This window comes from Haemorhous mexicanus, chromosome 2 (assembly GCF_027477595.1).
Source record: "Haemorhous mexicanus isolate bHaeMex1 chromosome 2, bHaeMex1.pri, whole genome shotgun sequence".
Classification (NCBI taxonomy): domain Eukaryota; kingdom Metazoa; phylum Chordata; class Aves; order Passeriformes; family Fringillidae; genus Haemorhous; species Haemorhous mexicanus.
Window position 1 is genome coordinate 46045509 of NC_082342.1, and position 72089 is coordinate 46117597.

The window sequence follows — 72089 nt, forward strand, 5'->3', positions numbered from 1 at the left end:
AAGTGGCTCTTCCACTTCTGAAGGCAGGAAGGTTCCTTCATGTGACACTTCAGGAATTCAAGAAGACACTGTGTAGCAAGGAATTCCAGGTGCAGAAACAAGTTCTTTCAAGACTGTATTTGGCATCTAACCCTAAGGGCTTATTCATAGATTTCCTCCATAATATTTCAGGATTATTTTGATAAAGCTAATGCTGTACAGGTTTATAGGGACATACTGTGGAAATTCCTGAGGTCTGTTCCAGGAATTAATTACTCCAAATTAATTTTTCATTGATTTTCTAGATTAAGTATAGATAGAACATTTCATTCACTGCTTTCTCCTGCTTCTCCATGGCATATCATACATTATTTAGTGTAGAGAAACATGAAGAATCATGATTCTGATTTCTTTTAAGGAGAAATATTCGTCTAAGTGAAGCACTGTAGTCATATGGCATTTAGAAATTGCTTTCATCTGCAATTAGTATTTTACATTTTACAAAGATCTGTGCATGGAGTCTTCAAAACAGAAATACTTGAATTTGCTAATCATAATGATTAGGTGAATCACAGACACAAGCTGAGCTGAGTAGCAAAATAAACTAAAATTAGCAACAGCATGCCCCTGGCCTAGGGCAACATCCAGCTGATGAACAGAGACAGCAGGGACCTCATCCTTGCTCTACATTCTACTACCAAAACAAATTTGTTGTGTCACTCGTATAATAGCAGGGACAACATCCACCTTCTGGAGCACCTGCACAGCAATTTCTGTGTGGTTTTGCTTCTTTGTTGCCACAGTCCACCTGCCTCGATGCATTTCTTGGGAGATAATACAAATATTGCAAGAAAGACTGTGGTGGAATAACTATTATTGCATCTGTCACTGATAATCCACCTAAAGCCCTTGCATTTGCTCTTCCCGGGATCTATAAAGGCATTTCAAAAGATCTATATAGCCATGTTTTGATTCATCAGTTCCCCGTCAGCTTTTCATGCTTTTCTTGCTTGCCACAGATTAACACTCTCCCTCACTTGGCTGTAAATGCTGCAACATAGCTTTTTATAAACTAATCAATATTTAATCATTGTAATACTTTGAAGGTTAAGAGAGGTTCAGACATGAAAATTATATTGCACTTCCCCAATATTGAAAAGATCTCACTTCAACTCTGTGGGATTAATAAATCATATTATTCCCATTATAACAAGGAGTCCAAATTATGCATAGGCTATGTGCATTACCCAAGGTTATACAATGCAACAGTGGCAGAGCAAGGAATCAAACTAGCGAAAACCTCTCCAGCAGTGAATTAGAGCAGTTCTGTCTGTGAGAATGTTTCAAGAGATATCATATCAGTTTGAAACTGTTACTGTGAGCTGGATATTCCTTTGCAGTCCACATGCACACCCACCTGCATTTTTCTCCATTTAATATGACCTAGTTCATCATATCAATTAAGATAAAGGACTGGAAGCACTCAGAAAAGTACGTTAATCTTGCTGTGCATGAACTAATCAAGTAATGCTGAGCAGCTGGTCAAATGACCAGAATTTGACTGACGCTACTGTCACCAAGTGTCTAATGATGAAGAAGCAGCATGGAGTCCTTAGAAGTAAAAATGGACATGTCAGTAGCAGAAAAACCCACCAGCCTGACTGTTGGAAAATTCCTGCATTCCATGAAAATTACTGTCTTAGAGATATATGCAGGTCATCCCTTTAACCTTGGAATGGTAGTTATAAACTAATATCTTTCAAGTATGGCTACAAAGCACACATGGCAATTTTATTTCTGCCTTGACTTTTCCTTGAGTTTTCATGAGGACCTCGATGACAGCTGAAAATTAGAAGCCTATACAGATATCAAGTTCCTTTCTTTGTGGATCTCAGCCAATAACCAGAAGCTGTTTTACTGATTCTTTCTGTGGCTTGGCTACAGCAGCATCAATCACCTGTTGACTTGAATTTCCAGAACAGGAAATGTTCTCACAGGAATGGAGGACATTTTGTTCCTCCACCAAACCAAATGTCATATTAAACCCAAAAACTGCATATTAGAAGCTTATTGAGAGCTCATGTATTGCAGTTCATAGTTTTCAATAAATGAGGCATATATTTAGCATGCATCTGCTATTTGTCTTCTTTTGAGTTGTTCTATGACTAGTTTCATCTAGTGAGCACCTTACAAAAGAGATAGCAAGAAATTCCTTGAGTCTTTTGGAAACATATATTCCTTTTTCAAAGCTTGTCTGAAAACAGAAGTAAATAATTACCAGATAAATGAGCAAATCTGTTTATATTTCTCCTTTTCATCTTGCCAAGAGTTCATGAAGAAATAGAAAAAAAAATTCTAGGAAATGCTTAAAGAATTGATTTTTAAAATTTATATGTAAATGCTGTAGCTTAAGTAGCAACAAAGTGAGAGATATACAGCTGTGGAAGTTAATTCACGAATAAAATCTTCGTGAAAGCTTTCCTGAATAACTATGTAAAATAAAATGCACATTCAGGAGGCAAAAACCCAAAACATTAAGAAACTAATTCTCTTCAAGAATTTACTTCAGTAGGTTTCTCTGCATCCTCCTCATTAAAAAATGTTGTACTATCTGAAATCTGCCGCTTCCCTCAAGCAACAAAATTTCAAAGTGATTATGCTGCAGGATGAAAGTATGTAACATGCTGGTTAGAGCACTCTCTTCCCTGCATTGATTTGAAATAGTGTATGAATGCTACTACAAACAGATTACCTGGGGTTATTTAGGATTAAGGGCACACTGTCTCTGAGGACAATAATTAACTAACTACCCCACCACTTTTTTTGTCTTCTCTGCTAAATCTCATCTTTTTTTATAATGAGACCCCTTCCTCTCTTTCTACTATCTGTGCACACAGTTTGCCATCACTGCATAGGTTTTCTAACACATTCAGCACTTTGCTCACTCAGTTTTCTCTCTAGCTTTTTTACCACTATGGAACTTATGTTGAAGGTGGTGAGGAGCCCTTTATGTCCATTATTTGGACTTTTACCAAAGCACCACCAGCACCTTTATTGATCTTTTATTTCTCACAGAAATGTGTTTAATGGCTTAAAAGAAATCCAAATGTCCTACCAACTGGTATCTCCCTTAGTTTCCAAACAACTCAGAAAGTTTTTTGCATTTTTATTATACCTACACAATGCAGAAACCTTCCCTGATCAGTTTCTTTTAATCTTCCATGGGGGTTTCATTTGAGCATTTTGTAACAGTTTATTCTGTGTGAAAAGTTCACTGAATAAGAATGAGGAGGAATAGGAAATCCAGTGGAAGTAAAGATCATCACTGAAAATTAAATGAGGTGAAGTATTGTTGATTTCTATTTTGCTCATGCCTTTACAGCACAGTTGCAGCCACCCCACCAATTTCCAGAATTATTTTGTCCAGGAAAAGAAAAGTTTTGAACGTACTGCATTTTGTGGATGCACCATCACTGAAAATCCTCAAACTTAATGTCAGTTCTGGACCAACATTAGAAGCTGAACAGGTTGGAAGGGGCTTTGAGAAACCTGACCTAGTGAAAAATGCCCCTGTCCATGGCAGGGGAGTTGGACTATCTGATCTTTAAAGGTGCCTTCCAACCCAAGCCATTCAATGTTTCTATGATTTCATAATCCAAAACAACACCTACAATATTTATACAATGATAATCCTGACCATTCTTTGTTGCCGTGTCTTGTCCCTGCATGGACAAAAACAAGTTGAAAAGTAAAACCCAAAAATATAGCTACTAAAAAAATATTATTTAAATCTGCTAAATACTTTGAATTTCATGGGCACTTATATTCCCTCTCCTTTGTGTCTTATTTTTCCTGAGGAAAGGGGTTGACTTTCCTCTGGTAACAGTGCCAATCTATTTTAAAATTGATAGGGATGTTCTCAAATCACAGATGCTGAAAATATTCTCTATATTGTTCCCATCTAGGAGGAAAAAAAACCCAAACCAGTATTGTTTCTGAAAAGCCCTAGCATCTTACATGTAGTGCTTTCCTATCCACATTGCTTTAGACCATCACAGATAAAAGTTATTTTTAAAAATACTGAATAATATGGTTGCCTAGGCAGCAGGGACTGGATTGATTGATCTGGGAGGTCTTATTCAGTTTAATATCCCCCATTCCTATGAAAAAGGAATACTGGTAATTGAGCATTGAGGTTTCATTGTTTGAGATCTCAGTAAAGTAGGACGGCAAACAACTTACTGAGTTATAAAGAATACTGTAGCAGTTCATGTTGTTCCTTTAAACCTAGATCAGACATTTATTAAGCTGAATGTCCCAGAGGAAAAAAATTAAATGGTCCTTGGGAAAAGGTGGCAAACTGAACTAAACTGCGGACTTTCTCTTTCCAACTGTTTAGGAGGAGTTAATTTGCACATGTTATATTAAGTTCAGCAAGTTCAAAAAGGAGGCTATTCATGCAGAGTAATAAATCCATGAGACTCGTTAAGATATTTACTTTCAAGCAGATATATGTTTTCCTCGAAGGGAAGAATAGGTGAGAAGACAGACAAGATAAACTGAAAACTCATCTACACAAGCCATACAGACGTACAAGCATTTTGTCTATTCAAAAAGTGTAGGCAGAAAACATGAGAAATATTTCTAAAGTGTCTCAAACATGAATATTCATTCCAGAGGAACATCCTTTTTTGTTATAATTGCAACTTCCTTTACAGCTAATTAGTCAAATCCCAGCTTTCCAGACTTTCATGGTATGAATGCAAGTTTTCATCCCTCAGTTACATTCAGAAGAACGGTAAGAAAATTAATACAGCCAAAACCAAAATCATTTGTTTTGAACTAAATAATTTAGACCACATTTACACAGTAAAGTAACCAACCCAAAAATTGTTCTGAAAGAGAGGATCATAGTTGATAATCAAAATATTAGTGAGCCCTTTCACTGATGCACCAGCAAGAAAATCAATGAAATAAATCCTTAAAAAAAAATTAAACAGGGTATCAGTGAAAAGACATGGAGCAATAATTTTTTGTCTCCTCTCATCAATACTGAGACCATGCTAGGATGTTGTCTGAAGTCTTGCTCTTTTCAAAATGAAAAATTGAAGGGAATGTCTATGAAAATTATTTGAGAGCTAGTGGAAATTACTTACAGAACAAGGTATCAAGTCAATTAATTCATCTTATCAATAACAAGATATTACTGTTTTGAATAATTAATATGAGTATATTTGTGGAAATTTCACATTAGTACAGGATTCGTTACACTCTTCTCATATGGTCTGTGTTGTTCATATGATGGTGCAGAACAAGTCAGAATTATACAGATAGACAGGTTTATCATTTCACTGTTCTCTTAATGTCAGCTTAAATTCCATATTTATTCCTCACTACAAGTCATGGATTCATAGCACAAGCCTTTCCTTTTAACATTTAATGACACCAAAGAGAGGTATGAAGGTCTACTGATTTATTTTATATAATTTACAAAGAAATACCTGGAGTTCTGATCTCTGCTCCAGGGACTGTTTCTGTATTTTATATTGCAGAATATCCCTGGAATAAACCAGAATTAAACCTATAACCAGAATAAAAAAAATAAGAAATGTCTCTCACTGCTAAGGGGCCCTTTTACACTCCTTGGTTCAGTCTTTCTTTCTCATCTTACAGCTCATGCTTTTCCAGGTTTACGGCAGTCCAGCTTCAACAAGAATTGTTAAGTGCCCTCATAACACCTTGCAATTCATGGGAGGAAAAGGCTGATGTGTGAGAGCTGTCATAAGAGAGCCCTCCAGGCTAAAGGAGATTTCCCACTTCCTGAGTACTCTTCTAATCACTAAACCATCATATATCCTAAAATAAGAATGTTTCTCGGACACTTTTATTGTTGTTGATGATGTTGAACACAGCCGTGATTTGGCTCATAACAATCTTCAATTTGCTCCACTGTTTCTTGTTGCATTTAAAGATATTCCTTGTGGCACATAAAGGAAGGCAGCAGCAAATAGAAAAGTTTTGAACTCTCTTCAGTGGTATGCAAAAGCCAAAATAATGAAGCCAAACCCAGATAAATGCTTGCTTGAATACAGCTATACTCTGCTGAATTCTATTCCTTAGAATATTACATTGCTTTATAATAGTTTTGCTCAAATAACAAAGTGTTTTTGTCTCACAACAAGAAGAAAAAAACACAATATATGTTTGAAATAAGATTGGCTGAACTAAATCTGTGCACAGACCTCTCACCTGAAAGATGCTCTCCAAGTCTGCAAATTCTTAAGCTTGGTAGCAAAAGATTTCAAAATGCTCCAGATGGTGGAGTGTACTGCAGAGTGTACCAGGAATGTTATTGGCAAAATACGGAGTCTGCGTTACTTCAGTCATATTTGTTTCTGCCATCGTTGATAGCAATCTGGTATCAGATATCACAATTTTTCTTCTTTTTTTAAATTTTGAAGATAGTTCAAACAAAGAACATGTCCTGGAAGAGGAAGGTCAAGATACAGAGACAATTCCCAGACTAGGCCAATTCACAGAACTAATCATAACATCAGGAGGATCCAGCCCTGGCCAAGACTTTAATTACAATAGCAGTGAAGTTGGCTATGTCAGACATTTTAGGATATTTTATTGATTTTTTAAAAAATATTTTCAGCTTTGAAAGAGAAAATAATAACATTAATAATCCATTGTGATTTACATACACAGGTTGTGCATTATGTCCAGAACTCAGCTTTCACTGTAGAACTTGATAAGTTAGAAAGGAAAAATAATACAGCTGATAAAACAATTACAAAAAAAAAAAAAATTCCATCAAGCTGTCCTGGAAAAGGTAACATCATTCCTGCACTGGTGGCACTGTTTTAGGAAAAAGCAGTAGTGTTTTCTTTCAGAACTTTGCATATAATTTTTACTTGTGGTAATATGAGGAAATTTTCCCAAATCCCACCTTTGTAAAGATATTTCATGACTACCATTTGATTTAAATTTCCTTGAACAAAAAATGAACATTTTCATGAGGTTCAAGTCTTACTAAACCAGTCTAAAATTACCATACGAGTTTCAGGGTCTGGGACGATAGATTCTGAATCACTAGTTAGGGAAAAATTCAGATTTACTTAAATTTTGCTCTCCACAGACTGCTCTGTGCTTCACTTCCTTTCTCATAACCTTATGTTGCCAGGGGACTGACAGCACAGAAACTATAAATATTGCCTAGGGGAGTGTTCCAAGGAATAAAGTCTTTTTAATACTTAACGCTCTTACATGTTTGCATTTTTTACAAAGCATTTCCCATTAAACTTGGGTAATGCAATGTGGGTAGACCAGATTTTGGTGAAACGCAAATGCCTACAGCATGCACATATACAACTCAGCTAAACTCTCATCTCTCTGGAGAGAGATGATGGAATTTTGGGGCACAGTTCACACTGTCTCAGACCAGAAATTTGAAATATGCCAGCCATATATCAAGTGATACCTGTTTTCCTCTTTTGAAGAGTCTAAGGATGACCAGTTTTTTGAAGACAGACACAAACATTTTAGAGCTCTAAAATTAGATGAGACAAAGCCCACCTTTGGCACCTAATTTCTACAGGCTATACAAGTCTCTCCATTATATGTGTTATGTTCACATTAGCAGTTGCTATGTAATTACTATGGTTATACTGTTATTAAAACTTCAGCATGAAGCTAGTATAACAAAACGCCCTGTATCAAAACAATTCCGGGTTCCAACCTTCGTGTTTCAGCTAAACAAGAAATGATGCCCCTGGTTACCTATGATTTTTCTGAGCAAGGATGTGCTGATGAATTAGTCATTTTTGCCAAGAAGCAAATATCATAATTAATTAGGCTCTTCGGGGGTTTAAATTTTCCTTTGTGGATTTCTGCCAAAATAAAAAAAATCTCTGTATGAGCCATAGATTGAGCTTCATGAGTGTATCTTAGTACAACCTGAGATAAATACTGGAATTCCTCAGGAGGAACAGAATTTCAGGTGTGCTTCAACTTTTATCACACCTATTCTGACTTAATATTTTGATTTACATCATAGTTTTGAATACCATTTTCAATTCCTAAACCCAGCTCATCTGCTCTATGGAGAGAAGTGTGTCCCTAAATTTTCCCTGACTTAGTTTTTTCTTTCTAGTTTTGTTTTGTTTTGGGGTATTTAATTTTTGAGTTTGCTTTTTTTGTTTTATTTTGTTGTTTAAAATCTAAAGAACAGTGTTTAAATTTAGGTTATGCATTTGCTTATTGTGTGCTTTATGGTACTATGACTTCCACTTTCCTTTTTTTGGTTTTTTTGAGATATTGTGGTGTTAAACATAATGAAGACTGTAAAGTGGTAGGCCCAAACTGATACTTTACAAAATATAAAGCTGACTAGAAATAGATGCAGGCATGGCACAGATGTGTGCTGAGAGTTTACTCAGGGTGGAGAGCCCAAAACCCAGCCAAGAGGGAATGATATCTGTTGTGTTTTGGAGCAATAATGAACAATCCTTTAATTGTGTTGCTCTCAGTGTCAGTTTACCTTTGGCATTACATGCTGCTTTGTGCCCAGGCCATTCTTTTGCCACTCCTGAGGCACAGACAATGGGCTGCAGTCTGCAGCAGAGCAAGTCAGTTTTTTCTCATTTGCGACAGCATCGCTCTGCCAGTAAAGGTGGGATCCAATTCACCCTGACAGTGCATGGCCAAACATGTCAGGCAGTATTTCCAAAACCTATAATGACATTAGGTTTGTTCCTAAACAGGCATTTGCTACATATCAAATTTTATATTCATGAATATACCTATGGTATTTACTCCAATGTTGTCACAACAGAATCCCTTATATCAACACTAATAGCTGAGTTTATGTGTAATTTGCTGCACTTCATGGTTCTGAAACACAAGATTTTGAAGTAAAAATGATAGATAATGCATTCCTCTTTTTCCCATGCTGTCCTTTTGAAACGTGCTTTCCTCTCCGCCCTTTCAATCCTACACACCTTGAACTACACTGCAGCAGTGGTGGTGTCATTTTTTTGTTAAATACCCTCTGAAATACCCAAGCATGAAAGATGCTATATTAAATCAAGCATCATATCCAAAGATACTGAAAGAAATGAAGGTAAGGATATTCCATCAGTCAGCCTAAAAATAAAGAAAAATATATGATTCCATTTCTTTATTTGCTACATTTCTCATTTGGGACAAATAGTAAAAAACCAGGGTAGAATGTTATAAAATAAGTCAACAACAATGGGTAGATCTTTAACATTAACTTAATCTATAGTAAAATAAGGTTACATTTAATTTATTTCTGTTATTTCTACGTGTGTTACAGAACCATCCCAGGAAAAGCCAGATCTGAGTTATCCTGCATTTGGGACAAGCTTTGCATAAGCTTATAGAGAATTGGCACATTTGTGATGAATGGCTTTTTCACAAGCCTGAGCTCACAATGTATTGATGCTCAATGTGTTCCCTATAAAGTTAGTACAGTGACATTTCCCAATTCATCAGGGCATTACAGGGATAAAACCATATAAGACTGCAATTCACAGTTAACAGCATGGATATGAAGTGCTCAAAATGAAAAATACAAATGAAGGTAGAGACATGGAAATGGTGAGCTGAGATGGATACCTTCTATCAATAAATAAAAAGAAGTCTCCATAGAAAAATATTGTCTGCTATTGTCTACTAGAAAGAGCAGAAAGTAGAATTTTCCATTCATGGACACTTTTCTTTCCCCAACAGTAATCAAATTACACTCTGAGAGGTCTTTGGAGGATATATAAAGTATAAACCAGCAGAGTGGAGGGTGATGAGAAAAATAAACACAAAAAAAAAAAAAAAAAAAACCAAACCAAAAAACCAAAAACAAAAACAACAAAAAAAAAGAAGGAAGAGCTGTTCTGGTTATGGGAACAAGTACATGCTTACCAAAGCCTCCTCAGTGACCATCTCCACTGAGAACTCTGTAACCAAGAGCACCAGAGATGAGCTTGCAGTATGGTTTTCTTTACTGATATTGCAGAGCACGGGAGGAGAAGTGAGTGGCCTGGGAAGAGTAATGTCCAAGAGAGCTGGAGTCATCGCAGTTGGGTGAAATGATGGAAACTTAGGCTGGGACTATCAATGTTTCACCATAGGGTCTGAGATAACCCTGTCTTTGTATTCCCATATAAATTCAGGTGTTGCCTATTGTTATGTACTGGGAGTAGAGCGCAGTGTAAAGAAAATAGAAATGTTAAATGATGTTTATTGGGCAGAAACAGAAGAATCCAGGGAACTTAAAGACTGGTACCAAGCAAGGAGCATGAGCTGGAGGGATTTATTAGTTGCTCATTTCTGTAGGCAATAGATGTGTTTTACAGATTTCCAGCAAAATTCTCCTGACTCACAGCATATTCCCTCCTTGTTTGGAGTGCAGCCTTATTACCAGCAATCTAGGAGGTTTTCTATTTAAATTGTGTCTTCAGGACAGACATAGTTTTCACATATGCATGGATAGTGCCTCAGGCTGAAGCTTTGTGTTAATTGGTAATAATTCATTTGATCTAAACAACATGAAAAATGCATATGATTTGTATGGCAGTAACATATCAGTGTTAAGATGGTCTGTACAGTATTTTTTAATTCATATTTACTTCTCTGCTTTATCATAGATTTTTTTTGGGGAATGGGGGAAGGCTTACTCTGTATTTCCCTCTCTCCTTCCTCTTTCTGTTTTTTTCTATCCCTTCTCATACATGATGCAATAAGCCTCCAGCATGCAGAGGATCTCTATATGCTTCCTGGCTTTCACAGATGGTGTTTGTGTGCTAACTGTATTGCTGCCATCTTTCTTTCCTACCAGAAATTTCAAAGCATACACTCATCTCACTGGGAAATATGGTAGAAGTATCCATCTTCCTGTAATCATTGGGTGTGTCTAAGATACCTTTAATTGCCAGATACTACTGATAAGTTCGGTTCTCCTATGTGCATATCTGTCTCCTCTCACTATCCCTTTCCTATCCCAGCATGCCTACCACAGCCAGTGCTGCAGTGATATGGCAGAAGACAGCTGGTGTGGGAAGAGTCTTCCAAAATGCAGACTTTTAGTGTACAGTGTAAAAGACAAAAATTGACTCAACTAAACTTTTTGAGAAATCATGAAATCTGAGATCTGAAAGTTGCGTTACTGAAATAACTGGCCTCATCTCCTTGCTAGCAGAAATGAGATCTGCTTTGAAGTGACAATGGTTTTTGCAGTGTCTGTTAAGCACAACAGATATATTTTGGGTCTGCAACACAGCACAAGCCATGATAAAAGACCTTGTGCAGCACATCTGCAAAGGCTGGCTCACACAAGAACTTAGATCTTGACAGATGTTGGAAGCATGTCATAACCTGAGTTTTACTCAGACAGAAAGGAAGAGAAGTACCTAGTGCTGGTAGCATCCAGGTTTCACTGCAGCTTATGGTCTTTTGAAAACTTTGCATGTATGCCTTTGTCTCTGGTGAGCTAAAAGAGGCTTGACTCTTCTTGGAGTTGCATGGGAAATTCAGCCAACTAGCTCTTTTTGCTTTATCCTTTCTCTTCTTGTAGTATGATGGTGCCACCCTGAAGCTGAAATAGAGGGTAATAAAGAAATCAGAACTCACAAGTAAAGGACAGATAATTGCAGGTGCCCAGAAATCAAGTTCTGGTCATAGACATATGTAACCAGGTAAATTATAACCATAAGATTCAGATTGCATTACGCTATTTACTTCAACTATTCTAAAAAAAGCATTCGAAATCTTTCTCCAGTAAATAAACTAAATGAAAGTGAGAAACATGAATGTTGGATGGGAGTTATACACTCTATTCACTTTATTTCAATGTTAAATGTACCCTTCAGATGCTGTGCATCAGCAATTTGCAGCTTTGGTTTTTTGGACACATAATTATTTGACCCCTCAGGCAAAAATCTCTGTCTGTTTAGACTTTATGAATCTATCTGCACTGTGCCCATAAATTTATTATTTACTTAAATATTTAGCTGCTGTATTTTTTTAAACTTTTTTAAAATATAAAATAAAAAATATAAATCAAAGATTATGGAAATGGGAGATATACTAGCATATAACTCCATCAATGTTGAAAGACAACAGAACAACCACTTAAATAATGAAGAAATTATTAGTGCCACCTATTGGTGGGCAGTGCAAACTTTGCAAGCTGTAAAGCAGAAAAATAATACAAAAATATTATGCTAATTGGTTTCCAAAAGTGAAAATGCCTTTCAAAAAAAAATTGCAGTTTTTTTTTTTTCCTGGCAGTTTTGCATGTTTTATCTTCCTCCATGCAATTTGAAAAATATTTATAGGAGCAGCGACTTTTAAGTAGATAATGAAGATGGAAATTAAAAACAACATTTCAAATTATGAATGCTACTAATTAAAGTGAGGAGCGTTATTCTAAAGATTCTCACTTTATTCTGAAGTTTTTTGCTTCTTCATTCAGGAAGGAAAATTAACAATATTATTCACATATCTAGCCAAATAGTATAGGGTAGAAAAGATTAAAAATAATCTATTCAGTCTTTTTAAGTATAATACTGCTCATTGTCAAAACCCACTGAAATATCAATAATTTTGTTACTTTTCAAAAATGCTCAAATTATTACAGCTTATTATTTTTTTTAAGGGGCTGTGAAAATTTTTAAAGAGAACTTTTAAAACTAGCCAAATTTTTAATGAAAGATATGATTGATATGAAAGAAACAAACATTTTACAGGAAACGCAACAGGGTTTTGTGACCCTGTGCATTTAATACAGCCAAAGTGTTAGTATACTTATTTTTATGCTTAATATATACAAGGAAATAGTGCTCTGAACTAGAGATAAATATGTGAATAGGAATACAAACGTCACAGATCTGGGAAGGTCAACCAATTTGTTGTACCCTTTGATTCTTCCAGCAGGCTTAGTATGTCAATTACTTCTCTCCAGTCTTGAAGGAAAATAAAAGAGCCCAAACCGTTCAGTACTTCACAGAATCATTCCAGTTTGACAGTGAATTATTGGCAAGTGATTTATCAGGAAAGAGATTCAAGTCCTTCTGTGCCCACTTTCTATAGTTTTGTTTGGAACAGACTTACTTGGCCTAATTATGAGACTACTACAAGGCAGTGTTAAAAGCTATGTGTGACATCTGCTGCTTCTTTTCTGCCCTCCACAGTTACTCTCTCACAGAAGGAAATTAGATTATTCTGATACAATTTTGTTTTGACAAATCCATATCAACAGTGACTAATTTCCTTGGGGTGTTTTTAGATGCTTACAAGTGGTTTATTTGTTCTAGGATTCTTCCAGGAACTAAAATATATCTAATTTCCTAAAATTGTTTCACATTCCCTTTAAAGATCACTATTGCATTCATTCTGGATCATTACCTATTCTCTCTGACTTTTTAGAACTTCTTCTATCATCTTTGATATTTCATCAGCTTATTCTTCAAGTATCATGGCATCACAGCTAATTGAAAACATCTAATTTAGTAATAGGTATTTAACCTGTTCCTTCCCACTTGGAGCCTTGGTCTTCAATTTTCTCCATTGTTACTTATTGCTGTAATATTGAAATTTCTCTCACCCTTATAAATAAGAGTGATTCAGAAAAAGTATTAAAAAACATGTCAATCATCTCAAGACTGGTTTTATTTTCTATTTAATTTTTTAACTGCTATTTAATTTGGTTTTGTCCTTTTGGTTTTATGTGATGAAAGAATTATTTTTATCATCATCATCGCCTTTGGGACTGGAATCCTTCATAATTTTTGATTCTGTGGCATCACATTTATGCAATGCTTCCCTACCCTAAGGAAGGGACCCAGCTTCACCTTTTTAGATGCTGCCTGAAAAGGTCAAAATTTAGCAAATCTTATACTATCTGTTCTGGGTTAGTTTGGATTTATAACTTTAATATTGCTCCCTCAGTTAATTCCTAGGTTTCTTGAATTCTTGAATTTTTTACTGGACAATTCTTGTTTACTGAAGCTAGCTTTTTTGAAATCTGACACCTTTACTTTCCTGTTCTTTTCTTTGCCTTTCATGTCTCATGAACAATTATTGCTTGGCTTTCTCACTTACTCTTGCCTTTTACCTTTATGTTCTTGGCCAATTCTTCCCTAGAAGAATTGGTCAAGAACATAAGAAAAATTCCCTAGTCATTACAACAAGGAAAAAAGTCTCTCTCTTCCAGTTGAGCTGTTCACCATTTTCATTTGTGACTATCACTAGGTCATAGAAAGGACTTTGTGGCCAGTTCACATCTTTTCCCAAAGGAAGTACGCAAAGATAAAACACCATCCTATCCTCGAATCCTGACATCTGTATAATTTTGCCATTTGATCACAAATTGTTTGAATATTTATGATGGTAGTCTGTTGTTTGCCTGTCTCTTTTGACAATGCTCTTTTTAAAGTGTTTCCTAAAATTACTTTAAATAGTCATATAAGTGTAGCAAAAAGACAGATAGAATTCATAACACAGACTACATCCCCCAGCAATCAGACCAGGCCCAGCCAGCAGTGGGATAACTTGCTGAGAGCACTGAAAATAGACATCTCTCTCTCTCTAAACTCTGAGTCTGAAGCACTTGCCAAAAGACTCTGCCCAAGCACTGCTCATTGCAACATTCAAGGTAGGATTTTTCAGCTTGCTGCAGTGAAAGTTGAGTTACTTACCTGCTTCTTTGTGAGAAGATTATCTTTTTGTTTTTAAAATCACCTTTTCTAAAATGCAATTAAAAAAAAAACCATAGGTAGAGATTGCCAGAAAAAAAAAAAAAAGGGCTCTCAAAGACTCTTCATATCAGTAAATATAACAAATTAGGTAAAAATCAATAGAATCTCTTCTCTAGTTATGTTTGTGAGATAGATATAGATTTCCATTTAAGAAAAATTAATTCCTTACCTTTTAGCTGTTCTGCAGCTTAATAACTGTCTTGAAAAGGTTTTATTTCTTGCTGTCAGAAGTCGGAGGGAATTTTGCTGCTAACTTCAATGGAGAGAGATTTCACCTGAAGCAAGTCAGTCTAATGATTTCTTAATAAAATACTGGAGATTAGTTTGAGCTTTATTACGTCAGACTTCTGCATTCACATCTCTCTATTCCAAGGATCTTCTATTTATAAATGGATACTACTGAAAGGATGCTGATTATCAAGGTGATGAAATCTATACTAGAGCAGACCCTTTCCTTTTAAAGTATTTATGACTAGAGTTCCACAGGATTTGTGGTTTTGTGAGGGGGGATTTTCAGCTGTACATCTTTCACTGCTGCTGGCAGATGTAATGTAGGGGACTGAAGTTCAGCAATCAGCTAATTGATTACATCCTCTGGCTCAGTGCTTGCCACAATCTCTCCTTTTGCCTCTCTGATTTTCACAGTATCACTGGCTTCTTTATTCTTTCCCCTCAGTACAGCTATCTTGTGTTAGAACTAAACAAATACTATAAACTACAAAATGCAGGTCCTTCACTTCTTTGTTTTCTCTTTCTGCATTTCAATAGAAAAGGAGACCCTTAGGTGCTGTTGAGTAGCAGCATTATTTTGTTAGGGAACTAACAGCCAGCCTAGGGGGACTTTTCAGAAGTCATTGCAATGTCATATGGCTCCCCAGTGACACTGGACTGAATCACTTACCTCACACACAGCGTCTGATGCTACTGAATCTGAGAAACAGCCATAAACATTGCAGTTATGGTGACCATTATCTTCCTCCTGAGGGATTCCACTCTTCCTTGAGAATCTCCAGAGTGATAGCACACCAGCACTGCAGTACACCAGATAATAATCTCAGACACAGAGGTAGACAGGTAGGATGGGGGCAGGATAAAAATAATTCTCAACTGCTTTTTTGTGGCACGGCATCAACCCTTTTATTTGGGTTGATAGAAGCACAATTCCTTGTGCTTATCTGATAAATGCAAACTAAAGAGTCTTCTTTGATAAAAAACAATTAAAAGTCCCCTGGCAAGTGGAACACCTCTGTGTTTCAGGAAAAAACACAACACCTCAGGACTCAACATCTTAAAGAACAAATGTATCCTTCTACTGTCTTTGTCTCTCTTATGATTTTGGTTCTCTTTAAAAGACGATATAAAAAATAACCTTCTTGGTTCCAGAACTGGTAAAGCTCTTGACTACTACAAGCTGGAGAAAATGTCACTAAGCCTGACTTCTTCATATAAACTTTCCTTTCACTTCCTGTGTGGGATGGTTTACCACAGCAGACTGGATTTAAGCTGACCTGGTGTGGAAGATCATACATTTTTATCTTGCTGCCAAGTTATTGACCAAAATATTGAATTTTGTACTGCGTGACATGCAGTGAGGCAGACTTAGTGCAATTTTTTTTAAAGATAACTCCATCGGATAAACATTTTTGCTGAAAACCTTGAGCAGTTTGCTGAAAATACTGTAGATTAAAGTATTATCAGGATTTTCTCAGACTACTGCAGTGAAGTGTCATTTCATTTTTGAGGAATGACGCATTAATGAATTAATCAGAAAATGTGTTAAAGTAATAGCCATAGCAAACCCAACTCTCCCCCACTTTAGTACATACTGCTCTTTCTAAATGCTGAAATAACTTCTGCTTACATCTATAGAAAAAATCTCTAAGAGCACTTCATAAACTGTTAGTTTAGCCCTAATACCTTAGCGTTCAGACTGAATGTGTGGAATTTTATTTAAGAATATATTTTTCAGGTTGATATAAGAATAATTTCTTTTTCATTGCAACACACAAAAGCCTTGTGAGCATGCAAATCCACGCACCTATTCCTACTGCCCAAACAAGAAAAAAATCCCATATATTTTGTTTTCTTAAACAGGATGTCCATGGTAGTGATATGAATGCTATTTATAAGCAGAAGCGTGCGCATGATAGGGTTTTTTTTATGATTAAACACTGCCCACAGAAATAAAATATAAGTTTCATGAAGAGCCACTTATCTAAGGAGCTTTATTTTAGTAATAAACAAAACACCCTTTTTTGTGATGAATGCTGTATTTACGAAGGAAAGTATTTAAGAAAAACGAAGGATAAGATTGACTTCATGACACAGAGAGATTTGGAGGTATGAAGGAAGTAGAAACTCACAAAAGTCTCATAAAGGATGTCTCAAAGGTGTCTTTGAAAGCTTTTCTCTATTTAATGGAAAGCAAATACTAAACCAGATTCATGACAGAAGGTCAGCTCTAGTATGCAATACTCAACTCAGTGCAGGTTACAAGTAAATCAATCTGCTCCCTCAGTTCCAGGAATTCTCTTGAAAAATAAAGAGGCTCTATTGCTTAAAGGAGCATTGTGTTATTAATTGAGCTCCTCAGTGTGTTGAGAATTGCGTAGTACAGCTCTAGCATAGCATCCCTAAAAAGCTTCCTCTAAACAGGGCTTTGTTGAGCTTTGCATTTATTTTCTAAGGAAGTACTAGATGGGGATTGCAGAAAAGACATTCTTCGTTTTAACCCTGGGTCACAGAAGAGTCTGCTAATGCAGACTCCTGTGTGATGGAAGTCCAAGGGGAGCTTTGAGGAACCAGTGGGTAAGTGATGGTTTAGATGCTCAGCAGCCCGTGGCCCAGGGAGTGCCTGAGCACCACAGAGCTGGCGCTAAACTGCTGCAGTGCTCGGCATCCCCATAGGAACAGAGTTAAGCAGCAGATTAGCTCCAGCCTCGCGCGGTTACAGAGCACCACAGGACTGGCTCCTGAAGATAAGCTCAGCAGTTGTGAAGCTTCCCTCATAGCAAATCCAGGAGACGTCACCAATGGGATGATGATAAAGGTGTAATGTTCATGAATATCAACAAAAGCCTGATCTTTGTTTTCTTGCCAATTGTCTGACACAGGACAGAGTTGTGAAAAGCTAAGAGAACTACTCAGGAAATTGGAATTTCACTCATGGACACTTTTGTGAGGAAACAGAAAAATCTTTTAAGTTTTCCCTGGTGGATACTTCACACCATTAAATGTACAACAAATTACTTCCTCACATCCCTTGACTGCCTTCCAGCTTAACTGTGTTAAAACAGTAGAGTGCTAAAATTGTTCTTTGGAGATGAAGTAGCATGGTCATGCTTTGAAGTGAATAAACATGTAATAGCAAAAGTGCTGCTTACCAACATGAAACAAATTACATTTAAAAGGTAAGATGTTATATCTTCTTTTCTAGTTTTTAAATTTAAATTTCCCAAGGGATAACAAAAAAGGAAAACATAGAGAAGTTGTCTATTTTTCTATAATGTCCACTTCAAAACCTGAAATTACATTTCAGTGAAGTCTTCTTTCCCAAAGTAATATTAACTAGAAATTAGATTTTTTTTTTGTACAAAAGTATAATTTTGAAAGAAGAAAAAATTGTTGCTTCTTTTGTTTTGACTGGATGGACACTATATGTAGTTAAGGGTATTGCTAATATCGACTGACTATAAAAACCAACTAAAAGAGAGAAAGCAGAGAGGAGAAACCTTTTGAAGCCATGGACCAGGAGTGTGCTTTACTTAAATTATAATGAGCAGAATAGAAGGGTAATGGTCAGATTGTACTACATGGAAAATCTAGCTTTGATCTGTAATCTACAGTCTTATGTTCTTTTACAGCCTTGTCTTGATCTACAGAAGGACCAGAGTATACTGGATTTATGACAGCAGTTCCTCAGTACTTTTCTAGTTCTTTAAAGACTAAGAAGAAACTACTAGTATTCGTGAAGGACACAATTTCATAGTCAATCTCCTCTCTGGACTCATGCATCAATGACAAATCTTGGCAGAAATGCAGCACTGCAAGTTCCCATTCAGAAAAAGTAGAACATTATTAAGGAAAAAAAATTCAGAAAAATTTTTGTCTGGTTAGTCAAAACTTGTCAATGTAATTGGTAAATTAAAAAGCCACAAAAATGTGGCAGAATTTAAAATAGAACAAAATGCTATTAATTTAGAGATATTTGAAAATGTTAGTGAGGTATGATAAATCTTGTTATTTTTCTCTATTTCATGGCTTACACTCAGAAGAGTATTTTCCTGAACTCTTTTCAGACCAATACATCCAAAAGTTCAGTTGAATGATAAATTTTAATTTCCATCTGGTCACTGGTGCCTCACAAGAAATAACTCTATGCTGCTGGCGTATTTTAGAAGAATGTTTGCCGAAAGCAAGGATGAAATTGTGTGTTTGAACAGTTCCCTGAGTATACCTGTGGGATGCAGGTTGCACTGGAATCACATTGATAACACACGCGTAGGAGAGGAGACTACACTGCTGCTGCTCACACTCATTCTCTCTGCCTCACAAGCATGCAGATCATTTCTAAACATAGAAATTTCATCTTCAGAAGCTCTGAAAAACTTCAGTTACCTACATAAGTTCTTTAGGCAACATTTAGAAAAACAGAGGAATTTTGTCATTTTTATAACCCAGCTGACTCCCCAAAACAGGTTCTACACTACCTGGTGGCCTTCTTTCCTTCTGATCACTGGCATTTCTTTCAGCAGACAATGACAGGAGAGTACCTGAAAAGACTCTAGTCCCAGACCTGAAACAGTGCTCTGAGAGGGAACAGCAGTGGATGCCAGATGCTTAAGGAAGTTATATAACAAGACAAATTCAAATGCTCTAAGTATCTGATAATTACTGGTTTAAGGATTTTTTAAATCAAGTGTGACTTCAGATAGTTGTATTTAACAGCCCCTAAGGGATTTTTTAGTCCTCCTGTAAATTTGTCTGAATCCATTTCTACCTTTGTTCTTCATAATATCCTGTGGCAATGAGTTCTACATTTTAATTTCGATCATATTTAAAAAGTTCTTCACTTGTTTTAAACCTGCCCTTTGAAAAATATCACTTGACAACTTCTTGCTCTATTTGAGAGCTAATGAATGATCATCACTCCTGATTTTATAAACTTTTACCATATCACATCTTTTCCAAATTGGAAGTCTTACTCTGTTTAATCTCCCTTAAAAACAGAGCTGTTCTGCACTGTTGTTCATCCTTGTCACATTTGTTCCTGCTTTTCTATTTCTGCCTAGCACTTTTCAGATGAGACTATTAGAATGCACTAAAAAATATGAATGTCGTAGTGATTTATACACTGCCCTAATGATGTTTTCTGTTTCATTCTACCTTCCTTCCCTAACAACTTCTAGTATCACATTTTGCCTTTTTGAACTGGCATTACGGTCTCTTCAAAGAACCATCATAGCAATTTTGTGAGTCCTTCGATCGTAACAAATTTTGCAATCATATTTGTATCTGCATAGATATGATTACTTTTCCCATTGAGCAGTATTTTGTATTTCATTGACCATTTTATTGTCAGTCAATTACCAAGTGATGCTATCAGTCCCAGAATTCCTATGCTTCTCTTCACAGGCAGGCTCCACAGACTCTTTTACAAGGCAGGGAGGATTATTCCTTAATTCCCTAATCCTGAAGATGCAATATCAATTATATGTAAGGGAGAAACAGGCTAAAATGTGATATCCTAAGATTGCCTATAAAGCAGTATCAGTTGTAGGCATGGGCAAACACACAGCGGGCAATGGTAATAAACTGTTCAGATACTTTTGCTGCTTTTACCCACTTTTTTTCTCCCCTTTTCCAGCAAGTTCCAACAGGAAGCACAGTTCAGTTTCTTTCCTTCATCCTTAGAACAAAAAATATCTGTTTTGTCTACTGTGACAAGGAACCATGGATGTAAAATAGGTACATGTAGCTACTAGTTTACCATCAGTGACTGGAGCAACCTCTGTTTTTCCAAAGTCAGTCACAATAAATCCTCTGAGAATGCAGCCTTGATCTTTCAAGGAAGAGAGGAGGCAACTCAATATTAGCTTGCTAGTTTACCATACCTCATACATCAATATTTTTTATTCCCTTCACACCACTCCTTGCAAAACATTTAAGAGGTGTACAAGGTCAGAAACAGAGACCTAGCTGTAATCTACAGTTAGAGTGCAGTCTGAATCCCTATAGCTGGTGTAAAGAATTTGTGAGAAGTAGTTCGGGAAGTACCACAAACAACAAGAGTATCCTAAGGGTGAACTAGCCCAGCAGATGACCTCATTGTTTTCTATGCCAAATTTGTATTTCCATAGTTTTAATAACTGGTTGACAGTCGATCTCAGAAGCCTACTCAGTATCTGAAAGTCTAATCTGTTTGAACCATGATCATATGCTGATTAATGCTGAGGGAAATTTCAAAATGTGTTTATCTATATACTTCTCTGTGGTGAAATACAATGCTAATATATATAGCATCTCATGAAAGCTTTGATTTTTCCCTCTGCATATATATATATATATATATACACATATATATGTATAACAACAAATACTAATCCCCCTTATCCCAATTTTGTGCCCCTAATTATTTGAACAAATGCATGTGACTTCTGTGTTATCACAGGACTCCTTTGGTGTTGGATGGAAAGATTTTTTGACTTAGAGTTTATAGCTTAGATGGCATTTGTTTTACTTCTCCCTGTGGAGTTATAAGTCTGTGGAAATAGAAGTAATACTAAACAGTTCTGAAGGAAATCAAGCAGAAAACACTCACTTAAAATGAAAAGACCAGAGAAATTTGTGTAAATTGGAAAATAAACAAAAAGGAAGGGGGAAAGAAACACATATGCGAATTAGTTTTTAAAACAACAGTAAGTCAATAGGTTCCCTTTATGATTATCAAATAAAAAGTGGCCTGACTTCTGTACTTTTTCAGATAAAGAAGTTTTAGTCTGAACAAGGTCCTCCCTGAAGAAGCTGTCTTGGTTTGAAACCAAGTGCCACCTCACCCACAAAGCATTTGCAAAGAAACCGATTTCTCCAAAGTATGGCCAGTTGTATTGCACATTAGTGAAAAAAGAAAAAATATATATATAAATTCAGTACTGTAGAAAATAATGGTCAAGAGATAACAACAATCCATATCTCTTCCCCTAAACGGTGTCAATTCAGGTTAGAATTGACCATAGTGACATAGTGAAATAGGTTTCTTCACTAACTCTGTGTGTATATTTGTAATATATTACAGGAGATGAATCCTGTGAAATTTAATTATGAAAGCACTTCTACAGTATTTGAAATGGAAAGCCAACATTTTGCAGCTAGCAGTGATACCTTATTTTATAAGTTATTTGTAAATTTCATTTTTACTTATTTTCAGTGCTAATTTCTTCCATCAAATGCTGTATTAATTATCCAGAAAAATAGTGTATTCATCTCCATTGACAATACCTGAGGCCTAGAGTTATTAGTAGCCTAATTAGGGCTGCTACTTTTGCCCTCTAGCCATATCTAGTTTAAAAAAAAAAGGTTTTAAAAAACAAGCATATCTTTCTCTTCTATGAGTCTGCACAACGTTTCTTGGATTATAATGACACAAAGACCTGATTTTGGAATGAACGTGATGAGGGATGGATGTTTGATGGATCCAGTAGAGTGACAAAGAGGACTCCAAAGGTAGATAAACTGCTGCAAGGTGGATAATAGTCCTTCTCTTCTGATAGGAGATATTCTTTGGGAGGATGCAAGCCCTTGATGCTCGTTACATTCTGGGCTAGAACCATCCTTCCCACAGCCACTCTAAACCTGCACCACCTCTGTGTGGCCACAGTCTGTGAGCAGAAACCTCCAGTTAGAGGTCTGGGACACATGGCTGTGCCGAGGATGGAAAGGAAGTATGTCAGGGAGGCAGAAGGAGCTCCTCAAAACACTAATAAACATACAAAAATGCAGATTATTTTGATGTTTTAAAGGGAGCAAACTGGAAATTCTCTATTCAAAAGTGTAGCGAAGTGATGGAAATTAATTCAAGAAGCTTTACTATGACAAAACATCTCTGTGTGGTTTCAGGCTCACTTCACAAAATATATACGGTTTTGATATCTTTGCACTAGAAATGTTGCTCTTTAACTTTAGCTAGCATGAATCAACAGAGTCTTCATCACAGTCACACTGATTTACATGAGCTGCAGACATGACCCATTGTATTTAATTTTAGGCATCTTATTAGAAGGATATTCACATATTGAAGGAAGATCTGAAGAAAGCTGCAAAAAATGATTAGACTTCTGGAGTGATTGATGTATGAGGATTGATTGCAAGTGCTAAATATGCGTAGTTTGTCTAAGAAATGACTAAAGGGGGACATGGAAACAATCTATAAATACTTGAAGAGTCTAAATGTCAAGGAGGGAAAGGCATTTTCAGGATACAGAAGAGATGCAGCAGGACAAAATTAGCAAAAAAAAACAGAGAATGAATTTCAAAAGAGCCCCCAAAGGAAGACCTTAGAGAGTGGAAAGGTGCTGTCTTTCCAAAGGGGAAAAAATATATAGTTACAGTTACAAATGCATGTGTGATTCCAGATCATTCCAAAGGGTCTTGAAACAGAAATTTTAAGGCCAGTTTTCTGCAAGTGATCAGACCACAATCTCTATTCACATTGAAGTGTGGACTAATTATTTTTAGGGTCAAGACGACTATGATTCTACAAGAAAGCCCAAAATTTGAAAAAAAAATGCGACTAAGTCCACTGTAACTGCAACTGATTTAAATTTAGAATACCACTTTCAGCCAAGCAGTACCACATCCAATTTGATGAAAATAAGGAGAGACAGAAGATCTGTATTTTCCCTGGGTTTATTGTGTCTGGAGCCAATAGTATGATTTAGGGAACAACAAAGGAAAAGATTGCTTCTGGACATGCCTTCCACATTTTTCTGTTCAACAAAAAATATTTTCAGAAATTAGTGGTGACTTTTGAAGGTCTCTGTATATAGCACTGATATGATCATTACAGTTATAGATTTGTGTCTGACTATTAATTTCATTAAGACCTAATTTCACGATTCCAAGAAGTGACAAAAATCAAATACCTGCAATATGCCGACAACAAGAAAGGAGATTCAGAGAAGTGGGCCTGAAACTCATAGAACAAATTACTGTTCATCAAGAAAGACTGTTATGTTCCCAATTCCAAATGTGAGCATGATGATGAGAAGACATGTTTTGGGATTAGAAGGAGATGACAAAAGAACGGGACATAGGGAAGAACAGCTCCAAATTCAAAACAGGAATTCTTGAGACATTATTTGTCTAAAGTCGTAAATTATGTCCAAAAGTAAAAAAAAAATATAGATAGAATACATAAATAAAATGCATGTGGTTTTCTGATTGTATTTCATTATATCATAGATTTTACAGATACTAAAACAAAAAAAAATCCCAATATCACTCTTTTTTTATGTCTGGTGTAACACAGATTTGAAAAAATTCATCCATCAATTTTTGTCAAGTTGAACTAAAAAGTATATTTTAGGAAGATTTCCAGCCTAGATTTAAAGGCTCTGAATGATGGAGAATTAATATCATCCTTTTGTAATTCACTTTAGTGTATGGCACTCCTCTACTAAAATAAATGTGTTTTATTTCAACCTTACGAGTCACTGATTTAATTTTCTAGCTACTGGCACCCTCTCTGAATAATTCCTACCATATTTATTTGTCAGAAATCCATTTATGAGCCCAACAAATGCTATTTTCATCTTTGGTTGGAGTTTACCCATAATTTTTCCTTGACATCACATTTCAGAGGCTTAGTAAATGTATCTTTAAAGAAATAGTTTTCTTATATGCATAATTTAATACCTTGATATAGATTTGCAGCTATTCACTGAGATAAAATGTATATCTATAATGACCTAAGAGATCACAATGGTATATAAAAGATTTTGCAGAAGCTTAACAGACTGAATTGTTCTGGCAGGAAAAACCTCAGCTCACTACCACTCATCATTGCAAATTACATCTAGGTAAACATCAACATCTGCTTCCTGTGCAAACAGAGTCTGTCATCACAGGAGCCATTATATTATTATAAGTAGATGAGATGGTTTAATATTCATTACAGATATACAAGGTACAAGAAACTGCTTCATACACGTGCTAATGAGCAGTAAATGGATGAAATGAATTGTACCAGTCTCCACAGGTAACTACAGCTTTGAAACTTTACCTCATTTAATGAGAAGAATTCCAGTAACATCAAAGGCAGATTCAGCAGTAATAGGTGTGCTTAGTGACAATATGTTGTAAAAAATTCAAAATGACTAGCCCATAAGGAAAAACTAGTGGGTGTGCTCTAGACTACCAACAATACCCAGGTTACTACTTTTTTTCCATTTGGTAATAGTTTGTGTAGCACTTTTTTGAAAAAATTACAATTGAGCTATAAATACTAACACAATGAGATGGTTAAAGCCAAAATCCTATCTTGTCAAATTCCTGGGCACTTTTGCTGGATTTTTAGACTTGGGACATGGGAAAGAATAGTGGCATTACTGTTCTGCCAAGTCTACAGTTTTCCTGCATGTATAAATTCATCAAGGAAGAGGCAGAACAGATAGTAAGCAGGGCTTTTTTGTCACTTCTTACCCATAGTACTAACTGACAGAGCTACATCATGCAAATTAAGAAATAAAATCATAAAAATATAACAATTCCTTTAATTCCTAACTTGTGGAATTCACTGAATTTTGCTGTTCTCATTTAGATTTGGCTTAGTTTCTTCCTATCCAGAGGAGTCTAGTTCTAAACTAAAGCCTTAGCTTGGATCAAGTGCTGCTTTTCCAATGGAAGTAAACTGTGACTGTCAAAATATTTTCTGCTTCCTATTCAAGTGACATTATAAGGGTACCCATGTGGTGTAACAGCAGAAGTCTGCATTTCATTTGCTTGCTTTATACAGAAGGACTTTTGCTAAGGATAAACATAAAATGGACCTATAAAGGAGATAAGATTTGTAGTGTTCTGGTTCATATTCTTGTGAGCTTCTAAAATCCACGTCTGAAGGGGAGTCTGTAAAAATCATATTGTAGTATTAGAGCAATATCAGTCAAGAACAAACCTAAACAGAAATTTTGTCCCATCATGTCAAAAGTTAACATAAAGACTTTTAGAATATATAAGAAAATATGAGTGGCTATGCCCAGTCAAATCAGAGTTTCACCTAGTCCAGGAGCCTCTGTGATGTGGGCAAAAAAACCCCTAGATAAATAAAATAAGCATGAGGCAACCACAAGTGATAGTTCTCAGATAAACTCCCAGTCTGTGAATTAGGTCATTGGAGACTCAGAAATACTTTTTCTAATAGGTTTTAATGGGATTTTATTTTCTGAATTTCTTTTATTGCTGTTTGAACTCATCAATGCCTCTGGCATTGCACGTACCATGTGGCAGTAGGTTGGATGAGTTAATTATGAGTATTGAACAAAATTAACTTATTTTGTTTGTTTGAAGCCTGTAACCCCATAATTTAATTTCGTGTCTGTTAGTTCCTGTGCTGTGAAAAAAAGTGAATAGTTGTTTCCTATTCTCCTTTACAGTGTCAATCATGATACTGCTTCTCCGGATTTTCCAAAACTGTAAGTACCTGAAGAGTCTGTCTGAAGACACGATAACTACTGGCTGACTTTCTCTGAAAGGGAAGCATGTACAAATCCTGAGCAAGCTCTTGTATTTAAACACCAATTAACTATGCTCACTATTTCTACCACTACCCCTTTCTCCAACCATAGACTCATAGAACTGCTGAAGGCTATAATGTACTAATAAAAGGAGTTCTTTTTTTTATCTTGCAATCTACTTTTTTTGAGCAAGGTCTTGTAAAAATTGTATCTTAAATAATTTCCAATAATTGTGACTCTATAAACAGCATCTGCATTTTCTTTAATATGCAATTTATTTCATTTTCTGCTCAGAATTGCATTAAATACATTCTACACATCACGCTCGTGTTTAGCAACCAACTTAAGATACTAAAATTGTATAGAATTCCTACCCCCTCACTCTTATCTGCCACTCTCCACTATTGTAACAAGGCCGTTGATTCATTATCCATACCATCAACAGTGGCCAGTTAAGTGACACTTCTAAGAGTTGTATCAACCTGTATGAAACAAAATACTCTCATTTCAGTTCTGACCTTTACTATGTTTAGCAGAAATCTATTCTCCAAGTCTGAAGGAAATAGTATAATAGTCTTATTTCATCAGGAGTATTTCTCATTCATAGAATATTAGAAAATGGTCTCCTACATTTCAACCTAGCAAAAAGACAATACATAATGTGAGGGTTAGGGAGATTCAGAAACGTTTGCAATTTCAATTTCTATAGTAAACATAGCATAGACCATTTATAGAATTATTTTTAAAACATTAATTCTGTGAGCTATATTATAATGTTAACTTTGCAGAAAGGGATTGCAGTTATATTAGGTAGAAATGAGAATATGTGATGATCTGAAATCAGAGAAGGCTTTAGCATTTATTTTTCTTTCTGTTTAGTATTTTAAAATGCTAGAAAGACCCCCAGTCACCTCAAAAAAAAATAATAATTTTGTAAAAACTTCATTTAGACCTAAAAAACAGTAGCATGATTCAAAGTTATGCATTCCTAAACTCAAAGAATCTAAACCAGTCATTTGTTCTGCAGCAACTGAGCATGCATTCTCACACATGCACACATGCACAGATAAATACATTCTAGCTGTTTGGACAAAAAACTCACCCAAAAGATATTCAGATGTTTCAGTCAAGTGTTGGTACAGCCAATTCCAAAGCCAGAGACCCTTCTTCAAGGAGACTAAGTGCTTCTTTTTGCAATAGGCCAACTTTCGCCCAGGTTGGTGGTTTCCCCACTGATCCAAAGCAAGGTTATGCCTTGGAGTGAGAATGAGTCAAGTCTTTATCGCTGAGAAAGCTCAAAGCTCAAAAGATCAGGCTCTGGTTATATCATGGCCAGATTCTAATGCTCAGTGGGGCAAAACCTACAATACGCATGGATTTCGCTCTGGAGTTGACACAAATTCAACACAGAATATGAATGTTGTCCCAGGGTGTATAGCAACCCTAGGGGGGGAAAGCTGTGAATTTTCTACATGTACAGAATTTAATGACTTTGAAATCTTGTAAAATGCTGAGGTTTTAGCTATTTTTATTGGAGGGTAAGGGGGCTGCAGCATTACAGCCTCTGGTTTTTGTGATTGAGAAATTCTGTAAGAATAGGTAGCACTTAGAAGGAGTAAAATGTCTATGTGCCATGAAAAGCCTTTATTCTCAAAATGGGACAAAATGGGAGCTAATTTTCTGTGGAAGCAACCATTCAGAATCTCTATCCATATAATGAAAAATAATGTTTTGATACTCCAAAAGCAGGTTCTGGTCAGTCATTCCTGTTAAAAATTAGAAATACCCAGTTTGTTACCATAAAGATTTAAGCAGAGGATAAAGATGTCTGCTGATTCTTTCCAAGCTATTTAGTAGAGCTAATTAATATTTAATAAAAAAACCCAAACCATTCCAAATTTATAATGCACAACTTGTTAAGTACATGTGCAAATTTCAGAATAAACTGTTTACAAATAATATTAAACTATCAACAAATTCAAGTGTCTTATTTTCAGCTGAACATAAAAATTCCTCTTTTTAATTGAAATTGACTTGGCAGCAGTCTGATCGCAAATTTCTGTAACATACTTTGATATGCTATTTTTAAATAGATGATTAAAGAACATAAGGAAGATAGAAAACAGAAGAACACTATGCATTAAAAAAGAAATTGATACATAATTGCCTCTATCCTGTGTGCATATAGGCAAAACAATTGCACATGTCCTCTTAAACACATTCATTACCATATGCTTGTTTCACTTGGCTACCATGAGACTACTTGATGGGATTGAGACCAGGCACATGTTTAAGTGCTTTGCTGAATCAAAGCCTAGAAAAGTGAACAGGAAAAGAGTCACAACAAATTTTAATTAAAAGACATATCCAATATTTTTTAAATCATTTGGCATGCCCTTCTATCTGTGTGGCTAAAAGAAGACAAACTTTAATAACAAACCAACACTTTTATAATTTGGTCCTAATTCTGCTAACCTCATACAGACCAAACTTTCAAAATAAAGATGGAATAGTTCTGTGTATATGAATAAGCTTAAGTTTCTCTCTGTGTTTTCCAAGAAACGAACTGATTTGTGTTTATGGTATATTGCATGAATGACTCACTCAGGCAGCATCTGTGCTAAGTACTGAGTGGGACAACATTTTATATCAAGAAGGATGACACAATTTGCTCTTTTTTGTTTGCAAATTTTGACCAGATTTCTGGTCTCCACCCACGATGAATATTTTTCTCGGACTTAGGATCAGCTTTGACCTAGCTCTCACCGAGGCAGAAGTTAATGAGTGTCTCCCAAGATAAAAGGAAGAAGGTGACTAAAGGTGAGGATTCTTATCAAGTCTAGTGTGTGTTTGTGTCAGTGAAAAAACTTCATCTCTAATAATTTGACTTTCTTCTCTGAAGAAGCTGCTTGTAAAAGCACAGCCAATAACAGAGACGACAGAAATCTGCGTTCTCATGAATACACATGGAAACAATCGCTAACTTTTTCTTTCTTTAGATCTGTCAGCGTTTTGTTGCACATCAGACAGTGGGCACCGTCAAAATAAAAACGAAAGTACTCTGTAGAAGTGATATTCTTGTACAAAACCATCATGGTAAGAATAGTAAGCTCAGCTGGCTTTCATTAGTGAACAGAAATCTTGACCAAAAATCAGGGTTTTTCCAATAATTCTTAATTCAATAATTCAAATAAGTATTTCCAACAGCCCAGTTCTGTCATGGCAAAGAGCAAGCTCCATTTCAAAAGTCAGTTTTTTACATGGAAAAGATTGCTGGAACAGCTGGTCTAGCCAGGTTTCCAGAAAATATAGATTCTTAAAATGCCTTTGTTCATAAATATTTTTTCAAAGTATTTTCCAGTAGTAATATGCAAAATTAAAATACGAACTTAGGTGGAATTCAGTGCAAGATTTAACAACAAACTCTGTTGCAAATGTTGGACACTAAAGGCATACAGAAAATACTAATTTTCCCCAAGTTTGCTGGTTACACCTTCCCAAGCTGAGTTTAGTTTGGAATGGAGCTGGACATTTGTTGTGCCTAGCTGGTATCTCCTTATTCCAGTATGCTTTTAATGAATGCTGAAGTCCATCTCTTGTCTGTTGAGCAAGAAAATACTGAAAACTTTTACTTCAAAATACTGTTCTAAGTGCCATGATCGGCCTTATACTACTAAATGTAAGAAGGAAATGCGGGAAAAGTACTTCACAATGGCCATTGTAAACAATTTTCCTATTAATTTAGTTTGGTAAGCCAAAAAAGGAACTTGAAATTTTTCTGTATTGTCAGGTATAAACTCAAAATACCAAAGCAAACAAATGTTTGGGGGCACTGTAGAGAGTTCTCTGACAAATTTTCATCACACAGGCTGAAATGAGATAAATTAAGCTGTTACCATGACAAAACCCAGGAGGTTTGGAAAGTCTGTGGGAGACAACTAGAAATACAGAAGATGTATGAACAAATAAGTCTTTTAAATACTGGTATAACACGTTGGAGACTGACTATATGACCAGGAATTTAATCATATATGCATTTCTTGCTTGGGTCCTTCCAGTAGTACAGCGGCAGTATTTCCCTGTCTAGTCATAACTCACATAAAAATCAATTTGACAAATCTGAAGGGCTTTTCTTTCTTTATGTTCGTAAGAATAATTTATAATATTAACCACTAACTGGTAGTTCATAAGCACAGAAACTGAAAGATATTCAAATACCTGTCGAGTGTAGTATAAAAGCTCCTACCAGTTGTCAGTACTTGTCTTCTTTCTCCCTTTTTACTTTCTTAATGTGTCTAAAATATTTACTAAGGCTGTTTACATGGTTTGATCTTCTAGTATTTAAATATGAATCAACACCTCACTTCATGTCTTAAATTTGTAAATTACATTTAAAAATGGCACAATACCTTGTGTAAACTAGTAAACAAGCCTCTACATGTGATTTTAAGAGAGTAATTTCAGGGTAGCATAGAGCTTCAATGATAAATTGACACATCATATACAGGACTCAGAAAAGCAAATCCTGGCTTTGGATTCCATATATTTTAGTGAACAGGACAGTGTTGTGTCTGCTTCAGAGTCAACATGGTGTATGTGGGCATTACTAGTATACAATTCATTAGTATGTAATACTGGCATGAAAAAGCATGCAAATTGGATAACCAATATTCAAGTGAGAAACATTTGAAGTTGTGAATTGCTCTGAATGCAAATCACAGAATCAAGGAATCATAGAATAAATTAGTTTGGAAAATACCTTTTAGATCACTAAGACCAACTGTTAACCAATCACTGTCAAGCCCACAACTAAACCATGTCCCTGAGGACCACATCTACATACATTTTAAGTACATGTATTTAAATCTACATGTGTTTTATCTACATGTATTTATCTACCTGTATTTAAATCCACATGTATTTTAAGTAGCTCCAGGAAGGGAGATGCCACCATTTCCCTGGACAGCCTGTTTCAATGTGTGGCAACCGTTTGGGGAAGAAATATTTCCTAACATTCAATCTATTTTACTAACATTCAATTCAATCTCATAGCACGAAAAGAAGCATGGCCAGCAGCAGTTCAAGGAAGGTGATTCTGCCTCTCTATTCTGCTTTCATGAGCCTCCACCTTGAGTACTGGATCCAGTTCTGAGGTCCCCAACATGGGAAGGACACTTACCTGTTGGAGCAAATCCAAAGAAGGGCCACTAAGTTGATGAGAGGTGTGAAACACCTCTCCTATGAGGAAAGGCTGAGAGGACTGGAATTGCTCAGCCTGGAAAAGAGAAGGCTTCAGGGTGACTTAACTGTGGCCTTCATTGAGAGGCCAAAATCCAAACACAGGATTGGAGCTGTGGCCTCGGCAGTGCTGAGCACAGGGGGACGGTCACTGCCCTGCTCCTGCTGGCCACACCCTGGCTGATCCAGGCCAGGATGCCATCGCCCTTCTGGGCCATCTGGGCACACTCTGGATCATGTTCGGCTGCTGCTGACCAGCACCCCCAGGTCCTTTTCCACCAAGCAGGTTTTCAGCCAATCTGCCCCCAGCCTGTGGCCCTGCCTGGGGTTGTTGTGACCCCAGGGCAGCACCTGGCACTTGGCCTTGTTGATCCTCTTACAGCTGGCCTTGGTCCATCAATACAGCCTGTCTAGATTCCCCTGCGGAGCCATCCTGCCCCACAGCAGATTGACACTCCTAGTGTTGTCTGAACACTTGCTGGGGATGCATTTGATCCAAGTCATCTCTAAAGGAATTAAACAGATCTGGACCCAAAACTGAGCCCTGGGGAATCCCCCTTGTGTCCCAGCCGGCTGTAACTCCATTCAGCACCACTCTCTGGGCTCGGCAATCCAGCCAGGATTTTTACCCAGCAGATAGTGCACTTGTCCAAGCCATGAGCCTCCAGTTTCTCCAGAACTTAACTCCAGGCAGACAACATCCACTGTCTTTTCATTACTACTAAGCGGGTCAACTTGTCATGAAAAGAGATAAAGTTGCTTAAACAGGATCTTCCTTTTACCAGCCCGTGCTGGCTGGGCCTGATCACCTGGTCATCCTGTGCATACTGTGTGAGGTCACTTGGGATCATCTGCTCCATGGCATTCCTTAGCCCCGAGGTCAGGCTGACAGGCCTGCAGTTCCTTGGATTTGCTCTCCAGCCCCACTAGTAGATGGGCATCACATTTACTAACTTTCAGTTGCCTGGGGCCTCCCTGGTCAGCCAGGACTGCTGATAAATGAGGGAAAGCATCAAGTGAACATTTCTGCCAGTTCTCTCAGTGCCCTTGTGTGGATCCAATGCCATCAAACTACAATGTGCAGCAAAGGAACAAAAAGCATTCGGTTTTGGCATTGAGGAGAAAGGAAAGAATAGGAATTCATTAATGTTGCCCAGGCACTTTCTCCAGCTGCCTGGGAAATGGTGGGAGACATCAGGGCACTATGAAGGCCTCCCATGAATGTTCACCATTCCCCTGGTGTGGGGAATCAACATCGAACAGCTCCAGGATGTTCAAGGGCATGGGGATGGGACATCAGCTTGTGGATCAGCAGGGCTATGGCCAGGCCTGGGCAGGGCTGCCTTGCAGCAGAACCATCACCACAGGCATAGGTTGGACCTGGCCATAGCTTCCCCAAAGTATAGTCAGGAGCTCCTCTTTGGGACACGGACAGGGCCTCCTGGGTGAGGGGGACCTTTCAGGAATGAAGAACCAGGGCTTGCCATATGTCTGTATAACTGGGAAAAGAGAATTTTCCTCAGAACAAGAGAGAAGTGTATATGGATACCTGTCAGCCCCTTCAGGGAGCTGTTACAGCAGGTTGCAATTGTGGGTGGAAATTTGGTAATTAGCATTCGGGTTCCACGTCTCTCACCAGGGAAAGGGCTGACCACTCAGCTGTGTGCGTGGGGGCTGTCAAATCCCACCTCCAGCTGCACAGCAGGCACAATTATCTTGTCCAGTGCCTAGCTGTACATAAAGCTCAGGGACTCAGAAACAGCTTGTGCACATCTGAGCCTGCTGCTCTTCACTTTGGATTTCATTACGCACACCATCACACAATCCCAGGCGGGTCCATTGATCTCCTGTTCACTTGGCTTGCCCATGAACCTTGTGCTGTTACAAACCATGGGGGCCTTGGTAAAATTTCATGTGAAAATTCAGCATCCAGCAGCAAAGTGCTTTCAAAAATTATTTTAAGGGGGTTTTTTTGTTTACTATGGATTCACAGAAAAATCTGGTAATGAATTTTTTTTTTCCAACAGGAAAATGCAGTTTCTGCAAATAATTTTTCTGAGAAAATTGTTTTTCCTGTTAGGGAAAAAAGATATGGTCAGATTACCCAGAATGAGAAAAGATTGGCATATTTTGAAATTAATGGAATGATTTTATTTTGTAGTCTGCATTAACTTCAGTCTGGGCTTTGCTTCTGTAGGACCTCACAGGGGTTATAACTCAAGCACATCCTTTCCCCTCTCTCTCAAACAGAAATAGATCTGTGAATGGATTACGTTTCCCATGACATATCACCACTTTTTCATATTTGAAATTGCAACACATGATGAAAATGAGATCATTATATCTTGAAAACAGATAATATGCAACAAAACTTATCCAGGAATAGTCATATGTCATCAGAATGATATTACAGGGCCTGGGAGGCATATAGTAATCTCAGCTCAAGCTGCTCTAATTTTCAAATATCCAAATATTTTAGTATAATTGCAAACACCATGATTTACCCCTTTTTCTGAATTTTCTGTTTTATGATAATGTAAAAAAAATTTTAAAAAATCCAACAAACTTCTGAAAAAAAAAGTGTTAAACTTGCTTTCCCAATCAGAAAAAAATCCCCAGTGTGGATTAGCAATTTTCACAAGAGAGATATTTCAATATTTAAACACTTTTTTAGAGACAAAAAAAACTAGTTATAAAACTACCCATAAAACTTAACCTGTCAGATTTTTTTTCTGTTTTTTTTTTAGTGACTATTTTGCTCAAGAGACCTGGGGACTACCATACTAAATCTGGAGCAGCTACAGACTAGAAGGAGGTAGATACTTTTCATTTTCATAGACAGAATTACTATGACACACCAAGACAAACACATGATTTTTATATTAGTGTGTGTGTATATATATATATATATATATATATATATATACATATCTTCATATGTACACAAATGTTTATATATCTAAATATCATCCCAGGAAATTCTACCAGAACCAAGTCTATTGTGAATTGAAATTCAAGATGAAATAGTGGTTCTCATTTGGAATTCAGCAGCTCATTTGTGACTGTATTATACAATTTGCAAAAATCATAGAAGTCATCAAGTCTGATTACATGTCCTAAACTGCACTAATACTGAATATTTCTATATACTGTTTCAGGAAATGCAAGCTGATTTCATGTGGCAAAAGACACATTTCTTAATATCTGGAAAATACTTGGCAGTGTGATATGATCCATGTTTTCAAGGACAGATCTTAAACTACACTTTCAAAAGGCAGAGACATAAATCAATGGCAAGATGTTCTTGTAAACTGGATACAACAGGTTTTCTGTCTCTCCCTTCTCTACTAATTTTATATGCTTTTCAAGTACCAAATGGAAACGTTGATGTGAGTAAAGTTTTCTAAAGCATAACTTTCAAGGCAATAGAAAGAATAATAGCACACCTGGCTGACTTTCTATTAACATATTGATGAAACTATAAACCATCAGAAATGTTTCTTCAACACACTTTTATTTAATGCAAATATAGTTGTATTCCTATCAAAATATTCTTTCATAATCCAAATTCATTGGTAACGAGCTAATAAGGAAACACTACATGTTTTCAATTTGTCATTGCAGTTTTAGAAAAAGGGAGTTCTGATCTTTGTGAACACCAGACCTTCCACCTGTATATGTGGGCATATTGTTCATGAAATTGTCTAAAGGTTTGAAATGTTCTCACTGAAGAGAGCAAAGGAAAGTTTCTTAGAGAACACATTTGAACAGAGTCAAAACTATTTTTTTGAAATTATCCTCCCCTCCTTCTGCCCTCCCCTAATCTTGTCTCCATAGTATTACCCAGCATATGGGAAATTTTATGCAGATTATGAGTCTAGCTAATTTTCCTATAGCATCATATTTTTATATAACTTCAGGAAAATCATGAAAATAAAAACCTCCACATTTTGTTTCTGAGAATCACCATGTTAGGGCACTGTTTCTGGTATCACATCAGAAGTTCAATTCAGCAGATAACACTCTATTAAAAATATACAGTAAAAGATCCACCATTTTGCCATAGACATAGTTTTTAAAACTGTCTCACGGTCTTGCAATTGCAAATTATTATCTAGCCCTGTGTTTGGGTATAAATGTAGAAGATAGAGATGAATATTTAAGTATGATCTACTTTCTGTGTTCCCCTACAGAAATTTACAGATCCAAACTTAACAGGTTTTTACATCCTCAAGAATTTTTTATGCCATGTATCTCATCTGGATATGTAAGTGCCTGATTACACTCAAAAGGTAAATATTGAGTCTTTGCAATACCATGTTGCACTGACATAGTACTAGGATAATTCTCTGGTGAATCAGTGAATCCATTACTCTACATAAATTGTCTCCAGAATTACTTGCTCTTACATTACTGCAGGTGTAAAATGGAAATCTAAATAAGGTCATCAAAGCTAGTGAGTTTCTAATCTATGTACAAATCTCTTTGATTTCATGAGTCTGTATCTTCCCATTTCTAATGACCATAATATTACCATATATTCAAAATCTCTATTTTGTGAGTTGGTTTATTGGAGCTCGAGGGGCTTGTTTGGGTATTTGGTTTTGGTTTTTGTTTTTTTGTTGTTTGTTTTTTTTTTGTTTTTCCCTGTGATTTTTTAAACAAAAAGATTCCTGGTATAGTTAAAATTTCTAAATTACATATATAGCTTTTACCTGGGAAAACATGTAGATATCAAAGACCTTGCAACTTATTTTAGCAATCAGGTCCACCAATCCAACAGTAACTGAATCAAACAAAATATGTCTGACCACTTTTAAATATCTCTTTATTGGAATAATTTTCAACTGTGCCATTTTATTTGTGCATATAGATGAGGAATTAAACAATTTCAAAATTTGGTGCATAGTTATTGTTAGGAGTATTATATATTTTACTATTGTAGCTTGCAGACTTTTTTTTTATCCACTGAGATATGAGCACTGCTTCTGTAATTTCAGAAAAAATACTATAAAATACTCATTAGCTATTAGTACTTTCTGCTCCTTTCTTTAATAATTCTTGTTACATGATACAGTCATTTCACTCCAGGTCAGTTGGCTCAGTATCAAATCTTGGAGCAAGTATAAAAGTCAGAAAGCATTACATGAGCTTTTCTCAGGAATATGTGAAGAGATACAGATCAGGGAGGTCCTAATCTCATGCCTGTCTTATGTCCAATGAAAACAGTGAAGAGTTACCAGGTACTGTTTCACTCCAATTCCATTTGGATCTCTGCAGTTTTACACTAGAGTGTTGAACTGAAGACAGAATTATCTAATGTGGGAAACAAACATGACCTGAAGTTCATAGAGGCTGGGTCCTCATTTCTGACAGTGGCTGATACCAGGTGCATTGCAGGGAGCTATAAAAATCCTGTGGCAGTAAGGTAGGTGATAACATGGATACCTGGGTTATCATTGATGATAAGTGATTTGAAAGGATTTTCTGTGTCCATTGGTCTCTGTTTGCAGAGAAGTAATAACAGCTCATACTGCAGATTGGTTTAATGCATCTGGCAATTAATTAGGAGACATTATGTAAGCTTATTTATTTTTTAAGCTCTATAAATTCCATAATATTAAATTTTGTTTCACACACAATGATTATTGTGTGTATCCCATTAATCATCAGGAATGTGCAGATTGCAATACAAAAGCACAATATGAGACACATTGAGCTATATTGCTAAAGGTAGAGCTTCCTGGGCGGGCAGTAGAGGAACCAAAAAGTTCAGAGGGAGATTTGGCTTTGAATAAAGAAATGCAAATCAGGTTTTTGCAGCCATAATCAGAGTTACTTTGTTTTATTCTAAGAGAGTACATTAATTCTGCGTTCATTTAAAATACAAAAGAATGTAGTCCATGAGATCATTCCATGCAAATCATGACTGTAGGTAGCATTTCAGACTGATGAAGGTTTTTCTTGTTAATGACATTTTAATTCTTTAAAAAAGGCACTGAAAGCATCAAAGCAGTAAAAAAAACTCAGGAACTGAAATGTTCTCTGAGGATTTGATCAGAACGGTTTTTCTTTCTCAAAGGCGAATACCAGGTTCATTTTTTAAAAAAAGATAATAGCTGCACTATCTGTAAAAATACTTTATACATACAAATGAATACATGCAACATCTTTGTGAAATGAGAAAATATCGCAGACTTTACGGACTGGTAGGCTTACTAAAATATGAAATGGTAATGATTTGCACAGAATTGTAGAGGTAAATCAGTCTGAGAGAATGTTGAAGCATCTGACTTTAATTCTCATGCTTCAATGAAATGTGCTGCCTTTTCCCTCTCGCTGTTTCTTTTCTCAAATGGCAAATACAAGAGTGTATATATTTGCAGTATGGAGCAGATAACAATGCAATAGGAACTGGAAAATTCCATGAATATCAGCATGTTCATATCTGAATTGCATTCTCTGAATGTTAAGGCATTACTGCCCTTCCAGCTCCTTGTTGATTCTTGTAAACAAATGGAGCTCTGAAATGCTTACCAGTTTCCACAATTACTTTAGCATGTGCCACCTTTTGATTTTCTCTAGTATTTTATCCTAAATTTAGCTCATTATTTTCATCTCATAATAAAACTGCCCATCATGTTCAGAGACCATCTCAGTCATTAATGAAAAGATCCCAGATTACCAATACAAATTTGATTGGGATAGGTAATCAGTTCCTTTTTATTTCTATAACCTCACCTATTCATAGTGCTCATTCCCACCACATTTGGCTTCCATTTTAGTGGTTCATTATGGGAAAACTGTAGCATTTCATTGTCAGAGAGGAATGCCACAAAATTAAAGAGATGTGAAAAATACCTGTCTTGGAAGCACTGTCTGATAAAGTATGAGTTTCCCTGATACAAATATAAAATCCTACAACCTCATTTTTTCTGATTCATCATTTCTGCATAAATACTTTACAGTATTGTAAGTGACATAAAACTTTGTGTGACTTGGCGTTAATATGTACTGAGAATGAGAGGCTATTAAGAAATGTGTTGTGAGCCTAGATCTATTTCTGTAAAACAAACTGTTCAAACAAAAAAAAAAAGCACACGTTAGCAACAAGATGAAGCCTGTATGTTGCTAGCAGTGAAAGCTTCAAAGCATTAAAATGAAATAATCACCACTTTGTACTTACTTTTTTCTTTCAGTGCCTACATGACAAACACCCACGTTTATAAGGAGCTTCTCTATCTATGGTAAAGACAGAGATGGATGATTTTTAAATCCTTTTCAAAATCATGTGTTGGTCTTTTCCTCTAAATTCTAAAATTGCATCAAACAAAAAGATGAATTTAAACAGGTCTATAATGTATTCAAGCATCCATGGAGCTATTAAATTAAAAAGGAGTGAAACAAACACTAACAATATTGAGACATTCCATATGAGAAGCAACTGACACCTTCTCTCATTTTGATCACTGTAAATAAGATTTTTGAATCAGTGAATTTTTTATAGATGTAAGAACTACAAAGAGTAAAAGCAAGAAGCAGCCCATTTGAAGAGGTCTATTCCTGCTTTCTGCAGCAGCATAGCCTCTCTTCATTCTGCAGCAATACATATTAAATAACTTAGGCCTCTTTCACTCAAACATAAAAGTGCACATTGCACATTTCATTGAGCAGCCTTACCTGAGGCACTAGAAACCCGGAGGCCTGGATTCAGAATATAAGAGCATCTCTTAACTACAGATGACCTATGTGCAAACTTTGTAAATGACCATGCATTATCTGCATGATATATATGACCAAACTATTCTGCTAAGGCATATGCATGGAAAGAGTGTCTTTAAAATGTCATATTTTTTGAATTATTTAGCCACCTGGATTCTCTCATTCTAACTCATGACATTGCTCTGCACTGGACAACAGTTAGGACTGCTCAGCCATGGGGTCATTCAGCATCACTGAACCATGAATGTCCTGCAACAGGAAGAAATTATTATCTGCAGATATCCATCAGAACATTGCTTAGGCACTGAATTAAAATGGTCCATGCAAATGCTTTATAGATGTTCCTGAAAAAATAAGGCTGGTTTATCTAAACTGAAGTTATTCATAGGAGCACTGTGGTTTCAGATGGTTTTTGGACAATTTGTTGGCAGCCATACTGTAATATGTTTTCTACATGCCTTTTCAGAACTTTTGAATGTTTTCTTTTTCTTAAAAACAGTTTTTCATCCTGATGAGACCAAAATCACAGTAAATATAAAAAGTTAAAATCAAGGTCAAGGTTTAGATTAAAGCATGTCTCTTTATGGACATCTCTAGTGGATTATTGCATCCAGAGGGACTGTGAGAAAAGAATGACATCCCAAAAAGATTGCGGAACAATAAAAATGCTAGGATTTGACCAATGCCATTAGCAGCAGTTCATTTTCTTCTCTTGTTGTATATTGAAAATGGAGATATTCAAAGCCCTAAACTTTGGCCCTGGTGACCTTGTAAATAAGACATCCATATAGTGCTGGAAATTACACCCCAAGACCCCAAAAGTCTCATTAGCTTTTCATAGTGTGGTTGGTGAGTGTTTAAGCTACATAAGCATAAGTGTCCTGTGACACTGTAGATGCCCTAGGGTATTGTCCAGTCCCAAAATGGGTGTGCTAGGCAGCAGTGGCTGAATATGAGCCACCAGTGTGTCTGTGTAGCCATCTGAGCTTATACCAGCCAGGGTGTGGCCAGCAGGAGCAGGGCAGTGACCGTCCCCCTGTGCTCAGCACTGCTGAGGCCACAGCTCCAATCCTGTGCTCAGTTCTGGGCCCCTCACTGCAAGAGATACATTGAGGGGCTGGAGCGTGTCCAGGGAAGGGCAACGGAGCTGGGGAAGGGTCTGGAGCACAAGTCCTGTGAGCAGCAGCTGAGGGAGCGGGGGGTGTTCAGCCTGGAGACAAGGAGGCTCAGGGGGGACCTCATCACTCTCTGCAACTGCCTGACAGGAGGGTGCAGCCAGGTGGGGGTCAGGCTCTTCTGCTAGGTAACAAATGACAGGGACAAGAAATAATGGCCTCAAGTTACCAAGTTACACCTGGGCAGGCTTAGTTTGGATGTTAGGAAATATTTCTTTATGGAAAGAATTGTTAAGAATTGGAGCAGGCTGTCCTGGAGTGTGGTTGTGTCACCATCCCTTAAGGTATTTAAAAGTATATGGTTTAGTGTGACTTGGCAGTGCGGGGTTAGTGGCTGGACTTCATGGTCTTAGATCTAAATAATTCTTTGACTATATGATGTTGAACATTTTTCTGCTGTGAAGAACTGACTTAAAATCCCATGCTTTAATCTGTAAAAGGGACATTTCCTATTTCTAATTTTATGGCATTTATTATTGGCATATAAAAATTGCCAGTCTGTTTATACCTTCTTGTTACTGGCTGCATTTATCTAAAATCCATATATTTACATATATATATAGTCTGATCCTGCACTATTTTGAATGAACTCTGTCCTTTTGAAGTACTTAGAAACATATAGCTTTCCAGAAAAGAGAAATATTCTGTAATAACACTAAGGATATCTGTCATCTGCCTCAGAGAGCTTGTGACCTCTTTCACAAATGTTGGTTCTAAAGGAAATCACTGTTAATAGCATAAATGGACTACAGATCTATAGAAATAAATGCAGCATCTAGAGGAGAGCATCCCATTGAAAAAGAGAAGAGCATGAGCAAAGACTCTATTTTACACCTGCCTACCAGCTATCTAAGGATCTACAAACCAGTGGACAAAGATGTGCTTTAGAGTCTGCTGATTAACTGTAGAACAAGTGGTGTAAGAAGGATGGAATAGATTCCTTAAAATAAAAGATGTTCTTTCCCCTCAAAAGATAAACTACATTGTGAAGTGCTGAGAATGAACTGAAGACCCTTCAATGCACTCAAATATTTAATAACACATTTTAGCTGCAACACAAAAATATTAGGTTGGATTCGGCTTGCCTTGATGAATTTACAGTTTACTTGCTCTTGCTTGATGATGGTAGAGTTTTACCAATTAGTATCAACTACAAGGCTGATGGAAGAATTCAAACTATTCTTTTTGTAGAAATTAGGAACTCTACAGAACATGTGGATGCCTTCATTTGAGAGCTGCTTTAACTTCATTGTTTTGCAGGGTGATATACTTTTTGCTGGAGATGTTAATAACACAAATTTGTATTAAAAATTTGTACTCCAGTTTTTTTAATTTTTCCTTTTGCAGTTTTTGAGTATTTATTTCCCTCCTTCTGCATAGGAGATGTGATTTGGATTATCAGCAATTTTCTAAATATTGAAAATTTTAATTTAAATTTCATTACAAAAGGAATTGAGTTCAGTGCCAGAGAAGGCAATGAAGCGAATCCAATACAACAGATTTCTGACATTTTACTTTTACCTCAGGGTTTTTAGGCTCTCTCACTACACTGTTCTCGGATCATCTTCTAGCTGCCAAAAAAATCTTCTAAAATATCAATATGAATATGGATATGAAAATAAAATTACCTATTCATAATGTATGCAAGTGGTTTTAGTCACTAATATGGAATATGTCAATTTGTGTACTCAGTCATTGTTCTAAAAAGATGTAAAGAACTGTTTGATAGAAAGGCCACCATCCCTTCTGTTGAGAAGCCTTTGATGGATGAACTAGTAGTAACAATTATTTGAATGATTTAGTGCTTTCCATCATCCATATCTCATTAAGTCACTGTTGTAAAAGCTCTTCTGAGGTAAATAAACATTTCAACAAATGTTGTCACAAGATTAAGCAAATTAACCACACATGTTAAATGCCTTTAGAAATTGCAGGGTTTGCATCAGCCCTTTGTCTTCCTTTGAAGACTGCTCTGGATCTGTGTTTCCTCACTTGCTAGCATGGGAAGGCTCACTGACTATTGGCATCAGTCATAATGTATGAGGACAAGCATATACATAAAGAAAAGTGAGTAGTCATTAAGAAACATTTAATATAATGAGTGCAAAAAAGCCATATGGATTTCACAATTATCAGTATCACAGCCTACAATTATCTGTAAACTATAGCAATAATTTAGGTTTAGGTTAATTTGCATTGTTTACTCACTTTTAGTGAATACAACTGTCAGCAAAGTAGATGATGACTTTGGTTTATTCATGTTACAGCTGTATGTAGAAGTTCAAATGAGAATCAGGAGACCCCCCCCCCACCCCGAGAAGAAGAAAAGTACTGGATACTGCTGCCTGTTCCACAGAAAAAGTCTCAGCCTTAGTCTAAAAGAGGGTTCATGAGTCAATGTGACATGCATGAGAAAGGATAAAGGACACTACACAGTCAGATATGGGTCTTTTTTAATCCTTGCCTTTTAAATCTCACTACTCACACTCTTAAGGTTTAGTGATGTTTTCTAGAATCCTTACCTTAGGAATCCTTGGATTTTATTTATTGCTTTCTAGGCTCCCAGTATAGAAATTACAACTCCTTTGCTCACTTCATAAGGCTTCAAATCACTAAAAGTGATACAAATTTGATGTTTTGGTTTCCAACCATACATACACACAAAGACATGGTAAACTCTTTACCTTCCAGACACTGAACAAATCTGAGACTGGCAGCATATTTACTGGGTGCAACTGCTGTTTCTTTCCTTGAATACCTCTGTGTCTAATGCTTAGAAGTTTGTTGCTTACATGCCAGCCTTCCTTTCTGTATTCATTAATATCTGCTGGTAGAATGTGTTTTATAAGGTTGACTCAAAACATACTAAATGACACTTTTAAAATCCCTTCACTGGGCTGTGTTTCTGGGCTTATCTATGACATTAGAAAGTCCACACCAAAAATTAAACACAAACATTTAAGAGAAAGCAATCATCTAATTTTAAGATGGTCTGCTTTCATAGAAAGGTACTAATTTAGCTTATCAGTAATATGATCTATTCAAACGCTGCTGAGGGAGAAAAAACTGAATATCTCATTATGTAAAAATGGCTAATTATGTTTGTTTTCTTTAAGTACATTCACCAGAGCTGGAGAAATTTTATCAGCATTAGGTCATTTCCCTCACATTCTGACACTGGAGAGAAAAAAGGTATAAAAACCTCACCAAAATGACTTTGTCAAGTGGGAAAAAGGGCAAAAGGACAGCTGAACTTCTGCAACTTTGTTTTCAGCAAGAGAAGTCTGTATTTCAAGTGCTACGTATATTGAGGTGCACGGACTGTGCCTGCCTTGCAAAATTAATAGTGAAAAGTGCTCTGATGATCAGTTTCCCATACAAGATCTGCTTTGCTCCACCAACTTTGACTGAAGTGAGGACCACTGACAGACATGGTTTCCAGACTCTATACTACCAAGAGCATTGCTGACCTTTTAGAAACATACTATGAGGTATTGTGGGTCTCTAGAGCCATAATATCAATAGAGAAGGGGAATCACCATGACAACACAGTCAGCAATAAGGTACCAATTTCTAGATGTGTGACATGAATATTCTGTGAATCCCGAGGGACATTTGAGTTGGAGCTCAGGACTCAAAGCATTTTATTTGCATGAAGCAAATTTTTTTTCTCCCAGGGAACAGCAACATGATACTTTAGGAGGCTATTTTCAAATATGCCTTTGTTGCGTTGGTCTTTACCAAGGCCAACCCTCAGGAATCTCTTACCCAGGAGAGAGGTAAAGAACATGGGAAGGAAGACTTCTGTTTGGCCATGGCATATTGGGTCAGAGACTTAACATCAGCAAGTCCATGGGCTCTGACAAGATACATCCATGAATGCTGAGTGAGTTGGTACATACCATAAATAGGGCACTCACAATCATCTTTGAAAAGATGTGGTGACCAGGAGAGATACCTGAGGACTGGGAGAAAGTAAATATCATGCCAGCCTTCCAAAAGAGCAAGAATATCCCCACAGATAAACTCAGGAGGTGTGAACAGGGTAGGCAGGCAGTGAGGTGGATTGAGAACTGGCTGAACAGCAGATCCCAGAGGCTCACAATCAGTGGCACAGGGTCTACTTGGAGGCCTGCTGCCAGTACTATCCCTCAACATTCAGTACTGTTTAACTGAAATAATTTTGCATCAGGCAGTGGTTTTCATTAGGGCAACCTCTAGTACAATATAAAACAGGCAAAGCATTTGTCTGAACAACAGAAACACAGATAGAATAACTGAAGATGGCATAAGCATCTGTGACATATGGTTCTTTACATCACTTGTAGTCTGCTGGGAAGATTTGCATTTCACTGAACTTCACTCATGTTTATTGCTGAGTTGCACTCAAGACTCACTTCATATTAAAATTAGAAAAAAAAGCCCACAAAACAACTACCTTGTAAGATATAAAACCATTTGATCATAAATCTGGGTCTGAAGCAAGTCAAATGCACGATCCCTAAAAGCACCAGTTTCCCTGTAGTGGCTAAACAGGAAGCTGACTTCAGAAGGTGAGAAATTTGCATCATATGTAGCAAAAAGAGATTAGGTAATTCTCCCCTCCAACAACAGTTTGGTCCATTTTGTTCAAGTTAACCAATACTTCTAACAGATGCATAATGCAATAAATTTAAGTTCAGTAGCACAACCCACAGAAATGAGCATCTGTTCTATGCTAGGTCATACAAGATGAAGTCCACTGAAATGTTTTGTAAAAGAAAATCATCTTCAGAATTAATCATTTAATTATCAATGGCCTGTGAAGAAAACCTACAGATCTGTTGAGGCATTTAGTACAATAGTAAGATACATGAACACTGATCAGCAGTAAAGAAAAATATGCTCAGATGTCATACAAGAACTGTAAAATCCAAACTTGGTACCAATGAAATACTTGACATCGATTTTGCAGACCATACAGGATAATTAAAACTGAGTGATGAGGCATTTTTTATGTGATTAGGCAACCTGATTTAATGGGATTTAAGAGGTAATTGAGTCGAGTCAAATATGAGTTCTTTTGGTACCTTATGCATCACAGGGCAGTAAATCATCATGCCTGAGTGTTGCGGCGTGAAGCAATATCCTGTCCCAGTTCCTCCCTCAGGTGTGCCAACCTCTTCCTTCCCTTCCCCCTTGCCCCCTTTCTGAAGTGATGTCCGCCAAGCTCCACATACCAGCAAGGGCATCGTGTGATTGGCAGAAGTTCAAAAGATGCTTCTCAGACCTGGGGTCATTGGCCTGTCCAGGTGTCATTGCCCCTGAGACCCTCCCCCTCCCACCTGGTTGGTGGCTCACCTATCCTTCCCCTCCCCCCTCCCTGTGGGTTTAAAAGACACAGAGAGCATGAGGTCGGGATTCTGTTGCAGCTGTTACCAAGATTCAGAGCTCTGTGACCCTGGAATAAAACTCTGGATTCAACCCTCTGGCAGAATCCTCTCCCTTTCCTCTTCACTGTCGCCTGAACCTTTTCCATTAGAGGTAAACTGAGTTTCTACCATGCTTGGATTCATTCCGAGTGCCTGACTGCAACTTCCAGCCAGCCAAAGGTGTCTCTGAGGTGAAACACCACAGCTGCCGCCTTTGGTCCAGAGCACTAGGGCTAGACAAGCCCAGGCACGTTGCACCCAGCAATATTGGGATTTTATTCCAATACATGAGGGGTACCTTAACGATGAACTCCATGGGATTTGAGTTAGAGTTCAGCTTTGGGGAAAGACTTTGTTCCAATGTGAACTCAGAACTCTTTTGCGCTCTTCTTGTCCTTGGATGATACAGTGGGGCAAGGCAACCTTCCATTTAGCATAGACCAGCCTAATCCTCTGAGCCTTGCACTGAACCTGTCCTAGAGTTACTTCAACACCTCCAGTGGTGGACTCCGACATAACTGATATTTTTCATGACAGATCTTTTCAGTTTTTATTGCCCTCCTAACTTGCACCAGTATCTTTTCCCAACAATTTGAGTGTTATGAGGGTGTCATATTAGGTGTCAAACAGGACTATCACACAGTTCATTCTATGCATTGACATTTCTCAGAGAGGTGGGGCTTGAAGAATCAGATAGCACCGCAGGTGAATACCACAGATGTTAAATCCCAAATGAATGTAGGGCTCTGAGTCTCCTTTAGACATTAGCCTCCTCCTATACTTTAGTTGCTTCATATTACTTGGTTAGTAATCTCATTGACTCAAAAAGTAATAAAAAGAATTGTACATAGGTACCAATCCCCTAGATTCCACTAGAAAGGAATTAAGATTCCTATGACTGTTCTCATGTCGTATTCTAATGTGGAGATATGTCTGAATCATTGAAACTTGCTTATATACTTGGCTAAGCTGAAATTCTAACATGATTTGGAGACAGAACCAAGATATAATTAAGATAGCAGTATTGTCATATTGTCATTGATTTATATTTATAGATTTCTGAGAATTGGAGGATTTTTAAATAAAATCCTTATAATGAAGTATTGGAAAACTCTTGAGTAAAGTCTTTTCTGGGTTTGATGCAAAATATAAAAATATTTCAATCAAAAAATAATTAATAGGAAAAATAGTTGTCTTTATGTGAATCCATAGAGAATTCAACGGCTAATGGATATTTTGTAGGAGAAAATAGGAAAAAAAAGTGATATGCTTTCCTTCAATGGTGAAAATTCTTAGATTGGGTGCAGAACATCCCAGCTGCACTCTTCAAAGCAAATGGCTGCATCTTGAGGTCTGCATGGAGCCAATGTGCCACAGGTTGAACTCTGTCTCCTGCCTAATCTGACTGATCCATGGCTGTTGGCTCACGCCTCATGTTTTCATACTACTCTGAAATTGCCTGGATTTTGGGATTTGAAAGTTTCACACCAGAAGGTCTGAGATCAGCCTCTAAATGACTCTCCATTTCCTCCCCATAAGGAAGACAGGATATGCATACATATATACACACATGCATTTATATATATTAATATCTACAGATATCTTTATTTTTACCTGTAAATATACATAAAAATCTTCAATATAATGAGGACAATAAGGAAAATTCCCAGGGTATCTCTCCCATAAGACCACACGAAACCAAAGAACCAGCCAATTGCTCACAAATCAGAAAATTTAATTTCCAGGTCAGCTTTAGACAGATGAGGCAGGTGATAGTGAGCTTCCCTTGTCCACAACTGCAGGAAGCCTCCAGCTGCTTGTGGGAAAATGGCACAGTACAGTGTGTGTGCTTCTTCATCCTTATATTGGTGGCATTGATGAAGGTCAGTGCAGTATCTCAGGTGCACAGAATGGTCTCACAGAATGGAAATGCTAATTTATTTAATAACACCACAGATTCAGCCCCTAATACTCACATTTTAGCACACACAAGAACGCATGTAATTATTCTGGCAAGTATCCATGGAGGCTGTACAGGATGGCCTGCAATGACAAGCAGCACCAGTTTTCCAATCTATCCCTCCACTTGCAGGGTTTTTTTTAGGAGGGTATTGGTTGTGGATGAGGGTCAGGGATGTACCAGGAGCCAACGATCCTGCCTCTGTGAGTCATCAGGATGTACTCACCATCTCTGATCCTGCTTGTCCTGAAGAACTGAAGCAGGCATGTGGCAGGCTCCTGTAGGTGTCAGCCATTTGTAGAGTGCTCATCCTCTTGCTATTTACTACACTTGTGTTTATATTTCCTATCAATTGATACTGATAGAAATATTTTTATTGCGATTTTCCTCATCACTAGAAGATTCCTGGACATATGTTTTCTAATATATTGCAGGCACTTTTGTATGGGCTAGTTTAAAAAAAAAAAAAAAAAGAAAAATGTCCAAAAAAAGAGCCAGCTGTATTTTTGATTCGGAAGTTTTCTTCTCAACAGTATTCTAAGCTTCTAGTGCTGTCCTTTAGTATTTCAATGATAATGAATGATCATAAAATATTTCACTTTCCTGCCATAGAATTAGAAATTAGAACTAGATTACAATTTATTTTCTTCTGTGCAGTCATTTAATCTATGAATTCTAATCTGATCCAATCTTTATATTCTGTTTATTTTACAATGAGCCAGGACTGGGCAAAAAGTTATATGTATGTTACATGTAAGACTCCATGTATTTACAGAAGATTGATCATTATTTGTATTAAGAAACCCATTGCTTTTTATGTACCCTACTTCACTACAGGTGGACTTGATTGGTCCTTTACTTAAAACACCATCACTATTGGCTAATTAAGAAACCACCCTTTGGTAAACAAATCTTCATGACATATTCCACATGTTCACCAAACTAGGTGCAGCAAGTTAAGATACGAATTGTTTCTCATTATTTTCTCTGATCTTCTCACAACCTTTCCTGGAACAATGCCTGAGAAAGTTGTCTGTTTCGGTGGCCTGAGAGCTGCTGCTACAGTGTGCTTTTTCAATTTCTTATTCTTTGTTACTCCCTTTACATAATCTCTTTTCAATCAAAGAGAACTCTTCAACCAAACTGGTAAAAGGTGTGAGAGAAAGTGGAAAAGAGACTTGCCACTGACAGAACAGAGAAAGAACTCTGCGAAGCAATGGGAAAAGTATTTCTTTTACTTTTTACATAATTTTTTGAATGCTGTTCTGGGGATTGTCATGCAGCATTTCTGCTTCAGAGTGGCAGCCGCATCTCTCCTGAGAGTAGTGACAGGGTGAGAATTAGTGAGAAGTTTAGTTCCACATATCCTCTTGTCCTAGGGTGACGTTAGGATGCTGGTATCCCATTCGTGTGTGTTATTTATGCTGGATATTATGTTCTGTGCCTTCAAGACTGCCTCTGCAGAGTGAAAGATTTGTTTTGGGCCTCTTATCAGCCACTCCCCATGGCCGGCAGGACATACAGACAGTTCATAGTGCTGGTTTTGCTTTTTGCCCTGCTTTTCGCTTTGTTCTTGCTTCTGCTCTGCTTCTGCTTTGCTTCTGCTTGCTCTTGCTTTTTTCCCTCTTCTCATTAGTTAATTTAGTTAAACAGTCCAAATTCCTCCCTGGACTGTTTCCCCTTTCCTGTTTGGACCTACTGGAACCTGCTCTGGACTGGGACCTGGGAAACACCGAGAGAGAGTTTGCACCCTGTGGCTGCAGCAGCTGCCCCCGTGCCAGAGGGACTGATAACAGAGCGACCAGCCCCAGGAGAGACTTTCTGAATTTGTCATCTTTTTCAGAGCGGTGAAAGAGTGGTGTCATCCAGTATTGTTCATTGTGTGTGGTCTGGGGGTGCTGTGCCTGCTAAATAAACAGGTTCTTTCCACTTCTCTCCGAGGAATTCTTCCCGAACCGGTTGCGGGGAGGGGCAGTGTGGGTTTGCCCCTTTTTGGGGATTCTCTCCCAATTTTGCCCTAAACCAGGACACCTCTTTATGATAAAATCAGGTTGTTTAATATAAAACTCAGCTGTGCAAAAATAAGGCAGGCGTTTTTACAGAGTTCATAGGAAGTTAATAGGAAGACACATTTTCTGCACAATTACATTGAACAGCATTTTTCATACAATGTTAAACACTGAAATGTACAAAAAACCAGACAAGACTTCTTTTCAGTTTTACATTTTTACCAAGAGCAGAAGAAAAAATACTTCATGGCAGGAAGAAAAAAAATCCTATTAAAATATTTTATTATTAGGTAATTAAGATAATCTGAAAAGTTGTTTCAGAACCATTACAACAGTCATGAAAACCTGTCAATACATATAAGAATGTTCGCTTTCAGAGACAGAATAAATTATGAGGCATCCCTTCAAGATTTTCTGTTGGTCTGATTATTATCTTCTGCAGAAGCCCTAACATGACATCCAGTTCCTAATCCTATGGTTCACACAAAACAAAAGAATATTATTTTAACAAGCACTAATAATGATTCCACAATTAAGTGCCTGTCTCAAAAATTTTCTACAATAAGGATTCCGTTGCCCTAAACTGGTATATTTCAAATGCACCACCCCATCCTTCTATAGCAGCATGTGCAATAACCAGATAACATCTCTCTCTGAAATAAAGACTTGAAGGAATTTTAAAAAGCTATATAATAGTTCAACTCGTATTTTTGTATGGAACAAACCTATTCAGCTGGCAACACCAGCAGGTATAAATCTTCAGACAATGAACTAAATTACTCCCTGGAGACCTTGTTCTCTCTTACATTCTGTTTGCAAATGACCTGTCACCCAAACTGCTGATTCTCTGCATTTGTAAGCATTATAGTATCATTTTGCAGCTTCCATATAATAACTTCTTTACAGCAGGATCTCAGCATATTTTGCAGTTTTTAAGTAATTTAGCTTTGCAAAAGTGATTTACTGCGAAGTGGAAAAGCCTTAAGAGTCTTCATTTTTTAAAGGTGAAACCTGAGGTGCAAACAGGCTAACCATAGCCTTTTCATGCAAAAGCTCAACATCTGCACCTTTACAAACAAGAACAATCTAAGCTCAGCAAATTCTATGGTCAAGGCAATGATGAAGGAATGAAGAAGAGAGGCAGTCATCGTTAGATTTGGAGTGTATTAGGTGGGTGTTTTTGGAGCATTCAGTTCCCATGTTACTCTAGATAAATGTTGCTTTTACAGTTAATGCAGTATGTAACAAAAGATGTTCGGAGCGAAACCTGAAATATGTGAAAAAAACTGCTCTTACATGGACTTAGACTTGTTAAGAAACAAAGTAAATACTACTCATGTAATAACTTACATTTTTCTACTTATATCACCAAGATGCTCATTACCAGAGTACTTAGGTGAATGCCTGTTCTTTTCCTATTTGGGTTAAGCCCTGACAAATGGGTTTTGTGCTCTCTGGCTAGCATCTCTTCAGCATTCTAAAGAGAGAAGTTCAGATTTTTGGTTGAGTGATTTGTAGAAGGCTAAATTTTTCATGTGGGTCTCTTCGCAAACAGAAGTACATATTGTCCCATTGAAAACTTTTCAAGTGAAAATTTTCTAGTGACCTCCAGAGCAAAGTAGGATTTCACGCGAAGGGGTTTTGATGATGTTTTACTGAGAATGATAGCCAAAAAAGCAGCAGTGTGAATACACACCAAGAGAGCAGAATGCAATTTCGGGACATACAGTGGGTGATGGAAAGCAGTATCCTTGCTCTTAAGGAAATAAGCAAAACAATTTTATTGGTAGGAGAACAAATGGAGATGAAAGGGATAATGAAAAGCTGGGAAAAAAATAGTATTTTCAAGCAGAGAAGATCTAATACATAATATTCTCATGTTGGAATGAGAAATAGTTAAGTACATCAAGGACTGCAATTAAAAAAGAAAAAAAAAAAAGGATGATAAAATAAGCTGCTCCCATTTTTTTTTTAAGTGCATAGCTGTGTTTTATCCAGAATAATTATGTTAATAATATCATACTTATGTGTTAGTCTTGTAATGAACTGTGAGTGTTTGTGGAAATTGAGCTAATGTAATGATTGCATCTATTATTATCTGGAAATGAAGAATGGGATTAATTTCATTTAGCTTTATAAGAGTTGGGCATCAAGTCTAAGTTCATTATCTGGACTCCCTTTGGAGTCAGTTGTCAGAGAAGCACTTCCCAATGTAAAGTGTCTAATGCAGTCAAGACTAATAGTCTTAGGACTTGCCTGTCCATTGCCATTGATTACAGAAAAAACAGACTATCTTACTATACGCAGAACATTACCATGACTGAAGTTAGGTGATACTAATTTTACTTTAATAATATTTTCTCACATTAAATCTTCTTGAGATTTAGTCTTTGAAGTCTCTAACCACTCTTATGTTTACTTACAAATACTCAGTTCAATGATTTTCAAATATCAACTAAGCATTTACCCAGAAGAAAATTTGAGCAGAGAGTTACCATTTCCTTGCTTCTTTCAAGAATGATAATTTGTAAATGGTTCATTTTGTTCAAGTAGCAATTAGCAAAGCATTTTAACTACCTAAGATTGCCAGAGTAAACCTTTAATTAAACTGGATAAAGAGGTTTTTTCAGCCAAGTGGAGTTTTCCTAGAGAAGAGTAATGGGTACTGCCAGCATTTAGAACAAATGTTGCATTCCTGACTGATGTACCACATGGCAAAACTTTTATGAAATAATGGAATGTCATCTGCATAGCATTTACAGAAAATAGAAATTTCATCAAAAAGCTTTCCTTTTCAACAATACACCTAGATCTTGTCAGTTCCGGTGGTCCTTAAATCTATGTCAGTCCCAGAACACAAGGTCGCATGGGTTCATTGTTCCATGACAAGATTTTCCTTTAACTCTGTAATACTAGTTGCTGCAGCACCCAGAGTGTGAACAGAAACGTCTGTAGAAACAGAGATGATAAATTGTGCTAAATACACCACAACTGTGCTGCAGTCGAGGTTTCCTTTGGCCAGGATGCTGAAGAGTAAACATGATGCACCAAATCCATTTGCAAAGCTTTGGAAATAATTAAATGCTAAGAGTATCCAGCTGCTGGGCTTCCTACATCCATTGGGAAAAGGTTCATAATTTTGTTATAATTTGTATTTCCCCTCTAATCCACTCTGTTTATGCTACCTTTTGTCAAGGCAATTATATATATGCCCATGTTCTTCATCACTTCTGACTTTTTACCTCCACCATCACACTGGGAGAAGCAGTTTGAGTATTTATGTCTTTTGTTGATGTGCAGAACTGAAATGGTCCCAACTGTCAGAAATTTGACATATATGCTGTCAGAGCCTGAAAAGTAGGAGACACAGATTCTTAGCTTCACCTCTGGGCATCCCTCTCCCCCTTTTCATCCCCTGATTTCTTCTTATGGTGAAGGAAAAGTGCAAGTAAAAGGACACCACCTTTAAGAAACAAGGTCACAATATAACATCTTAGGTGGTGAGGAGCAAAACCTATCTGTAATATTTGTCTGATTCTTGGAAACGTGGATGTGAAGCTAGCATCACTTACTTATTTGGGCCCAAGTAAGGTGTAAGGGCCAGCTGTGAGAGTTAGATTTAACATTTTGTCTTCACTGTTGTTAGACATGCCACTCTCCAAGAGACCCCTATTCCAATAGAGGAGCCAGGAGCCAACACATTGCTGTGAGAATAAGATGGTACCTTTAAATAAAGGACATTTTTGTTGTTGTTGTTGTTGCGACCTGTTTCTAAGGAATGTGTGCCAGTGAGAATGTTTTGGCTCTTTGAACACCAGCAAACACAGAGAAAATACTGCCTGTGTGGTCCAATACTTGCTCTGAGAAAAAAGTACAGTAAAAATAATTGACAATTTTTCTTGGATAACATTATCCAACAAAAGTGAAAAAAAAAATCCTCATTTTTTTCCCCAGATTCACTTTCTCCCCAGAATAGCTGACCACTTACCAATGTGTGCCAGAAGGGTTGCTTGACCCTTTATCGCCAGTGCTCAGAAAACAGTTTGGCAAGTTCTTGTGCCATTCTACAGCTTTGTTGGCCCTGCTCTTTCAGGGCACTCTGAGTGCTTTGACACACAGATGATGTGTGCAGGAAAAAGAAATGGTGCAGGGTTCACTGCATTTACTGCCTCTTTAAGGGAAATGGTTACCACAGCAGCAGCCACTTCCTCTCCTCAGCTCAGCATCCAAGAAACCATCACTCTGAGGAGGGTGCTGCATAAAGTACAGCAGCAATGACAAAATTGTGTTTGTGCTCTGCTGGGTGGATCTGGTCTGCATGATGATTTCTTTTTACCCAGCTTAGGCTGGTCTCTGTGCTAAGGGAGAGCTCAGGTGCTTTTCTTGACTGGTCTCAGCGTGTTCTGCTTTGCAATAACCTCCTTCATTCTTTCTCCACTTTCCTTATTTCTGAAATTGTGCATTTGCAATTTTGTTTGTTCTGCTGCTTTGCAGATTTGTAAACTTTTTCTGAGTTTAACTCACAGTTTTTTAGCAGATACTAATGCACCTTCCAATCACTGAAAATGAAGCTTTCACGTTTCTTTAAGGAAAAAAAATTAAGCTTTCTTCAAACTGCTCTTCCAGTCTGTAGAATTCATTAATCTGGATTTTTATTTTAAAGTAAGAGAATGAAATATAAAATCAATATAAAATCTGTAGTCCAGGGCACTTCTGTACTAATTTGACATACAAAAATAAAGGGGAAAAGAAGGAACAATGCAGACCCCAAAAGCAACTTGGCTGTTGTCTTAAACTTTGATATTCTACATCATGTACTCTTCAAAAGATGGTACAGGGTGAAGAAAAAACTGTGAGAGCTTTACATGCTCTGATTCTTTGGGATGGTGCTCCAGGGTATGGAGTTGGGGTCAAACTACCAGATGTAAGGATGTAAAAAGCAGGAGGAGTCACTTCTTTCCAAAAGTGTTTAAGCAAGGACTTGCTTCTTTTAAGCAACAGAAATTATAACTTTATCATGCTGGGTCTTATCTTTCTGCTTTTCATCAAAAAGCCACAGAAGCAGAGCCAGACCCTAAACAAACCAGCTATTAAAAATAGATAAAAAAGCCAATCCTAGGAACACATACATGTTGCTGCTGCAGATGTTCTATGGCAGTTATGAAAATGTGAAAAAAACTGAGTCTCATAAGATTAGACTACATTTGAGAATACTGTTTTATAAGCTGTGGAACACAAAGCCCATATAATTTTATGGTTAGGCTGAACAATGTGATAGCTTTGTTTTACTTGTGCCATACTTATTAATGAAATCCATCCAACAAATAAGTCTGAGTGACTTGATTGCTTAATATTTTGCTATATTTGGCTAATATTGTAATATTTCTAGCCCACCAATTTTTTCCATAGTATTTTGCTGATTTTGTTACTTTCTTAATAGAAAATCAATGCAGGAAGTTCTCAAGAATTATGATTTTTTTTTTCCTTAGGGAAGCATATAAAGATTAAAATTACTGTTTGAGAGAAGACTAAAGCTAGTAAATTTTTTTTGGTTAATTTTTTTAATAGCAAAGAAAGAAACAAGCTTGATCTAGAGGCCAGAAAACCTCTCATACGTGTGGTACAGTATCTATTTAGTATCGTAATAGTGGTAGATGATGTTAGACAATAAAAATTCCCATGCATTTTTAAATAGCCATGAGGAAAAAAAAAACCCAGAAAATCATTTAAGTACAGTCTGTTGCTCTAAAATACTGAAGATTTTTAGAAAACTTTGAGATTTCTTAATTACTTAAATATGAGCACTCAAAAAATGAAAGAGAGAATTAGACAAAAGTCATCTGAAGTGTTTTTAATCTCTTTTTTTTAGACAAGAGTGTGAAATAGTGTCATTAAACCAAAATTATCATAATTTCATAAAGTTTTGGGCTCTCTGTCCTGAAGCTTCAGTTTAAGGCAAGACAATCAGCTGCATGTAAGTTTTCTTGAAATGTCATTTGACTAGGATTCTTTGGGATTCTTCTCAGGGATCATTATTTCTGGGGAAAAATCCATATTTTATTTCCAGGATAGCTTTCATTCTTTTTAAACGCAGCTCTGAAAAATATTAAAATATTTTCTTGTTTTTTGCAATGAAAAATTATTTCAAGATAATTAAGTGGTATAAATTATTTGAATATTTAAACAAATACATGGAACCCATACTGTAAATGTTCATAAGCATGCAATGGTTAAATCTATACATGAGTAAAGTTATTGAGGAAATGTGAAGTTTTTGTCATAAAAGTGTAAATGCAAAGACACATTTCTGATCATAGAAATATGTTTTTTAATGATCAATGTTAAGAAATGGCAAAGGGTAATTGTATATTTCTTTTCCAATGAAGATGACTAGTTCATGTGTAGAGATCATCATATGACTAGATGAATTTTAGACTTTAATAAAAGATAATTTAGTAGAAGGAAAAAAAAAAATTCTTTTAAGAATTTATACCTTTAGAATGTTTGAGAATTTCAGAAAAGAAACTGATATGATCAAAGTATGTCTGTATAGATTTGACATTACATCTAATCTTAAAAACTATCCACAGTCGTAAAAGTTGCATACATATTTTTTGAACAAAACTTTATAATTTACATTTTCATCTTGGAGAAATGACTGAAATTCTCTGTTCCTAAATAACCACATAATCATTAATAAAGTTAACTGCATCTGAAATAAACAGAATCATGCATATATGTGTATTTCTGTTTATTTATGTGTCCATATATTTTTCAGTGTGCACTACTTGAATGAACTCATTCTTCAACTCTTTTCTTCTCAAATGGGAGTAACTATTCTCTACTGCCTCTAACTTTGAACAACTTTCAAAATTAACACTTCTGCTAAATGGTTGAATTCTTTCCATATCACATGTTTTTCATTCCAAATTCATTTTAACGCATTTCTCGAAACAAATATGCAAGACATTCCTCAGCTTGAAAACTTTCATTTTGACAGATTCAATGTCAGTGAACATTGAATGCTTACTTTTAAAGATGCTTACTATTGTTAATGTTTCAGAAAACCTAATCTCAAAAAAAAAAAAAAAAAAAGCACATCTTTATGTGACTAAAAAATAATTTTTTGGTTTTGTTAAAACATGTTATTATTTATAACTCTGCTCAGGGTTTTTTTAAAGATTCTATGCTGGTTACTCAAGGACAAGTTATACATCTTAAAATTGGCAGATAAATAGGTATGCCCCTGAGTACTCCCTCTAAAATTAATTAGAAAATTAGAATGCAATTAAAGCTGAGAAAAACATCATAAATTAGATATTAAATAACTTCTTGGACATATTTGCATTTCTTCTTAAGTAACAGTGCTTTTGAGATGTGTAATTCTTTAATTCATCGTTACAAAGCACTTAACAGTGCAGCTTGGCCATTCTTCAATTTCTTGTGTCTTTTGCTTACTGAATTCAATTAAGCTGCTACTCAATAAGAAGAATAACAGAATATAGGATTTAATGTTTACATGCTGCAAATCAAGATAAATAATACATCACATTTATTTTATATATAATGCTCTTGTGCTCTATCTATGTATACCCAAAGCTATTTAAAAAGGGCAGAGGTTATCAAGTTTCATGTGTGAGTTTCAAGTGTATCTGATTTAAATGGAAGGACCATAGCTCACTAAATATCTCATTTTACGTGATATCATAATCCAATGAGTGACCTCTAGCACCACTGATTTTTATAGACCTTGGACATGTTCAGCATTTCCTGGGTTTCCCAACTCTTTGCAAAATGGAGCCAGGAGTAAAAGTTCATAACGGACAAGTAAATAATTGTTAGCAGTTTCACAGACACAGTTTCTGAGAACAATTCAAGGAGGTCACTGTGCCTCTAAGGTGCTGAAAATCCCTTTGCGTACCATGAAAGCAAAGAATTAAATTACAAATCCTGTAGCAGACCAACACATGAAAAATCAAACCCAACTCCATCCTACAGCAAGCTGAAGGTACACTTGATAACACTTTCTTCAGCTTTTGCCAAAATGACAGGAAATTTAGCAAAGTATTTAACTCCTCCAATTAAGACGATCAAAGGCTGAAATTGCAAGGCAGCTCCTATAAACAGTGATTCCAGAGGAGCAGTATAGAAAGCTATAATTTTTAAGACAGAAAACTTGGCAGTATCTACGCTGGTCAAGACAAAGGCTGAAGGGCCAGATCACTTTCATCCATATCCTATCATTGCTTGGCTTGGTTTTTGATGTTGATACCTTCTGTAAAAACACAATTCATTTATACTGAGATATTAATAACTTTGCCTTTCCTTAACCAGCCATGTAATTAACCTATTATTACTGTAAAATGACCAATAAAGCTAGCACAGGAGAAAATCTGCTTGTTTCTAAAATTAATTGCTATATGTTATAATGTTATATCACACTTCTAAAACCCTGCAAAATTGGCAGCTGTCATTAATTTACAGTTAGCTGGTTGGTTACACTTACAGTGAAGCCTGAAACAATGATTGCTTTTGTAAACTCTCAACTCATATGCTTATGCACGTTTCAGTAGAGTTTAACACTGCTAAATGTTGGCACTATGCTTCAAAAAATACAAAAGTAAGGTTCAGCTCTTACTGATTTTTAATGTTTAGGGATTAGCATCTTTACTCATCAAAATAAGGGGGTTTTTAGAGAATAAGGATAAATTGCCAAATACAGCAAGGCTAGGATAGATTATGAGAGGTAGGTTTGTTTATACAATATCTGAGGCAGTGACATATGATTTTAATGCATGGAGTAAGATGTTGTCTTTAGAAATCTTTTCACTAGTTTCCCACATTCATGATGAAAATTCATCTCTCTAGTAATGTCCAAAAAGATAAGTGATGTCATTATACTAAATGTCACATTCATTACATGCAGGAAGGAAGGTACTGAAAAAGGTCAATTCGTCTGCAGGGTTCCACTTTTACTGTATATACCCAATTGTCATCATGTATAACGACTGCCTTTTTTACAAATTGTCAAACAACTTTTGTTCCCATCACACATTAAACATGAACTACGTTCAGGATGGGCTGCATACAAAACCCTCTTTTCACTTTTAAGATGGAATTAAGAAGGTAAAAAACCTCTCACCCTTATCAAAACAGTCAAAGTTGTGTGCATACTGCTTTTCCAATACTTTTACAAGAACAACTGCATCCAATCATATGAAAGAGAGGGGTGTACCTTTTTAGTTATATTAGCACCACTTATATTCTTTACCAAAATATTTTCTCCTGAGTTACATTTCTGTTAGCCCAGCAACAGAAGAATTGTTTCTGGAGCTCTTTCACTCTGAAAAAAATGACTTTCTGAATTCAGTCAATGATGTGAGTTTCTTTCATGGAGATTGTTTAAAATATGCTACTAACTAGTTGATACTTATGGTATATGCATATTCAGCAGTGCTATACAATTCTATTTTGGCTCACTGATTGGATGACTAGAATTTTTATAAATAAAGGATAGGAAAATCAGAGAGTTCTGAAGATAGCACATAGAATGGCATTTGTGAAATCACAAATATAGACATCAGCAGTACAGATATTTTCATGTTAGCTAGTTGTCAAGACTTTTTCACAGTGAGTGGAGTAAAATTGGCACTTTCAAAGCATGAGTCATCTCATCCTAAAATAGATGATTAAAATAGGTCAGATGAATCACTACGTATTGCTCTCTATTGACCTTGAAGAGAGCATTGGGTTACTAGCTAGTGTGTACACATACAAACTGCAGAACACATGAAGCTGGGTGAGAGGGAAACAACCCAGGATATCTCTGGAAACAATATTTTCACTACCAGATTTATGAGCAGGTATGAGAATACTAGACTAATATTTCTTAAGGGGAAAAAAAAAAGAGGAAGATTGTTTGCATCTTTATGGTAAATAAGCTAAAAGAAAGTATATGTGATTTAAAGGGATGCCCTATATCTCTGTGTAAAGCACTTGCATATAAAAATATTTTCTTGGCTCTGGAAGGTACATAAATTCTTTGAAATATTATCATACTGTTTCAGTACATCATAACCATATATATTGAAATCAAATGTCCTTTGAGCTTCAACACCAAGGCCTAGTACATTAAGTGGTTCATTTGAGAAAACACAAGATTTGAAATACAAGTAAATTATTTTGAAAATGCTGATTAGGTGATAAATAACTTTGCAGTAATCTGCAAATTCTTCCAATGGAATTAAAATGTAGGCTGTACACATGTACTGAGGTTTTGACTGAGGAATGTCATAACTGACCCTTAAACTGTAACTACAAAATTCTTACATAGAATGCCTTAGCCTCTTCAAGCAGCTCCTTCCATTAATTCACTCTTGTGCAGACTCCCACAAGGGCACTTTCTTGAAATCAAAATCCAAAAATCATTCATCCTGACATATCTGCACGGCTTTATCCCCAGACTATCAGAATAGAAACAGAAAGAGTAAAGGCAGCATTATATGTCTGTGCTGTGCCTTTTTTCATCTTCTCTCTGTATGACCTTCAGGTAGACTTGAAGCCTGCATTCAATATAGATTGAGCTTTTTCTTGCTTTACTTCACCTTCAATTTACTTGTCATGATGTACTACATTGTTAACAGTATTTGCTGCTTTGCTACAAATGAAGACCAAACCATTTCAAATCTGCCTGACTATAATAGATCTCCTCAACTCAGATTTAAACAAAACTGTACTAAATCTGATTTTCCTAAGACAAACAATCTGCTGTCAATTTTTGAAGTCAAAAGGTGTTAAGTCCACTCATTACCTTTGAAACATATTCCTAAAAAGTCTAAAATGGATTGAGGCAAGCAGTGCTATTAATTTTTCAGTGGCTCTTTACTTCCAAGAATTGTATAACTATGGCAAATTCTTCAAGTTTTCTGAGCTTGTCTGTACACTAAAAAGATAAGTAGTGTAACTTTGTAACTACTCAGGAAAAATGCTTGTCAGAAAAATGGAATTTCTAGGTGTTCTGGTTTTGTCTGTGTTAAAGTAAATTTTCTTTCTAGAACCTGGTACAGGGCTGTGGATGTGGGATTTATTACTAGAATAATGTTGATAACACCCTTATATTTTAGTTGTTGTTAAATAGTGCTCAGTCTAAGTAAGGAATTTTCAGTTTCCCCTGCTCTGCCAGTGAGGAGGGCAGAAGAAGCAGGGAGACAGCATGGCCAGGGCAGATGACCCGAGCTGGCCAGAGGGATATTCCGTAGCACAGAGACCCTGCTCAGTGTATGAACTGGGGGGAGCAGGTCGGGAGGCACCGATCGCTGCTGGGAACGGGCTGGGCATCAGTCAGGGCGGGGTGAACAACTGCACTGTTGCATCTCTTGTCTCTCTTGGGTTTTGTTCCTCCCCCTGTCTTTTTGTTGTCTCTCTTTTCATCATCATCATAAACATACCATCATTATTCTTATATTTTATTTCAATTGCTAAACTGTTCTTATTTCAATTCATTAGATTCACCTTTTCTTTTTTTTCCCCAGATTCTTCTCACCATCCTACTGTGAAGAGGGGAGTGAGCAAGGAGCTGCATGGTACTTAGCATCTAGCTGGACTTAAACCATGACACTAGGTTACAAAAGTGTTTACAAATTGGAATAAAAGTTTCCAAATACCTGTGAAGTTGAGAGAAAATTAAAACATTTGATCTCCATATTTTCTGATACTTTCTGGCTGAAAACAAAAAGAAAAACAAAAGAGTATGTAATCAGAAATGGCACTTCAGTTCTTAGAATTTCTGAAATCAGTTTTTTTAAAAGTGAGTTAAAATTAAAAAAAAAATATTTAAAAACCCTCTTCTTACAGAAATTATTATCCTTGTTCCATCCTAGTTAGCTGTTTTGGTAATACGGGCTTAAAATAGCCAAGCATAAGAGCTAGATATAGGAATACAGACTCATATTTCATCATTAGAACCTGAGTTAAAACTTTACCATATGTCCAGCATATCATCTTTCCAATGCATAACTTAAGTGCAGTTTGAATAGTATTGTTGGATGCTGAAAGTTTCTAGAGCATGGTGTATCAAATACTAGTTCCTTATGTTAAGCCATGCTGTTTGCTGATAATTTTGGAATCAATGGTTGAGAAGAAAATAAATGTGTCAAAACAAGGGAGTATTCTATACAAAGGAAAAAGGAAGAATTTTTATGCAATTTGTTTTTGACAACCAAACTGAAAAAAATTTAAAAAATCTTTCTAGCGTCTGGATATATTTACCATTGAAATTCAAAGTCCACTAAAATCAAAAGCAGTTTCTCCACAAGCTCACCAAGTTTTTCATTGAAATTTTGGTGTGCCATTCTACGGCATTTTGATAACAGGACGGATTTGAGCCATCTAGAAATGAAATTAAAGAAATAATGAAAATAATGATTTATCTGAGGAAAATGGCAAGATATCTTTGGCAGAAAAAATCCTGACATACCCTCAAAGATTTAAATGTCAATGGGATTTGAAATTAAAGAGACAAATATAATAATTTTTGGTCGAAAAACTACAAGAAGTACATGAAATACATAATCCTGCGCACTATATCTGTCAACTAAAAATAGCAACAGCATATTCTATTGCAGAAGTATTTCATAGCAAAAGAAATTCAGTAGTTCCATGTATTCTTCTTAACTAACTGTGATGTGAAAAATAGCAATTAATTTCTTTCTTTTTTTTTTTCTTTTTTTTTTTTTGGTAACAAAGGAGCTAGTGTTTTAAAAGGGAGGCAAATAATTAGAACTAGCTCTGGAGGGTTCACACAATAATCTTTAAAAAACAGCTGCACTTTAGTATCCACCTGGACTAAGCAACAGTCACTGCAATTTAAGTTTAAAGTCTATGAAAATTACAAGGTGTTATAAGCTTCATCGCGGTTTCTGTGTTTAACATTTTAAACAGCAACTCATTTGAACCTAAATAACAGTTTATCTATGCCTATTTTATTATAGAGGGAATGTAAAACACAGACCTAAAAGCCTTAGCTTTGACCTTGTGCAAAATCATTTCAGAGCTCGGTGGAAACGCTGGCATTGCTATATGGACACCAAAAATGAGGTCAGTAAGGAGTCCCTACACCCCCACAGGTTATATTGTCAGAGAAATGCAAAGAAACACTAAGGAGAAGAAACAATTGCATACAGTTAGCACTTTCCAAAGCTTTCCATTCCTAAAACTAACTTTGCATGATTTGACTCATCGTCACACATCTGCCATTGAAGGAAATAATACCCACGGAATTACAAGAGGCTTTCAGGGATTCAAAGGTAATAGTAATATCCATGTAAAATTTCCAGGTTTAAAGCCATGCAGGAGTGTTTTGCTTTGCAGGGGTTTTTTAGCTCCTTCCACCAAAGCAATTAAGTGTGACATCAAAGCAATTTTTTTCAGAAATACACAGTAATAGCCAGAGGAGCAAGTAGATTCAGCCACAGCACTGTTCTGTCTGCATGAGTAGATGTTTTTCTCTATAACAACAAAGTCTATTCCAAAAAAATATATTCTCATGATGGAAATAAATTCTCCCTCTCTTGCCTCTTTTCACCTGCTCTCTCACTAAATCTCTCCTTCTCTCTGTAGCTCACCAGCTCCCTAATTTACCTCTCATTGTGGCATTGTTGATTGAGAAAAACACTTAAACTGATGCATTTCAACAGTAGTCCTGCTTCCACACCTGTCAGCAAGCTCAGTAAATCAGTCAGTCTGCCCTCATCTTCTGGAACCACCTCAGTTCAGCTCCATACAAATTAGTTATCCCTCAGCTCCTACCACTTTCCCCTGCAATCTCTTCGGAGAACCTAAAGAATTCTTTTTATGTAATAAATCCAGAGAATAAACAAACAAATCACTTCATGGCATCAAATAGTTTTTAGCCTTTCTTCCTAGGTAAGCAATTCACACCTCAGAAGATTTTCCCCCTCGATTTCTAGGATCTATTTCTACCTTCGGATCCACAGGGCTTGACAAAGACAGCAGACAGAGCTTTCCCAGTTGAAATACAAAGTGGTTTTATAGGCAATACCTAGTGAGTTTTTACTCTTTCAAATACATAAATTTAAGATCTCTACTATCATCTGTTCTAAGATAGTAATATCCTGGTTTTGGCCTGTCAGATATACATACTGGAGGGAGGGAATAATGAATTATCACTGTACATTTCATGCTGTCTTAATACAAAAAATTTTGAAATTATTTGGCCAGAACAATTCCTTTTACTATGGCTCTTTTAATCCCAGCTCAATGAAAAATATTTCTAAGAGAATTTCACTTTGCAGTTATTTAATCATCCAAAACACAGCTTTTCCAAGGACCTTGATGCACTGTTGTGTAAATATACAATAATATTGATCCTGCTCCAGGCAGGGAAATGCACAGTGGGAAAGGAAGGCTTAGAACCAGGTGTTGTGGATTCCCCTCACATCCTGTCTTCCCCCTCCCTGTACAAATGCATTCATCTGTGAGAGTGGCAGCAAGCCTTTCCCAAAAAGGGATATATCGTTTTTGTTTAGTATGCTTGGCTGGCGAGTAGTGTGTGTAAATAAGGAAGGTTGCCTGCATCTTTAAATATAGCAAAAGGTAGGAAGAAGCTGAGGTTAAGATCATTTTAGAGATTATAATAACATTATAAGCTTCATATTTACGGTACTACAAGGAAGTACTTTGGCTGGCTGGTGTGCAGTTCAACTGTGCAGCTTGTGTGACCAGACAAATACTGGATCTTCAGAGCAATGGTCATTTACTTGGTTTATATATCCCAAGATCTTACCATGGAGTCTTCCTCCCACTCACAATCAATGAAGCTGCTTTGCTGTTTTTCATGCATTTCACATGTGGAGAAGGAAAATAGAGAAAAAGATATGAGGAATCATCAAGATTAACTGTTTTGGAAACAGAGATAAGTACAGCCGCCTAGAAGTGATGCAGGTGTTGATTGTTGCACGTGCATTCAGCATCAAAAGTAGTTGCTGAAGACATTTTATAAAAGATTTGTTTTAGGCCTGAGAACATTGGTTTCCATAAGCTGGTTCAAGACTGGTCTCTTGTTTGTTTCTTATAGAAGTTTAAATTTCTTTATTATATATGGAAAAATAAAAAAAAAAATAGTGCAATGTGTAAATGCTTACAAAATCAGGTCTTAAAAATATCTGTCTAGATCTTTTGTCATAAATACTCTACTGAAGACGCAGATGTATCAATTTTATAAATAATAGAAATATTAGGTTCCAAACTTACACAATGTGATGTGTACATACACGCGTTGAAATTGCAAAAAATTGTGTCACAAATTTCAGTTTCCAAACAACTGCATGCTGAAAATATCTATTAATATATGCCCTTAATTGAGCAGAGTGAAAGAACAAAAAAAATCCTGAAATACATATTTTTAAAAAAATCAGTTGGCAAAGATGAGAGGACAATATCCTTGTCAAAACATACTGAAGAAGGAAAAGAGAATCCATTCACAACTTTAAATCAAGGAACAGGTTTTTTAGATCATAAATTCTAAAGAAGTTCTAGAACTTCTTTGATTCTAATTCGTCTTTTGACATGTGCTGATTTGGCAGTTATTATTTGATTTCAAAGGCTGATGCTGTTCTCTCTTCCTAGGAAAATAATATTTTTTTCCTTATACCAGAAAAGCATATCCCTAAGAAATTTCTTCCATGTGACATCTTTTTAAATGGTTGCACCATAGTCATCCTATATGATCCATCACTAACTCAGACTTTGTAAGAGTAATAATTTATTCTACATTCATCCAGAGCCTTTTAATTATTTTGACTGCATAACATCATGTGATTAGGATGTATAAAAAGTAAAAGTTGCAAAAAATGTCTGAAAGGAGAGATACCTTTAATTTCTATATCCAAACCATGTTATGCTATGAAGGATTGCAAATATCTTTACAATTCAATTTTTTGCTAAAGCTAAGATTTTTATCATCACTACCTTTTAAATATAAAAGGCTGCCCTGATTTTTTTTAATTTAATGAATTTAATTTGAAGGTCTAAGTGAAATTTAGGAGTTATAGATATTCTAGTATTCCCTTCTAAAAAATGAAAAATTGCCACTGAAAAATGGCAAAGCTAATAGAAGAACATTTACTCTGTGTGGTGTCTGATGTTAGCTTGTCCTGAATCAAGCCATACCACAGGAACCACCCCACTGGTTCTCTGTCATTATCTTGTACTGAAGTCACCTGCCATCCACGAATCATTTTTAAAGAAAAGATGAGATTTGTCTCTCCTATTTTTACATACCCACAAGTCAGATGTTGGAGTGAGTCACTCTAAGTTGAATAAAGAAAATGGGGGAAAAGTAAAATATTATCATATGTTAAGGAGAGGTTCATCTGACCTATTTTAGACCTCCAAATATTTCTCCTTTCAGGTTACTTGCTGGAAAGTAAGTAAGCACACAGGAGAGGTGGAAAGAGTCTAGGAACTTGGGCACTTCAGCTAAGAATATAAAAAATGGCAAGGCTGCTGGTGAGTCTCTGAGCCCCAAAGCTGGGGAAGTTTCAAATACTTCCAAATTTCAGGGCAGTTTCAAGTAAGTGAAAAAGTAGGGAAAGTATATCTCTCAAATGAATGGAAGTCCCTGACATGGGAAGGTCTGAGCTAAGCTGTTTGGTAAGCTGAGCTACCATGAGCTGTAACACCTCTCTGCTCCCAACCTTATCCAAGGGCCTCTGGGGCAGAAGTCCTCCTCACTCTGCACTTCCTGCTGGTTTAAAACAGCAAATGTAGTCCATGACCAGTTTGAAAACAACTATGATAAATAAACCTAATTTTATTCTTCCTAGAGTTATTTTGGAATGTCCATACTTTTGATACAATTTTGGTTATAACTGAGGACTACATTAGTACTGTTATTGCTCCAAAGATGTATACATATGCTGCATTGGGTATCTACCTCAGATGTAAGAAACTGGGAAGAGTGTTGGGGTGAGACCCCATCACTAGAGTAAGATTTCATGTCATTTGCATGAGAGACGGACGTTTTAGGCCTAAATTTTTAAACATAACTATAAAATAAAAGCTGTGAACTCAGCATCTTTCATACTCTCCAAGTTTGAAATGACTTGACTTTGCAAAAATGATATAAAGAAACTTGCACGATTCAGAACAACTTTAAGGGTGTGATCAGTTTGATGTGCTTCCTACAGCCTTGGCCTTCGAAGTGGCTGGTTGCATACTTTGTAACATTTGTTAGTGTAGCACAACTTAGGACATTAAAATTATATTTGCTAGGTGTTCATTAAAATTCTTTGTGAAAAAAAAGGGGAAAGCAAAACTTCTAATTTTCTATTTTTCAGAATCATCCATCCAGAAAAGCAGACCACTGTCAACTCTACTTTTTTCATTTTTAGAGAAAATTTCAAAGCAAAAGAAAATATTTTTATTACCTTTTCTAAATTCTGTAAATTGCATACTTTGAAAATGAAATTCAACAATTTACTTTTTAAATCCTTGTTTAGCATTACCTCATGGATGGCATGGAATGAAAGCAAAGAAACAGGAAAAGAACAGCCTGTCAAGTTTCCTGTACCCAACACAGCTCTGAAACTCAAGCCAGCTATCGTCTTTTTTCAGGTGCAGAAGCCTTCTTTTTAGTAGTAACTATTGAAGTACCAGCTATAAGTGCTCTGTTTCTCTTCTCAGTAAGGTAAAACATCCACTCCATTCTCAAATTTACTCACAAAAATAAATAATTTATTCTGGGAAAGACTATACATATAATTATACACTTCTACACTGTCACAATATAATGCATTGACCATGACTGTTCATTTAGCATATTTTTCATTCTCTGAATTGCTTTTTTGGCCATCTCACAGCTCTGTGAGAGTTTTTCAGAGTTGACACAGTACTCAAACTGGTAAATCTCAGTAATATTCTTCTGAGTAAATATGTCCATCAGATTAGACCCGGTCATTAACAGTCAGCAACTTTGGCAGCCTGCAAGCTAGTTTCATAGCAGTAATCACTGTTTCTAATTTGTGTTTGGTACAGTTTCCAGACTGTAAATTAACTTGTCAAATTTGAATCCTTCCCTAGTCTTTGTGACCCTTTCTGATACCCATTGAGGAATTGTTTCCATGTCTGCTATCTCTTCTGACAACGAGTTGAAGCAGGTCCCTCTTTCCAAGCACAATATGTCCCATTTTTTATTCACACATTTCTTGCAACAGTTAATTTACTGCTGTAGATTTCATCGAGCATGAAAATAGTTTATAAATGTGCTTTCTGTGATCCTATTTTTGGTAAGCTACTTTGATAAGCCCAAGATCAAATTTTCAGCAATGGTGGTCTTCTGCAGGTTTCTGTGGCTTCAAGCTCACCTGCATACAAATTCAATACAGCCATCCTTCCTTCACCCTCATTATTATTTTTTTTTACCTTCTTCCCCCACCCCAGTTTAGGTACAGGAGATGCATATTTCTATTAATCCTTAAAAAAAAGAGCACTCTTGATTTCTGAGTGCCAGACTTATGCCCACTTGAGACCCCAAAATTTATGCAGCATTTTAAAATTTTGGCCCAAATATAACAGGCATAAAAAGCTAAAAGCATCAGAATAACCAACCCATATTGTAAGCATTGCCAGAGTTACTTCTTGCTCTGCAGCATCACAAGTGGACTGTGAAAAGATAGTCAGAGGCTCAGTCAGATCATACAGAGCTCTTTGCCAGCATCACAGAAGCAAAGATGGATTGAGGTAAAAAAAAATAGAGAAGGTTTAACTTAGCTTTTTCACAGTATAGAAGAGTGTTTTACCATGTGGTGCTTGGTGTGATGCAGGATGCAGTCAGACAAGACAGATTTAACCAGTCTAATAGCTTGCTGCTTCTGAAAGGCCAATGCTCTGAGCCAGCTCTGGTGCTTGTGCTGCCCCTCAGTGTGCAAATTCCATCCCCTAACCCAGCAGAAAAAGGAAACAAGACAGACATTTCCCTTGTATTGGTGAGTTGTATTTTCTCACAGATAAAAATATGATCAAGACTACCCAGGTATGCCAAGGGAGTGAGTACATAGATCAGGGATGGATGGAGTAGGTGGGGGAAGAAGTCTTTCCCTTCTTTTATCTGAGAACTGCTATGTCAGTTCACCAGTTTCACTTGTATGCTCTTTCAAAGGATGACTGACCACATTTGTACTATCTGTGCTGAGAGCATTTATAAAACACCCAGGAACTCTCGATGCAATACAATGATAACATACATTAGATGAGACAGAATAATTACCTTAATCCCTAAATTAAATTTTTGGAAATCATGGGAGTTACAACTCAGTTAAAATAACACAGTGCATAGGTGAGTCCAAAAGTTGAAAAAAGTGATTTTATTTATTTTTTGCAAGTTTCATCTCAGCATCAATGGTGTTTTTTTACCTCCTTGGTAAGTTTGCCTGCTTTTTATGCTAGAGGTTCAGGACTGCAAGAACAGAGTAATGCTCCCCATTCTGTACCATGCTATTCCCTACCCTGAACAGTACCCAATGGCACAGCTGCCTCTGGAGTCCGTGGAGCTTATCCCCAGCACTGAAGAGACAACGTGGTGATCAGCACTACCCCAGGGAAAGCAAACACTTATGGGCTCCCAGGAGCCACACAGGAGAGCTCTGAACAGTCCAAGTACACCACATTTGAAACAGTGGTGACTCAGCCTGATGAAATGTGTATTCTGATTCAGCTCATCCAAAAGCAAACAACTAAATTAGGTCACATGAACAGCCCTTAAATTGCCTGCTTCTCTAATAGTATTAGAAGGGAGCAAAGATTGCCTAGTTTGGATGCATCCTAAACATCTAATCTGTAGAAATCTAGAAGCAGATTAAATGAATCCCACCTTGGGCAATAGTTTGGTGAAAATACTTCAGTAAAAATTGAACATGAAGAAGTTTATGTGGCTCCCTATGAAATGATCACATTGTTTTTTAAAGGAGAGTACAACTTCCCATTTCTCTACATGAAGTTTTTCTAACAAAACAATGTCAAAAAGAGCAAGCATTGTCCTAAAACTTCTTCAGGCAGCCCAGTGGCAAAGTCCAGAAACAGGCCTGTAAAGTAGTAAATAAATGGGAGTTCCACTTAATAAAACAGAAGGGAAAACAAACCCTCATGGGAAAAAAAGTATGTTTCATATTATTTTGGGGGGTTTTCTGAGTGCTTTACAACTTCCAGAGACATTAACATTATATTAATTTTCCCACATGGAATTCTGCCTTTTACATTCAGGGCAATTTTAAACCAATGAATTTTGTCAAGGTAATGGGGCCCCTAATGTATTGTACAATGCATATTAACTACTGTGGGTAAGAAATAATTCAGAAAAGAGGAAGAAAATTAAGAAAATTTTCCGTTATTATATGAGGTAAAGAAAAACTTATCAAGCTTCAAAATTACTCTTTTTCCCCATATATTACGATGGTTAGGACATTTCAGAGAATAAATAAAAACTGCTATGAAGACACACCTATCTAAATATCTGGTCCATAAATTGCTTCAATACAATTTCTTGAGGTATTTTCACATTGAATTCAGCTACTGTCATGACAATTTCTCCTTCTCTGCTCCTATCTTTCTAATTCAAGATAATACAACCCTGGGTGAGAAGGAATTGGGACATCCTGTTCTCTTTAGAATCAGAGGAGGCAATGAGACATGGGGAGTTTCTTACCTCCATGGGGAGTTTCTTACCTCCATGCAAATTAGATGCCACAGAGAGAAGTAGGTAACCCAGACCGACTTCCTGTATAGAACAGGTCCTTACCTCTCCCTTCAGAGATTCAAATTAAACTAATTTTGAGAACTATCACTTCTCTGCCACCCGTGCCTGGAAGATTTCTTTGATCATGTAGAAATTATAGCAGAGAGTGACTTGCAATTCTGAAAATAAACCACCTTATTTCAGTTTCAAAATAATTTGACAAGTGGTATCCATACTTGGTCTCTATGGTACACCCCATCACAGCAGATCTGCTTTGTAGCTCAGCAGCAGTGAAATATTCAGTCAATGCAGAACTGAAAGGGCAGTTGTTGGAAATTTCTCATTAGCCATCTCATTGAAGGTAATGACTTTCCTACTTTTAATATAAATTATTGGCAGATTTATACAAGAAAACTACCACACTGATTCAAATTGGAGTCGTAGTTTTAGGTTTATTTCACTTTTCACTTATGAGTTTTCTCAGGAAGAAAGCAATGCATGACCAATGGCATTGAACCCACACTGTGTTAGACATGTTAAAAACAAACAAGACAAACCCAAAACCAGTTTACTTTTAACATGAAATTATTGATGAAACTTCCAAAACAAGGCTGCTAGAATTCTATTCTGACCCTCAACAAAATGATGATGATAGCATGAACCATGAGCAGGCTGGCACATGGTAAAAATCCTGGGTGTATCTTTGCTGAAGTTTACATATCCCATCCCCTCTTTTCACATTTACAAATTCAAGTAGCAGAAAAGGTAAAACTAAGGCTTGGTTCAGGAGCTCTTTGAGATGATCTTGTCTAGTTGCCAATGAATGCACATAAGAAGTGTCTCTACTCATATCCATGCAAAAAGTTTTGCAGTAAATGGTGAATAGGCCAATATCACTTTAAACTATTAGAACACCATGACCTGTCCTAATTTTTTTCTTTTTTTCTAAGAACCATAATTGTAGCTTTTCCATCCATTACTGATAGTAGTTTTGGCAGCCTGAGTGCAATAAAAACTGTTAAAGAAAATACTCAGAAAAATAACACTATCTCAGAAAATGGTAAATTTTATCTGCTTTTTACAGAAACAAAGGCTTAATTATTATAGGTGGTAAAAGCTAATGATATAAAAAACTGGTGGCAAAGTAAACTGTTCTTGTTTAAAATTGTAAACTGAGGTATGATCATTTTGAAAAGGCAAATGAATATACTGTCTGAATATAACAAAACAGTGAGGAAGGGAGACATGAATAAACAAGAGTAGACCAAAAGCCAATTCAAGGGCAGAGAAAGAAGAACACAAACAATGATCTGCATTTCTGCTGTGTCTCTGAGCAACAG